This window comes from Chelonoidis abingdonii, chromosome 7, assembly GCF_003597395.2.
Source record: "Chelonoidis abingdonii isolate Lonesome George chromosome 7, CheloAbing_2.0, whole genome shotgun sequence".
NCBI lineage: Eukaryota > Metazoa > Chordata > Testudines > Testudinidae > Chelonoidis > Chelonoidis abingdonii.
In genome coordinates, this window is record NC_133775.1 from 64717958 (window position 1) to 64789534 (window position 71577).

Sequence of the window (71577 nt, forward strand, 5' to 3'; positions counted from 1 at the left end):
TCAGTCTTTGAGTAGCTGGTTTCAGTACATTACACATAGAAGATCTCTGTTGTAGCAAGGGCCTCTTTTCACAAAAGCTCTGTGTCAGGGTTCCCTCCCCACTCTGAGGTACAGATGTGGGGACCTGCATGAAAGACCCCCTAAGCTTATATTTACCAGCTACGGTTAAAAACTTTTCCAAGGCACAAATTCCACCTTGTTCTTGAACAGTACGCTGCCACCACCAAGTGATTTAGACAAAGAATCAGGGAAATGACCACTGGGAGTCCCATTCCCTCAAAATATTCCCCCAAGCCCTACACTATGTTTCCTGGGGAAGGTTTGCGAATAATAGCCTCACCAATTGATACAGGTGAACATAGACCCAAGCCCTTGGATCTTAAGAACAATGAAAAATCAATCAGGTTCTTAAAAGAAGAATTTATTTAAAGATAAACGAATCACCTCTGTAAAATCAGGATGGAAGATAACTTTACAGGTAACAAAAGATTCAAAACACAGAGGATTTCCCCTCTAGGCAATACTTTAAAGTTACAGAAAAAAAACAGGAATAAACCTTCCTCTTAGCACAGGGAAAAGCTAAAACAAAAGATACTCTAATGCATTTCCTTGCTATTACTTACTATTTCTGTAATATTAGATGTATCATTTCAGTTGGAGCTGGATTACTTGCGTGGTCTCTCCCTTTGTCTCCAGAGAGAATATCCACACAGCACAAAACAAAGCCTTCCCCCCTCCCCCAGATTTGAAAGTATCTTCTTTCCCCATTGATCCTTCTGGTCAGGTGCCAATCAGGGGATCTGAGCTTCTTAACCCTTTACAGGTAAGAAGGGATTTTATGCTACCCTTAGCTGTATGTTTATGACACTCTGTCCACCTGAGAGAAGAGGTCTCTGTAAATTGATAACTTACTGTTGAAAAACCTTTGGGCATGCAGTATGGTGGTCACCTCGTTAGAGGATAGGTTTGACATTATTTTCTAGTGACTCACCCACGTTAGGTCATGATTCCGACAGATCATTGTGAGCAATTAACATCACATTGTGTATGAGATATAACCTGAAACCTGAGATACGTCTGGCCACTGAGTTTACTATCCAAGAGATACTACAGTGTGTCAGCAAAGATCTTCTTACCTGAAACCTTTCTCCTTTGCTACATATTTCACTGATAAGCAGAGGGGGGCATTGATAGGGGAACCCCCTCCATTACCTTCCCAGCAAAGCAAAACTATCAACGCAAGGCCTATTTAAAAGTTCACATGAATAATCATAAGTTTTTGTTTTATTTTACCAGCTATACTGCTGCCAATGCCCTCAAGGCTACAAAAAACATGGACTTATCTGTGCTTCACTGTCTCTTCTTGTCCTCCGAACCGCTATTTGCCTCACTCCCACTTTGGCCATGGCTCAGTCTTTCTTAGTACTTTGCCAACTTGTATTATTTCCCTGTAGTGTGCAGTGTCATGAGACTCGCAAGTTGAGTGCATGTCATTGGACTGTATGCATTCCCCTCTGTACGGCCACTGAAGTGAATGCACTTGTCCGGGTTAAAGCCATTTTCCTCCCTTTGGTGGGTCAACCAGCAATCTAGTACCAGTGACCCGATAGCTAGAAGTGGTAACCATGGCCCAACATCCCATAACAGTCTGGGAGGAGATGACATTGCATTGCTTCCCTTTACTTAAAAAAATGTTTTCCAGTGAAGCAAGTAAATGCTTGTCTGCAAAATGCCAACAAGGGATAAAGCAGGGCTGCCTCTCCCCTTTTCCAGAGGAGAAAATGCATGAAGCATATGAGTAAACAGCCATTGGAGAATGGCAAAGCAAGACCCTTCATGCTTCTGGATAGAAATGAGATCTACTTGTCCAAGGAGGGGTTAGAATGAGAGATCCAAATATACTGCCAGTGAAACTAAAGAAAAACCATTAGACCTTTCACCCCATCAGTAAATTTTCAAGAACCACAATGGAACAGACCTTAGGAGATGGGATAAAATCAGAAATACAGCTGTAATTCATTTGCTCAGCTGAGTCAGCCTCTTTTTGGCCACAGTGAGTAAGCAGGATATATATGGGGAGTGCCTGAGAAAAGATATTCTGCATGTTTGGCCCCAATCACATATACATAAACCATGTGGTTATGAATAAATAAGAAACAACAGCCCTGAAGAAATCCAGAGTGCAAAGACACTGGTGAAGGCAGGTTATTTAAACTTGGATTGGTGCCGTAGTTTGCTTGATCATGGTGAAGAAGGAGACCTGGAAAAGTTTGCTTGTTTTTAAAATAGAGGGTTTCCTACTTGTTTGGCACCTGAGAAGTATCAAAAATGTGATATTCTTAAAACAATAAAGAATGTGCAGCGCTTTGAGATCTACTGATTAAAAGCGCAATATAAGAAATAGGTGTATTATATTCACAGGGATGGCTTAAGCACTCTAGCCCATTCTCCTACTTGAAGAGGGAAGAAAAACCCCAAGACATTAAGCCAACACAGAGGTCCCCTGGGTATGTCCTAATATGTATATAACACTCTGGGAATGTCTTGAAAGGCCTAAAATCAAGTTTACAATGGACACAACACAATGGTGTGCTGACTGCTGTACATCACAAATGTGGATTTAATAGCAGGGGCTGAAACATGGGAACTTTAGAGTACATTGTTTCTAGGGGGAGTGGATGGTAATGTTGCAGGGATACTAACTCGCTGGCTGCAGTAAGGGCTGGGTATCCCATTCCTCTATTTCTCTTGTTAAACAGATGATGATGATGATTTCAAAAAGGAAGATTTATTTCACCCTACATCTAGGAACTCGTCATGAATCAGGCCCCCCCATTGTGTGAGGGGCTGTACAGAGACACAACAAATATTCACGTGACTCTCCAACGTGAGGAAATGCTTTCGACAGGAACAGCCAACTCGAGCACTTCCCCACTGAGGATCTTCCAGCACTGCTGCTGCTTTCCAAATTCTGCCCCGTCTCCCCAGGCAGCCTAATAGGACACTCCTGCAATGTGCCTTCTCATGAGAGAGCACCCAGGAGCAACCCCGGGTTCCCAGGCAGAAGAATGTCTTCTCCCCACTCTGTATCCAGCACCACTTCCAGCAAAGTGAGGCCACTGGGAGCTGCAGATGGTCAGTGTAAACAAACTGTCTTATGGCCCACCGTGTGCGGCCCGCGGGCCGCAGGTTGCCAGCCACTGATAGACAGGCTTTCAAATAATCAGTGGTAACATCTCTTAATAAGCCAACCCTCCCCACTTAAAGATATTGGCAGGAGCCATGGCATGATCTACACCAGTGGTTTTCAAACTGTGGGTCACGATCCAGAACTGGGTCACGGAATGTAAGGCACTGGGTCGTGGCAGCTCTGGTCAGCACTGCCGATTGGGCCGTTAAAAGTCCCATTAATGGTGCTGCGTGGCTGAGGTAGGCTAGTCCCTACCTGTTCCAACACTGTGCTGAGCCCCGGAAGCGGTCAGCAGCAGGTCCAGCTCCTAGCATGGGGTGCCACAGGGCTCTGTGCGCTGCCCCTGCCCTAAGCACCAGCTTTGCACTCCCGTTGGCTGGGAACCAGCCAAAGTGAGCTGGAAAAGGCGGTGCCTGTGAGTGAGATCCATTCAGAGCCACTTGCGAACCTCCACCTAGGAGCTGGACCTGCCGCTGGCCACTTCTGGGGCACAGCGCAGTCCGTGGTGCCAGGACAGGCGGGAAGCCTGCCTCTGCACTCTGGCTGCGCCACTGACCAGGAGCCACCAGAGGTAAGCCTGTGCCCCAACCCGCATCCCAATTCCGTGCACCAGCTCTGAGCCCCCCGTAAAACCCAGATCTTCTTCCAGCACCCCAACCCCCTCATCCCTGACCCTTCCCTAGAGCCTGCAGCCCTAGCCCTGAGCCCTGACCCCCTCCTGCACCCCAACCCCCTTCCCCAGCTGTGAGGCCCCTCTAAACCTGGATCCCCATCCTGCACCCCAAGCCCCTTATCCCCAGCCCTACCCCATAGCCTGCACCTTGCAGCCCAGAGCCCCCTCCCACAACCCAAACCCCTCATCCCCAGCTCTGTTAGGTCATGAGCATCAACAATTTTCTTCAACTGGGTCACCAGAAAAAAAGTTTGAAAACACTTACCTACACAGTCTGATTCTCTCCTGCCTTCCTCTGCTGTAATCATAAACACCTGTGCAAAGCGAGTGGGAAACCCAGCAGAGCTCATTGTCTGCTGACGTCCACTGGTGACAGCATACTGCCTCTGCTTTGGTAACACGATGAAAGACAATGGAGACTCAGGCCCACTATAGGAATGTGGGAGCCACCATACCAAATCAGATTAGCGGTTTCTTTAGCCCAGTGTTCCTGTCTTTGTCAGTGGTAAGTGCCAGATGCTTTAGAGAAAGGTGCAAAAAACCCCAGGGTGGGATAATTATGAATGTACCTGTTCACAGCAAAAATGTTTTCCCAAACCCCATCAGATTGGATTGGATTTTCAAGTGCCTAGCACCCATCATTTGAACCAGATTAGTGCTCAACTCCTGTGTAGGATTCAAAATCAGAGCTGGATTTTCCACAGTGCCCAGAGCCCAATAGCTCAAACTGGGACACTAATGGCCAGATTTTCATTAATGCTCAGCACCCAACAGGCTAAATTCTTCTGAAAATCTGGCCACTTTACTCTGGTGCGTAAATGGAGTTGAGCTCCTTTGACAAATCTGTCCCTTACTGGCTGGATTATGCCTTTAAACATGAGGGTTTATAGTTTACATTTTTTTAAATAGCGTATCAATTCTAGCATAGCTGCTAATGTTCTCTTTGTTCATACACACAGCCAGTCCTCTTTTTGACTCTTGGCTTCAATGAAAGCTTTCAGCAGAGTTGCACAGATTGATCATGTGCTATGTGCAGAGCATTTACAAGCCAAGGACGCTGTGGTATGGAGAATGAAGGCCTCTCTTGCGTGTCCTGTAGATTGCTTTGCTTTTATCCAGTGCCAGCTTTATCAGGCTTGTTTATATAGCAGCTTATAGGCCTCATTGCCATGGTAGCTCTGGAAGTGCGCAAGGCCCAAACCAAACTCCAGATTCTGTTTGAACTGGCAGTTTTGCCCACTGATTTTATTTAAAGCCACTTGGGTGCACGACCAATGTTAAAATCTATTGATTCTTTCAGTTCTTCCCCCAAATGACCCTTTCTGCCAGGGCTGGCCTTAGGGAAAATGACACCCTGGGCAAACTTGTACTTTGGCACCCCTGGCCCTCACTGCCTCCCCCTGGCTCCCCATGCACCCATCCACCACATCGCCCTTAGCCCTCCACTGCCTTCCTGGGCTCCCCGTCACCCCTGGGCCCCGCTGCCTCTCCCCGATTGCCCCGAGCTCCCTTCTGCTGCCTTGCACCCCAGGTCTTCAACAGTGCCCTCCTGACCTCCTGACCACGGTGCTCTTGCAGTCACCCACATCACCCACGAAAGGCTGGCCCTGCTCGCTACCATAAGGAGCAATAATTAGCTGTATATAAAGGTCAAAAAAGGATAGTTCGCTCACACCTATTCTACACACTAGGCCCCCAAATGTTTTCACAATCAATCTGACAGGAGATAGCATTGCTAAGTCCAAAGACGAGAGATCAGTGTTATTTCAAATTCACCTCTGGGGAAAGGCTGCTGGGACTAACCTCAGTATCACCAAAACCAGATGTTCAAAAATTTTAAATTGCCCAACCCCCAAAAAATCATGAGGTTGGCTTAAAAATCTTGAGTTTTTTTTCATAATAAATGTGGGGTTCATTTCATTTGCCTTCTGTTTTTTGAGATTTTAGGATGCACTTGTGTCACTCTTTCAAGCTTTTCTCTCCAAGAATGAAAGCTAGAAACTGCCTGTAGTTAAGGTTGCCCAGCACTTTCCTTCATAAGACTCTGTTTTCAGTTGCGTCTTGCTTTGCCAACTTTTCACTATTTTGACTGATCTTTTCCATTTTGGGTGTCTGACTCAGGCTGATTTTTTCTTAGAAAATTTCAGCTAAAACAGTTCAGTGGTTTCTCATAATGAGGTTGGTGAAACATATATTGTTTGCTCAGGTTAAAAAATTCTTATGTAACCCTTCTGCCCCTTCGAGTTGGCAGCAACAAGGGCCGGGTTCAGTATCCAGGGGTTCCATTTCAATAACACAATGCATAACCGGCTCAAGCCCCCACCCACTGACCTGGGACTATTACATACCACCCCCCTCGGGCGCTTCTAGGAGGTAATACTTCCCCTCTCACAAGCACAGAGTCTGAGTCTAGCAAAATCCTTTTAATAAAGGAGGGAAACAATGTGGCATCATATTGGGGAAGCATCACAAACAGGATTCATAACATAAACCATGAGCAAAAGACCCACCAAATAAGTTTTGGCAATGTCCTTTTCCCCTTAGGGTCTTAAGTCCAATCACCCCAAAGTCCAACAACCCAAAAGTCTGTCCCTGGTCAGTGCCACCCCAGAGTTCAAAAGTTTATCTGCAGAGTTTTACCCCTCCCAGCCCGGGTGGAAATGAGGTTGGGCACACAGGTTGTTAAGGGGCACCTTACGTGGGCTGGGGCCAAGTGCCCCACCTCTCCGTGGAGTTCAGCTGCAGCCTTCACCACAACCGGCTCCACTCCACCAGCTGTGCCACTCCTTCAGCTGACCCGCAAGTTGCTCCAGCTATCCCCACAAACCTCTCCACTCCACTCACTGTTCTGTGGGCCACTCCAACCGTCCCACAAACAGCTCTGCTCTGCTCCACTCCACTCACTGTTCTGTGAGCTGCTCCAACCATGTTACAAACTGCTCTGCTCTGCCAGCTGCTTAGCAATAGAGCTTCAGGCTCCCCCACTACTTAACACAGCACTCAACTGTATAAGTTTAGCTCCTTTTAGTGATTTCAGTTTGCAGTAGGGGAGCCCCAATGCTGGTGCACCATTAACCCAAACTGAATTCAGCTTAACAGCCACTAGATGCACTCCTAATAGAATCAAAATTAGCTCTGCTCTTCAACAATAGAAAAAGGTACAACTGGTGTTCTAGACACTCAAAGAGCACCTATACCATCAAATACACATACCAAACCCAACCTCTCTCAATTCACTGGGTTTTGGAACCCATGTCCCTTGTCTAGCTAGTGCTACTTAGTTGATAGTGATATCCTCTGCCGTAAAACGGGTTCATAGTCCCTCATTCACATAATCAGGATAACAACACTTTATTCCTTCTGCCTCAATAACAGAGAAATTGAGGATCCCATAGCTGTCAAAGTGACCATTTTAGGCTGCTGTGGGCTATGCTAAGCAGAGTGGGTGTGCCTTGTATGCAAACAAGATCAGCTCCTGAAATTCTTTTTCACACTTGCCATAATTCACCACCAGATGTCAGGGTAGAGCTCATCCTGACTCTGCTTACACTTACAACTGTTTTGTTGAGCAGATCTAGCACCCTGGTGCGTTGGAATAAGGACTTAAAATATGGCAGGGGGTCTCCTGGCTGGCAGGGAGATTCCTTTTACCATACCTGTAAAAAACCACCCAAACATGGCCAAGTTGTAAGCCTTTGAAAAATCTCCGTGTCAGCATGCTCCATAAAGACTTCTTAGATTTTGGCAGCTAAACCTCTGAAGATTCCATCTGCACTGAGCATGCTCCAGCCCCTCATAGGTCCTCTGTGCCTGATGGACTGTGCATGCACCATCCCCACAGAGCAACTGAGTATGCTCCTGCCCAGGGCTGCTGGGGTTGAGCAGGAATTTCCCTGCAATTGCTCCTCCTGGCTGCTAGCAACTGCAGCAGCACTGATCATTGGAACAGAGTGTAGGGAGGGACTGTCTCCCTGTGCTTTCATGTTTCCTCTGCCAGCACCTAGGCAGTGAGGAGGAAGCAGGCCTAGGGGAATGGGGAAGAGTGGGACACAGAATGGCATGGGAGGAGGACTAGGATGTGGCTGTGGAGCCAAGTGTGAATGGGACTGATCATAGAAGATTAGGGTTGGAAGGGACCTCAGGAGGTCATCTAGTCCAACCCCCTGCTCAAAGCAGGACCAATCCCCAGACAGATTTTTACCCCAGTTCCCTAAATGGCCCCCTCAAAGATTGAACTCACAACCTTGGGTTTAGCAGGCAATGCTCAAACCACTGAGCTATCCCTCCCACCCTGGGACTGGGATGAGGAGCTGAGGAAGGGTCATTGGGACATGGAGACATGCAGGGAGACCTGGCCTGGGCTGTTGAGTCCAGAGGGAGGCAGTGGTGGAGAGACCAGCACAGGGATGAGAAGCTGGGTGGAGAAGACTGGGACTGGGGCCAGGACAGAGACAGAAATGATCAGGCTTGCGAGGGGTAGGAGCAGAAGGCCTAGAGTGTGCTCAGACCTCAGGATTCCTGAGCCTCAACATCCTTCTGCAAATATCTTTGAAATCCACTGACACAATGTGCGCGTCATCTCCTCTAGCGGCTGGCCCACACACTGCTGCCACCAGGTTCTCTGAGCTCATGCAGCTGAGGTCTGTGCAGGGACTGTCAGGATTCCAGCTGTGCCGATGAACCACGTGGGACTCACCATGGTCCCTGTCACAGGCTAACACTGGCCCTTTAGAAAGAGGCAAGAGACCTGTGACAAGCAACAGCCCCCTCACCCCCAAGGGGTCTTAAATAAGGCACCTGGGCCACAGAAATGAGAGGCTGAGACGGGAGAAGCATGTTCAGGAAAAGGGTAGGTGAGAGCTGCCAGAGACTGGTGGAGGTTTCTGAAGGAGATTCTTGTGGGAAGCCAGGAAAGCAGCAAAAGGGGATTGTTAGCTGACTACCCCGAGTGAGGAAGCCAGGGCTGGAGAGGGCTGAGGGTCAGGGAGAGTGAGGGATCCTTCCCGAGTGGGGATGATTTCCTAGCACAGCGGCTGTTGTGGTTCCTGCTGGGAAGAGCGAGGATGCACTCCAGCTGGAAGGGCTGGGGTGCCTGTCCTGGTAAAAGGACAAGAGCAGTCTGGAGAAGAACACAGGTATCGCAGAAGACATTGGCATCAGACTGTATGTCTTGGGATTTTAAGGACTGTGTGAACTGGGGGTGATAAATGCACTAAGGTCTGGGACTTTCATTATGGACTACTTGCACTATGTTTTTGTAATAGTGTCCCCAAGGAGGGGTATTATTTAGGCAAGAGAGCCTGTTCTTGGAGTTTCTGGGAACCACTGAAGGGGAAACTGAGTCAGATGCACTTATTATGCTATGGCCTGCTGCAGAAGGGTACCCAAGCGAGGGACACTTCATCCATCCTGCGTCATGGAATTGCCATTTTTTCAGATTGCTCTAACCTAGGAAGTTACACACAGAGAGAGGAACATTACGTTTGCAAAGTCAAGCACTCAGAATTCGGGAAATGGCAGTATTTGGGTTGGCTGGGCAACCTGAACTCAACTCCCTTGAGCATTTGCATTATGACAGGGTTTTCAGTAAGATGATCACACACTATTTATTCAGAGCACAGGCTGGACAGTGTTCGGAAGATGGATCAGGACTGTGTAGTTAATGAGACTGTCATCTGACTGGTCTCCTTCTCTCTCGCACATACGTATAATTCACATCTGTTTCTCTCATGCATCAGATAACCACATCACCCAGCCATTCTCTTAAAACTCACTCCACATCTCCCTCACCCCTCCATCCCTTTAGTCACTCACCTCCCAAGAGTGAAGCCCTCACTACTATGTTCGCTTTCCAACTAGGACACCTCTCTGATCTCACACCTGACTTACCTTTTTTCATACTGCTCAAGAGACCCTCAGTTCTCACTAACATTCTCATCATGTCTCCCTCTGCCTCAGACCCTCCCATCCTGAGGATGGTTATAGAGAAGAATGGAGGGAATCAACTTCAACACTGCCTCCAGTTCTTCTCATTTCTGGGATCCTTACTAGTCTGGATTTAGGCCTAGGAGCTGTCTAGGACTTATACTAATTTCTCTGGCCAATGATCTCTCTCTGGCAATGGACAGATCCTCTGCCCATGCTCATTTCCTTAGTTCTTTCACAAGTCCTTGGTCTTGATGTGCAGTGACCTGTCTAAGGACTAGTGGGAGGATGTAATCACTCTCCAGTAGGTCCACTCTTTTAGGCAATGTTTCACCTTCCCTGATGGAAGGCCCAGTGGGGGATTAATCTCCCCAATGCTCCTATTCAGTGTGTATCTGAAGCTGTTTTGGGGTGGGATGCTGGGGATAGAGAAGAGACCAGTCATGCCCAGGTAGCACCAAATTCTAGAAGGCTGGCAGAAATGGTGGCAGAAACCAGGAGAGCAGTAAAGTCAATAACAGAAGCCCTTAGTAGTGATAAGAAATGTATGGAGATTGAAAATAATAAGAGAGAAGCGAATGCAGAGATTGTTCAACACCAGTGAAATCAAGCTTATCCTGGTTCTTCATTACTCTGAACATTAACCCGGTTATATTAAAATCTGGGCTGCACTCGCTTAGCCAAATATAATATTCAGGTTACTCACTGGTGATCGTGTGCGTTACAGATCCCCCTCTGTGCTGATCAACAGAGGACATGAACTGTTACAGCTCCCAACTAGAGGGGCTGTCTCTTTAGCTCAAGCTGTGAAAGCTCAGGTTTTTAGCTTTGGAGATCCCTGGTTTGATTATGATATGTCAGCTAAGATGCTTTCTGTCACGCTGACTGAGGAGATATCTGAGCCCTTAGCGATTATCTTTGAAAAGTCATGGAAGACGGGAGAGATCCCAGAAGACTAGAAAAGGGAAAATATAGTGCCAATCTATAAAAAGGGAAATAAGGTCAACCCAGGGAATTACAGACCAGTCAGTTTAACTTCTGTACCCAGAAAGATAATGGAGCAAATAATTATGCAATCAATTTGCAAACATCTAGATGATAATAAGGTGATAAGTAACAGTCAGTATGGATTTGGCAAGAACAAATTGTGTCAAACCAACCTGATAGCTTTCTTTGACAGGGTAACAAGCTTTGTGGAAAAGGGGGAAGCGGTAGATGTGGTATATCTTGACTTTAGTAAAGCTTTTGAAATAGTCTCACATGACCTTCTTATAAACAAACTAGGGAAACGCAACCTAGATGATGCTACTATAAAGTGGGTGCAAAACTAGTTGGAAAACCATTCCCAGAGTGTAGTTATCAGTGATTCACAGTCATGCTGGAATGGCATAACTAATGGGGTCCCACAGGGATTAGTTCTGGGTCCAATTCTCTTCAATATCTTCATCAATGATTTAGATAATGACATAGAGAACACACTTGTAAAGTTTGTGGACGATACCAAGCTGGGAGGGGTTGCAAGTGCTTTTGAGGATAGGATTAAAATTCAAAATTATCTGGACAAACTGGAGAAATGGGCTGAAGTAAATAGAATGAAATTCAATAAGGACAAATGGACAAAGGACAAATTAGGAAGGAATAATCAGTTGCACACATACAAAATGAGAAATGACTGCCTAGAAAGGAGTACTGCAGAAAGGGATCTGGAGGTTATAGTGGACCACAAGCTAAATATGAGTCAACAGTGTAATGCTGTTGCAAAAAAAAGCAAACATCATTCTGAGATGTATTAGCAGGAGTGTTGTAAGCAAGACAGGAGAAGTAATTCTTCCACTTTACTCCGCGCTGATTAGGCCTCAGCTGGAGTGTTGTGTCCAGTTCTGGGTGCCACATTTCAGGACAGATGTGGACAAATTGAAGAAAGTCCAGAAAAGAGAAACAAAAATGATTAAAGATTTAGAAAAAGTGACCCATGAGGGAAGATTGAAAAAATTGGTCATGTTTAGTCTGGAAAAGAAAAGACTGAGAGGGCACATTACAGTTTTCAAGTACCTAAAAGGTACTTACAAGGAGGAGAGAGAAGAATTGTTCTTCTTAACCTCTGAGGATAGGACAAGAAGCAATGGGCTTAAATTGCAGCAAGGGCGGTTTAGGTTGGACATTAGGAAAAACTTCCTGTCAGGGTGGTTAAACTGTCAGGGGATTGGTCCTGCTTTGGGCAGGGGGTTGGACTAGATGATCTCCTGAGGTCCCTTCCAACCTTGATATTCTATGATTCTATGAACACTGGAATGAATTGCATAGGGAGGTTGTGGAATCTCCATCACTGGAGATTTTTAAGAGCAGATTAGACAAACACCTGTCAAGGATGGTCTAGATAATACTTAGACCTATCATAAGTCCAGGAAACTGGACTTCTCAAGGTCCCTTCCAGTCCTATGATACTATGCTTGCTCAGGACCAGCCTTAGGGGAAATGGTGCCCTGGGTGAATTTGTATTTTGGCACACTTGATCCCCACAGCCTCCCCTGGTCCCCAGCCCATCCTCCCCATTGCCCTGGCCCCAGCTGCCTCCCTGGGCCCTCCCCATCGCACCCAGGCCCTGGTGCCTCCTCTCGCACATTACCTCAATCTTCCTTCCACAGCCTCGCACCTCAGACCCACCTCACTCCTGCGCTTGTTTTTGTAGGAAAGAGAACAGGAACAGATTGTTAAAATCCAACATTTTCTAGGTCTGCATATCTCCTGTGGCTAAGTGTTTTTCTCCCTAACATGCCCCTCTCCTGCTTCCCTCAGAGATTCTTGCCCGAGTGGTTCGTTGGGCACTCTTGCCGCTCCTGGAGATGAAAACAGTATCTTTCTATTTGTCTACATGTTGCCAGGCACATCAGTGATGTCACAGAGGAAAGTAATAAAAAAATTGATTGCTTCGCCTCATAAAAACTGTCCACTTTAAAAACCTGTGATGTGAATGACCTCCCTTGGCAGGTGGAATCATACTGATGTCCTTGTGCTTCCTAGGAATTGGCTCAAAGTGAGGGAGTACATGTCCCTAATGATGTGTTGTAAGGTGTAAAGGGAACTTCCACCTACAGCTAGGAAACTAAAATTACTGTGCACTTATACAGAGCATTATATTAGCAGAGTGCTGTTCAGACCCTTGTGACACTGGCAGACCAGACGCCAGCTCACGCCAAGGCCCCTAGGCCTCATTGAGCACTGACAAATGCATAGCTTAGGCAGGGGTGGCCATCCTGAAGCGGAGAAGGAGCCAGAATTTACCAATGTACATTGCCAAAGAGGCACAGTAATACGTCAGCAGCCCCCCATCAGCTCCCAAACCCCACTCCCAGCACCTCCTGCCCACGGGCAGCTTCACCAATCAGCACCTCCCCCTCCCTCCCTGCACCTCCCGATCAGCTGTTTCGTGGCTGCAGGAGGCTCTGGGTGGGAGGGGGAGGAGCAAGGGCGTGGCAGGCTCAGAGAGGGGATGGGAAGGGGTGGAGTGGGGGCAGGGCCTGTGGCAGAGCCAGGGGTTGAGCAGTGAGCACCCCCTGGCACATTGGAAAGTTGGCACCTGTAACTCCAGCCGCGGAGTTGCTGCCTATACAAGGAGCCAAATATTAATTTCTAAAGAGCTGCATGTGGCTCTGGAGCCACAGGTTGGCCACCCCTGGCTTAGGGTGACCAGGTGTCCGTTTTTCGACAGGAACACCGGTCAAAAAGGGATCCTGGTGGCTCCGGTCAGCACCATGCAGCTTCCGGGAAGCAACTAGCATGTTCCCTCTCCGGCTCCTATGTGTGGGGTCAACCAGGGGCTCCACACACTGCCCTCACCCCAAGCACTGCCCCCACAGCTCCCATTGGCTGGGAACTGTGGCCAATGGGAAATGCGGGGGCAGCGCCTGCAGACAGGGCGGTGTGCAGTGTCGCCTGACTGCGCCTCCACATAGGAGCCAGATGGGGGGACGTCAGCTGCTTCCAGGAGCTGCTTGAAATAAGCACCGCCCAGAGCTTGCACTCAAATCCCCTCCCAGGACCCAACCCTCTGCCCCAGCTCCAGCCCTGATCCCCCTCCCACCCTGTGAACCCCTCGATCCCAGCCTGGAGCTCCCTCCTGCACCCCAAACCCTTCATTCCCAGCCCCACCCAGGAGCTCTCACCCCCAGTCAAAACCTTCGCTCCCCCACCAACCTGGTTCCCCTGCCCCAGTCCAGAGCCCCCTCCTGCACCCCAAATCCCTCATCCCTGGCCCCACCCCAGAGCCCACATCCCTAGCCAGACCCCTCATTCCCTCTTGCATCCCAACCCTCTGAGCCAGACGGGTGATAATGAGTAAGTGAGTGAGGGTGGGGAGTGCAAGTGACAGAGGGATGGGGGATGGAATGAGTGGGGGATGGGGTCTGATCTGTAACAGTCTGAGGTTGGTACCCACTCAGGAGCCACTCCAGAGCACCTGACAATACTGATTAATGAAGCCTCTCAACACCCCTATGAGGTAGATCAGTTTTTTCAGCACTTCGCAGAGGAGATGGTGGTCATATAACATCCAAGACATCACAGCACATCTGTAGCAGAACAAAGATTAGCACTCAGGAGCTTCCTGGATTCTAGCCTTACATACAAGCCGCAGCAGATCACTGCCTCAAAAGCTAGGAGAGTTTGTGTGTGCTGGTATGTAAGGTATGTGGGGGAGTGTGTGTTATGCAATATAAGTACAACTTAGGTGATCCAGGCTGTAATACAGTATGTTGGGTGCAGGGATGGTTATGAATACTGCTACACACTAGGGAAATTTGAAAATGGATCCAAATATTGTAACTTGAGCTCAAGTCCAGAGGTTCTTAAGTTTGGTTGTTGGGAGCAGAGGGGAGGGTTAACAATATGTTTCTTTCACTGCTTAGAGTTGCTTCACTGTCACTACAGACACCTACAATGAACCTGTCAATTGGAGTCCAACCCCCGTGTCAGCAGAGCTCACACTCTCATTTCAGTATTGCCAACCCCAAAAGTCAAAAATGAGAGACAATCCTTTTGTGCTTTGTATTCGCCTTTTGTTTTTTCAAGCTGTGAGGGCACATTTGGGTCACATTTTCCAGCTTCTCTGCAACCCTGAGAGCAAGAAACTTGCTTTTAAACAAACAGAAAAATGAGATTTCTCCCATAATCACTTGATTCCAGGAGCTGGAGTTTGAAGTCAAGCATCAGCTATTGGGAGACTCACAAGAGTTGGCAACACACGATCCTTGATGAAATCCCAGTCCAATATTCTCTTTTTTATTAATCTATTGAATTTAATTCTAAATGTATTAAAATTAATAAAAACTTATCCATGAGGGTCCCAGAGCTGAGAGGAGTCATGAGAGTACCTTGCCAATGGCCTCTAAGGGTTTGTGTATGCAAGGGAAAATTATTCCAGTCAATTTCTCAGTGTAGACAAACTATGCTCCCATTTACCCTGCCTCCAGGCATCTGGTTTGCTTTTGATTCAGGCTTTACAAGACAGATCCTCTGGAGTCCAAACTCCCAGCGACTGTTTGAGTCGTCTCTAGCAGGAGCCCACAGGGCACGTGTCTGAGCAGCGAGATAAACACTGGGAAAGGGAAAGGTTAACTCCTCCCAAATATAAAGCCCCTTGCTCTGTTAGAGTGTGTTAATCTTCTTACCCAGCAGCCTGTGAAGAGGCAGCTTGCCTGCTCCATAAGAGAAGGGAAAAACAGGTAAGACATGGAAAGACAAAATAGGAGGAGGAGGAGGAATGGGGCGGGGGGGAAGGGATTCAGACAGCATGGCTTAGCTACAAACTACAATTACCCTCTGAGCTGCTGCCTCTAGTTCTCTAACTCAAGGCGGAGAGGGAGTCTAGTTACAGTAGGTAGACCTATGAGCATTGTGTTTTGGGGGCACATAATGATGATTGCATTTGGGGGTAAAGGGGCAAGCCAATGGGGTGGGAGCAGTCAGGTGGGATCATGAATAGGGGAGCGGGGGGAATACACACATGGTAAAGCTCAAACAGTGTTTGTACGTTGGTTTTTGCAAACTTTCTCCAAATTCATTTATTTTTACTGCCCTACATCTTTCCTGGTTTCACAGCAAAGAGTGTAGTTTGGGGGAAGAAGGGCAGGAGGGATGCTGCCCCCCAGACTACAAGCCTTGGGCAGGTGTGGAATTTCCCCACACACACCTGGCCCTGTTGGCCTGGCTGGAGCTGGCCCCCAAAATATAGAAATCAAATGACACCTCTGGTTTCACTCCTCCTTCTTTTCATTTTTTCATTCCCTTCATGCCCCTTTCTTTCCTTGTATGCTGGATCTTACACTCGTTTCAGTATCTTTTCCCTGGATCACAGTTTACTGTAGAATCGTGCGGTTTGTTCCTTGCATTGATCTTTTTCCTACTCTCCTTTCTTTTCAAACAGCTATTTTGATTGGTCCTCATGCTTCACTTTCTTATTTTCACTCCCACATCATGTCTTCTTTCCTCTTTTACCCTCCGTTTGTTCCCTGTTTCCCTCCCTCTCCTGAAGTCTCCTTGACCTCCTGTGGACCTTCCCTACCGCTCCTTCAGTCTTCCTCCCAATTCCTCCATAAATCCAGCCTTCACCTTGCCTCTCACTCATCCCTGCAACCTGCTCTCAATCCCCCTCCTTTTCCCTACCCTTCTCCCCAAACTCCCTCACTGGTGAACAGGGCTAGAAAGCTCAAGACCTGGGCTCCACGCTTGGTGCTGCCACAGAGCTCTGAGCTTGGGCCACTCATTTGGCCTCCCTATGCCTCAGTTTCCCCATTTATAGCCTTACACTATCCTTGTGGAGGTTCAGTCACTCCTGTTTCTGATGCACTGTGAGGGTGGAGAGCATTCTGGGAGTGCACAGTATAGTTGTTATAGATCCCCTGTGCCTATCTTGCAGCTCCCATACGTTATCTCCTGTCCCCCAAATGTCTCCGATCTCCCAAATCATCCATTCTCTTCATCCTGTCCCCCTAACCACGGCCACCTCCCCAGCATAGTCAGAGCCTCCTTCTCTTATACCTCTATCCTGCCACTGAGCTTGTGCTCTGAAGTCCCTGATATTCAACGTACTCCCTCCACAAAGCTTAGTTCATTCTCAGTATCTTTCCTACCCCACCAGATGGCTCCCTTTATCTCATTTGGGGAATCAGAAAGGACTATAAGGGGCAACTGAGGAGCAGGGCACTGCTGGGAAGCTCACAGCAGCGCTGGCAATACTCAGAACTCACCTGAACACTCAAGACTCCATTCCATCCTCCTCCCACAGAGCAGTCGAGGACCCACTGACTTGAATTCCTAAACCATTCCACTGAAGCCACGAGGACCCCATTCCCTGGTGATTTCTTGCACTGACCAGACTGCGTGATCCTCCCAGACACCAGCACACTATGGCCAAGAGAGTTGCTGTGATCGGCTCTGGCGTGAGCGGACTGACCTCCATCAAGTGCTGCCTGGATGAGGGGCTGCAGCCTACCTGCTTCGAGAGAAGCGACGACATCGGGGGGCTCTGGAGGTTCAAAGTAAGTAGGGGGTTCGTTGCCTGTGGAGTTGGCTCACGGGCTGTTTTTGTGAACTGGACCCTCCTCTGTTCTGCCCTTCCTAAAGGGACTAAGATCCCCTATGCTATCAGGCATAGAGGGAAGCAAAGAAGGGAAACAGTGGGTGGAAAAATTCTGAAGCGAGGAGGGAGGAGTAGCACATTCCTTCTGGAGTCTGGGAGCTCACAGAAGCTGTTCCATGCCAATGGCACTGGGACATGTCAGATGATCAGTGGAACTAGAGAAAAAGGGCCACACTTGAGGAGGAACCTAGTTTGGTGTGAATTCAGGAATGCAAGCCAGGTCCAGGCTGCTTGCGCACACATCCTGGAGCCCCAATACATACCCCTGGCCTCTCAGCATGCATAACACAGATCTCTTTCCTACAGCTCTGCCTGCTTATTGCTAATGGCACAGGGCAGGGCTGCACAGCTGTGTTTGGGGGTGGTCACGGTTACAGTCACATTATAGGTAGGGTTGCCAGTTTTGGTTGGACATATTCCTGGAGGTGTCCTCACATGACATAATCTTGAATTAAAGATTAATCTTAAATTCCTGGAGACTCTCAGACAATCCTGGATGGCTGGCAGCTGTAGTTACGTGACACGTGATCTATGACATACCACTGGGAAAATCACTGAGACTTCAAGGCTCTTTAACTCTTTCTCTGTGCTGCCCCCTGCCCAGCCCCGTTCTCCTTTGTAACAGGAGTGACTGATCGCAGCCTGGCTCCTGAACTTGCTCCTGGAGCCTGGAAAGTGACTAGCAGAGGGATTTTGTGACAAACATGTCTCCTCTTTTTTTGCTGCTTTTTTATGCTTATGGCAGGCTTGAAAGTCTGGGGGCAATGGGCTGTTATTTATAAAGGTGATTTTGTTTTTGTTTTTTATTTTACTGTGTAAATATTAGGTAGGACAAGTCTGCTCTCCCCTGGTTTTACAGGCGGACTCACAGGGGGTGGAGAAAGTTTAATTATGTTCATTTGCTGGAGAGGTACATTGTGAGCTCTAATGGAAAGAGGTTTTCAGTCTTTAACAAAGACATTCTTCCTTCCAAGTGTCCAGGAAACACTGGAGATAAATAGGTGTTAGCCAAAACAAACAAAGCGAAGATTTAAACACTTTGACTAAGTGAACTTTTAGTTCATTTTCCTCTCAGTTGCCCAATTTTTCCTCTCTTGCCTATTTGTGTTGTAATGTTAGTAGCTCTCCAGTTGCCAGGAGTCTTTCAGACTAGACAAGAGTATAAAAAAACCACCGGAGAAAAACTTTTTTTTTTCGCCCCCTAATCAGACCCTTTTCGATCTCATTCATTTTTCATAAAACAACAAATGAAGGACCCAAGCTCAGTATTTCTTCTGTTTTGGTCGCCTTAGCTCTTGCATTTTCCCACATTTTGTGTGTTCACACATGTGAGATGTAACAGTGCATGAATGCAGGTTTTACATTTAATTAAACAATTCTAAAAGGAAATTTACTGGCTCAGGCTGTATTTCCTTGAGATCAAGATGACATTGTGTTAGATTCAGACCTCGGGTAAGCAGGTGTATCTCCATTGCATTTCACCTGTGTTCAACAGCTAACTGTGACCTGTCCTAAATTTTGTCTGAGTTCATTTATTTCCCTCTGTCCTTTGAACATAACTGAATGGAGAACGAATTACTGAAGGCTGTTTTTATGTTCACTTTCAGAGCTGGCCGAATAACTGTTTATCTCCCCAACATGAGTTAATTATGCTAATGTGGCTTGTTTACCCCCTAGTGAAACCTTTGTGTGGGGGAAGGGTTGAGAGAGCAGTATGTAGTCAAGGCAAAGACAGATAAAAGTATGTGCCATTTTTCTGTGTCTTTGTAATGTCTAAAGAAAACCGAAAAGTTTGGGGGAGAAGGTAAGTTTTCTTGTTTGGCTTGTGTTTTACTTTACATTGTGTTTCTGCCTAGCAACAGTGTTACATACATCTCCCAGTGGGCCTGGTGACCAGTGTAACATGGGCTTTCGGTAGAGATCTTACATGACACTCTATAGCAGTGGTCCCTAAACTGTGAGGTGCACTGCCCAAGGGGGTGAAGGAACATTCGGGAGGCACAGCGGGGCACAAGCCAGCTGCCACAGGGCGGGTGGGGAGGGAGCATCACCCGGCACCTGACTCCCAGCCCAGCCGCAGTTCAGCACCCAGCAGCCGCCCAGCTGCCAGCCCGGACCATGTCCCAGTCATGACTCCACTCCCAGTCCCTCCGTCAGCCTCAGCCCCTACCCCAGCCCAGCCCCCAGCTGGCCCTCAGCCCCCCAGACCATGGCCCGTGGCTCCCGACCATGGCTGCAGCCCCAGCCTTGGGCCCTCCCCTTCCCTCTGTCCGTGCACCCCCTCGGGAGTCGTGGCCCCACTCCTGGCCTCAGCTCCCAACCATGGCTCTGAGGTGGAGGGCAGCACACATCGTGATAAGTTTGGGGATCCCTATAATCCTTTTGCACCCTGAGGCCTCTGCCAGTTGACACAAGGAGGAACCTTGGTTCCAGCGTCCCCTCTTTTCAACCCAAGAAAGATTTATTTTCTTTGCCATGTCATATAAGCAGAGTGATCCAGCTGCAATGTATCTGGATTTGCTGGTGTGGTTGCCAAACTTCCAGGATTGTCCTGGAGTATCCAGAAATTAAACATTCATTTTTAATTAAAGACTAATATGTCATGAGATGAAACCTTCAGGAATATGTCCAACCAAAACTGGCAACCCTACGTCTTCTGGAGCTCAATAGCCTGTTAATTCTCAGCTGGGTCTCAATGACTGTGTATAAGCAAAGGGGATCTGTGTTGGGCAATCTTTAAATAACCACCCTCTAAGAAAAAATTGCCCCAGCACTGGTGATGGCTAGAAGCCACACTGCAAGCACTGTACATGCATAGCAATTCCTCTAACAACCCAGCAAGAAGAGACAAAATCATGCCAAATGTGTGTTTGTAAGTATAGAGTTTAATTTTATACTTTATAGAAAGGATCAAATGCAGCCTTGATGGACATTCTTACCTACTTCATTACCAAAATACCTGAGCACCTTCCAGTCATGCGTTAAGTGACATGACTAAGCTCTGTCATGTATGGTTCATTCTTTCTCTCACTCTCTCCCAAAGGAGAGAATTGTCCACGCCATGGAGTGTTTTGATGCATTTTTTTAAACATAAATTATATGTACACTGTGCTGTGTTTGACAGGAGGTCTCTACCATGTAATCCCAGGGATGAAATTTTGCCCTAGAAGAATAACCTCATCAGACAGCAACCATGAATGGTAAATTACAGCTCATACTGCCATTCCCCCAGTTAAAAATGTAGCTGAATTATGGTGTCAGTGTAAATAGTCTATGGACACTAGGGCAAGCATGCAATTCTGTGCTGATGAGCTGAAGTAAGTAATACTTTTCCTGTATGTCTGCCAAAGGATGAAGAAGCCCTTAGGACACAAATGAGTCTTGCAAAAGTCTTGCAACATGTGTGTGGACTGTAAGTGATCTTAGATGGCCATGAAATAGTGACCTGTTCAAACTTCAGTAATACCATGAACCAAGCATGCAAAGACCACTCACATATCATAAGAGTTGCTACAACAGCAGCTTATCATTTGTATCTCAGCAGCATCTAGATGCCCCAACAAGGTCCCATTGTGTTAATATTGTACATACACCAAGTGAGACATCCGCAAAGAACTTAAAAATCTCAAAAGACAAAGCACAGGAGAAAGGCAGTGGCATTATCCCCATTTGACAGATGGGAAACAGAGGCTCAGAGAGATCCTCAAAGATATTTAGGCTCCTAACTTCCATTGGATCTGGACCTAAGTGACTTCCACAAGTGTCATAGGGCATCTGCATTCCACATCTCCTGAGTTCCAGCACAGACTCTTAACTACAAGACCATCCTCACAAAGGAGAACATTTGCTACAAAGAAAAACTTGTGGCAAGAGAGATCACTTTAGCTCTGCACTGGGAAGCTTAGACAGAAGTGAGAGCCCACACAATGCATTGGGCTATCACAAACCTTCAGACTCATTAAGCATCACACAGCAACACGGAAAACTGCAGATTTGCACTTTCTAGTAACATTTTAAAATACACATTTGTTTGTCTGATGTTTTCTAGGAAAAGGTAGAGGAAGGCAGAGCCAGTATCTACCAATCTGTATTCACCAATTCCTCCAAGGAGATGTCGTGCTTCAGTGACTTTCCGATGCCTGAACACTTTCCAAACTTCCTGCACAACACCAGATTCCTGGAATATTTGAAACTGTACGCAAAGCGCTTTGATCTTCTGAATTACATCAAGTTCAAGGTATGTCCTGTTAAAATAGGGTCCTGCTACTTATTTATTTTCTATACACAAAAGCCAGTCCCCTACTTATAGGCAGTATAACTTGTCTTTTAGGTTAAGGAAAATAAGCGAGCACAAGTTCAGAATGGCTTGTTACATAACGTAACCTACCGATTCTGCATGTGTGTGTAGAACTACAGCTGTATGCATTGTTGTTGTAGCCATGTTGGTCCCAGGATATATGCAAAATAAGGTTAGGGAGGTAATATTTCTAGTGGACCAACTTTGGCTGGTGAGAGAGACATGCTTTCGAGCTTACACTGAAGAAGCTCAAAGCTCAGAAGCACTGCATAAGCTCAAAAGCTTGTGTGTCTCACCAACAAAAGTTAGTCCAATAAATAATATTATCTCCAGCACCTTTTGTCTCTAGAACTATAGCTGATCTGGCTACTGGGGAACAGATTGCTTTCTGATAATACTCTGCTTCAGGTTAACTCTCTGTTGGGTGGAAGACCTGGGGAAGGCTGGCAGAATCAATATTATGGAAGAGAGATGAGACCATCACAGGGTGACTGAAAAGGGACAATGCGGCAATAGGGGAAAGGGCAGCTAGGGTATGGATTAGATGCTAAGCGGATTCAGATTCAACAGGGTAGATGATGGGCCAAAATTCTGACCAGGCCCTCAATAGTGAGAGGGGCACTTGCAGGATTCTGGCCTTTTTCTCACGGATTCAGTCCCAACCCCCTTTTCCACCCCACAAAAAGCACTGAATGTCAGGACAAGGAACAGTGTGAAGAGATCAGGCTAGTGAATAGGATAAAAAGACCAAAGCATCATTTTTCTTTGGGTTTCTTAAATTGCTTTAAACCAGGTGAATACAACTCATTCTATTACAAGGGCCAAACTGCACAATTGATTAGGTCTGTGTTGCTCCCCAGGGGTACCCAGGGCAGTGAGGCACCTTGCTACTGTCTGCCTTTTGCATGAGCAAGCCCCGACTGTACCAGCTGGGCATCAGCTCCTCGACTCCATGGGCAACACAAGCAATGCCCTCTAGGTCTGTGCACTCCTCCCCGCAGGTTAGCGATAGATGTACTCCAACTTCCGAGCATCTCTCTGGAGTGCCCAACCCCTAATCCATTGCGAGTTAATTGCGTGAGTTAACTGCAATTAATCGACAGCTCTACTCATAATGACTCTGACCGGTGCGTTACTGACTGTTGGTAAAGACAGTGTATGCCACCCTTTAGTGAATAATTATGCATATATCTGACCCAGGAGATCCCTGTAAAACCCTGTGCAACTCCTATGCCCTCTGCCTCAAGAGGCACAAGATCCATAGGTGGGGTCTACAGAACTGGGACCCATGTTCTATGATCACTCCAAAATGGATCTCTCAGTGACAAGAGTGCAATCTTTTGGCAAATTTGCACATTATCCCGTGGGCCTCATAAAGTAACCTAACATTTATGCCAACGTGTACACATATTTTGCTTCACCTTTGGGGGTGTTCCAGTTATGATTTCTGTGGTCTGATATTCAAAGCACCTGATATCCAAGTCATTTGGAGACATGGTTGCTCAGCACCTGGAAAATCCAGCCCTGGATTCTGACACACCCAAAATTAAAGGGAAGTTTGAAAAATGTTGCCCTCAGTTTGGTTACTGTCACATTTGCCATCACAGAGTGGGAATAAATGATGTATGGTACTTCTAACACTAGGATTATTTCTGAACTTTGTTTTGGTGTTTGCACATGCAGTTGGCCGTTTTGCATGCATAGAGGTAGTAACTGTGTGTGCAGACAAGATGCACAGTTGCAACCTAAGCTACCTGAACACTTTCCCCTTTCAGCTCTTTTCTACACCAGGCTTTTAGCCAGAATTTTTCACTGTTGCTACGAGCAGTTCAACTCTACTAGTGGTAGCAGGGCTGCCCAGAGGTGGGGGGCAAGTGGGGCAATTTGCCCCAGGCTCCACAGAGGCCCCGGGAGCCCTGACCCAGTGGCAGTCCGAGTCTTCAGCGGCATCTCGGTGGCAGGTGGCCCTTCAATGCTGCCGAAGATGCAGAGCGACTGAAGGGCCCCCTGCCACCGAAATGCAGCTGAAGACCCAGACCACTGCTGAGTGAGTACAAGCGCCACAGCTCCTCCACTTTGCCCCAGGCCCCCTGAATCCTCTGGGCAGCCGTGAGTGGTAGCAACATTTTTACCGCTCTGTCATCCAAACCTGCTCTGAGCGATGCTAGGCAACAGGTAATAAAAGCTGGTAGCAACAGTGGAGACATAGTGTGATGAAATATTGGTGTCAGGTGACATTTTTACCACTCTGTCACCCAGATCTGCTCTGAGCACCACTAGACAACAGGTAATAAAAGACAGCAGCAACAAGAACCTGATCAGCCTAGCGTTGCCATCATTGCTACCACCAGTGGAGAGGGAGCAATGCGGGGAAACTTTTGGCATGAAAACCTAGTGTAGACACGTCCAAAATGTCACCATAAGGCGTAAGAGTTAATGCCCAGTTAAGGTGAACTGGATCAATTCACTCGTCTCTGAGCTGTTTCAGGCTATGGCAGTACTATGTTCCATTCACAGCTGGAAGTTTATGTTTGCAGCCGTAAGGGCTACAGTATCCCTTGTTAGTTAAATGAAAACTTGCATTCTGGAAAGTCTGGATCTGTCAAGCAGGCTGGATTAAGTGTACCCATTTCTGGCCTGTAAATTACATGGTTGACATTCCTGCTTTAAGTCAAACCTGAATGTGGAGCCCAGTTCACTCCTAGCTTCTGAGCTCCTCTGAGTATGTGAGTCACAATAGATCACCTCTAACATATGGTGCTGAGCCAAAGCACTGATGTATTTTCTCGGATTTACTTTCAGACCACAGTCATCAGTGTAAGAAAATGCCAGGATTTCTCTACCACCGGCCAGTGGATTGTTGTCACTGAGAGTGATGGGAAGCAAGAATCCACTGTGTTTGATGCCGTTATGGTGTGCATGGGTCACCATATAGAATCCTTTATCCCGGTGCAGTCTTTTCCTGGTAAGAGCTGTGTTTGCAAAGCCCTCCTACAGGGTGTATTTGGGGTCCAGGTTAACAAGGTGAAAAAACCGGGAACAGCTAGGGACAATTGTTTATATTCTTGTATTGGAGTGAGAGCCTATGGCTCGCTGCATGACCAGTTTAATTGGTTCCTCCGGATCTGATTATTCCTTCTTGTCTCTCTTGAGGTTTTAGTCCCTTGGAATCATTACATTTATTGGATTATCCAAATCATTATTTCAGATGGACCTGGATCCCACGTCCTCTGAAGCCAGTGGATATCTTTCCATTCACTTCAATGTGTGCTAGATAGGGCCCAGCTGTTTGCTTTCCTGATACAAGCAGACTAACTTAAAGCAAGAGCATTGCGAAATTCTGTACATTCAACAAATACCTGGCCATGAACAATGCAAAGCTCAAATCAAGAAGCTGTTATCTGTTTGATTCTATTGTCTCTCCTATATTGTTGTATATTTTATATATATAATAGCACCTCCACTGCCATATTTAACATGCTGATTCTTCTTTTCTCTGCTAGCTTTCTTCTTCCTTCTCTTCTTTTTGCCCTGAAAAATCTCAGTCACAATGTTTAAATTCTCACTCTCGCCAATATTTTCAGCCCTTCCGGTAAAAGTAAAGTTTGGGGTCAGTTGGTTTTGAACCAAGGTTGGTTCAGTTTCTACTTTAGCAGAATGGTTTTTCCTGGTACTGAAGCAAAATTGTTGGCATGATCAAAGTTTGACACAAACTTACATCAGGCACAAACACAAAGTTTGACACAAACATACACCTAGGCCTTTGAGTGGATTAGCCAATCATACCAGACACACTCAAATATTTGCTCCATTCTTAACACTTGGCACAGGCCAGCTGGCATCCCCACCCAATTAACTCTGAGAATGAGAAATGATTGCAGACAAAGGGCTCAAACCTCTACAGCAATGAGTGTATACTCAGTGCAGCTGAGGAGTGGGGGGCCACCTTCCCATTCCCCCAGTTCTGGACCAGATGAGGAACATAACAGCCCCTGGGGTAACTTAAAGCAGCTGCAGAGCTGCCATGTTGTGCCACCTGCACCCAGTGTTGCGCCCTGCCCCAGTACATCCCTCCCACGCCTCCAAAGAACGGTGTGCAGCGGGGAGGATCTCCAGTCCTTTCAATCAACATTCATCCTGTTCACTGCATGAGCAGTACGCAGCAGGTGGAAGAGGGCCTGAGGGCTACACCCAATGTGTCCATGAATGAAAGGCACTGCTCTCCACTGAAACGTCTCATTTTTGTTTCTAGTAAAACATATCTAGATGTCTTCTCAAGCCAAACACCCTACATGTCAATGTCTCTAAACACTGGGAGGAGTCAGGAGGGTTGAAATACAAACTTGGATCTGAATTTTATATTCATAAGAGGCCAAACCAATTGACATCCCCACAAAACCTGCAGCCAAATGCCCCAGAATTTTAAGATGCTCCAAATCTGGTGCTGAGGGTATGTCTACACTGTAATCGGGAGGTGTGATTGCAGCATGTGTACCCTAGATAGATCAAAGCTAGACTGAGTAACACTAGCGGTGAAACCATGGCAGCACAAGCGGGTTAACTCCGCCCACCCAGGACCCAGGTACAATCGCATACCTGAGCATTAGCAGTTTAAAACCCATCTCTGTGCTGAGATTCCAATCCTTCCTTCTCTCCTTGTAGGTATCGAAAAGTTCAAGGGCCAATATTTCCACAGCCGGGAATACAAGAGCCCCGAAGGATTTCAGGGGAAGACAGTTGTGGTGATTGGAATGGGGAACTCTGCATCGGATATTGCTGTGGAGCTCTGTCAGACAGCCAAACGGGTAGTGTGACTTAGCCTACTACCCTTGTGATTTGGGGTGAGGGCAGTAGCAGGCATCCATGTACTATGTCCATAACATATACTGATGTGGCATGTAAGTAAATTACATGCCACATCAGTTTACTGTGGCCCAGAGACTTGTTAAAAGCAGCGATCACCTAGAATATGCAGCATCCCAGGCATTAAAGCCCAAATCTTTGCTTCTCTGGAGCAGGAAAAAAGGCTTCTAAAGATTGGTTGCTATTATTTTGATGGTTTATTCTATGTATTTCAGTAGAACCTAGTGGCCCCACCTGCAATCAAAGTTCCATTGTGCTACGCCCGGTACATACACACAGCAAAAGGTCCTGCACTCAGACCAGCCTACAGTTTAAAAAGACAAGACAGACAAAGGGTGGGAGAAAAGAAGTGGCATTATCCCCATTGTACAGGTGGGAAACTGAGGCAAGGAAAAGTTAAGCAATTTCCCCAAGGTCATAAAGGGAGGCTGGAGCCAAACCCAGCTCTCCTGAGTTACATAAGATCACCCTTCCTTTGAGACTAGTACATCTAGAATCAGCCTCCACAGCAATGAAAAGCAATCTCAAGTGGGTGTTTTTTCCCAGCCCCCCTGACTCTATTCTGAGATGTTGTTTCTCTATTGTTTTGACCTCGGTAGCTTCAAGCAGAAGATGTTCAATGTCTGGAGATAAACCTAGGCTGAGGTTTGCAATGCAGATAATGCACGTGCTGCGGAAGACTGTCATTGCTTAAAGTGGAATTCTATATTGCCCTGTAGGTGTTCATCAGCACCAGAGGAGGCTCATGGGTAATGAGCCGTGTCTACGATGACGGCTACCCTTGGGACACTGTATTTCACACCCGATTTAGCAATCTGATCAGAAGTATCCTGCCTTGGCCCCTTTTGAAAAGGGTGTATGAAAAGAAGATGAACCAATGGTTTAACCATGAAAACTATGGCTTGGTGCCTCAGAACAGGTATGCACTTTTAACATGCAGCTTATCTGTGGGTAGTTGGAGAGGAAAAGGAATCTGAATCATGTAATTATTATGAGGCCATACTCTGTCCTCACTCATGCTTCACTCACTCTTTACTCAGGCTAAACTCTTACTGAGTATACGACTAACCAGACTAGCTTAGACCTGAGGTCCCTCTACCTCAGTCTGTCTCTGACACTGGCCAGGACCATATGCTTCAGGGGAAGGTGCAAGACATTTTGTAGTGGGCAATTATGGACACTCATGGGCAAGTTTCTTCTTAACCGCCATCACTTAGTGGTCAGATTATGCCCTGAAGCATGAGGGTTTACACTTTTGGATGTTCTTGTTATCCACACACATGTGTAATTATTTTTTAATCCTGCAGTAGACCAAACTAACCCTCCAATCTTAATCCCTGCAAAACACTGGGATTGAAATCTGGATTCAGATGTGAAGGGTTGGGCCTATCTCTGCTTAAAATGCCAGGAAAGGGTCCAAGATCAAAACATGTACATTCTCCAGGAAAATAAATGTCGAGGGAGTGGAGATTCCATAGAGTTTAAAATCATCAAATTTTGGTGTAGAACCCATTTATAAGCCAACCCCTGCTCTTTGATGCGTCACTTTTTTACCAAAAATATTCAGCTTACAAACGAGTATATACAGTACCTCTTAGCACAGGGGAAATTCACAAGCTAAAACAAAAGATAATCTAATGAATTTCCTTGCCATTACTTACGATTTCTATAATCTTAAATGCTTATTTCAGGCAGAGTTTTAGGATATGTTCTTTTTCCTGCCCTGGTCCCTCTCTGGCCAAGAGAGAACAACAAAGAGACCACAAACAAAACCTTCCCCCACAGATTTGAAAGTATCTTCTTCCCTTATTGGTTCTTTTAGTCAGGTGCCAGCAAGGTTATTTGAGCTTCTTAACCCCTTACAGGTAAAGGAGGGATTTTATGCTACCCTTAGCTGTATGTTTATGACATGCCCCCCAAATCACAGATGGTGTTCGACAACCTGGTCCACACTGGCTGTGATTTCTTCCTGGAGCTCTACGAGAAAACAGAATTAATAAGACTCATGCACCTCTAGCTACTATTGATTATATAAAAACTAACAATATTTCCCACATGTCAAGGATGATTTTAACCAGTTGATTCTGGGAAACTTTCACGGGAGAGTGCATCAGCCACTTTGTTAGAAGATCCTGAAATGTGCTGTATTTCAAAATCAAAATCTTGGAGAGCTAAACTCCACCAAAGAAGTTTTTTGTTATTTTCCTTGACAGTATGAAGCCACTTCAGTATAGCATGGTCGGTTTGCAGGTGGAAATACCATCTCCAAATGCATGGGCGTAGCTTTTCTAGAGCATACGCAATGGTGTAACATTCCTTTTCGGTGTCTTTCCCTCTCAGACAGTACCATCATAGACTGCAAAAGTCAACATTCCTGACCAGCCCTTGTACTAGACAGGCAACTTGGCTGTAGGCAAGTTTAAAGAGTTGGACATGAAGAGTTGGATTGTCACTTGGGCCTCTGGGTTAATGAATTTAGGGTCCGCTAAGGATTGGTGGATAGCTGACACCTGTGCTCCAGTGTACCTCCACATGATAACCTTCTTCCCGCCCACACTCACAGTTTCCCTTCGCTCTGAGGGTACATGGGAGGAATCTGGGCCTGGGGACCTCTGGTATGATTCCAGTGTTATGAACTGCAATCTTTTTGGGTTCTTGGGGCAGTTGGCTTTCACATGCCCCAGCTCATTACATTTAAAACATCTTAACCTCTTACAGGTAAAGAAGGGATTTTATGCTACCCTTAGCTGTATGTTTATGACAGCTGCATTGAAAGAACTGGCCCCAATGTGTGGAACCTGGAATGACTGTGTGATTCAGTGACTCTCTATTACTACGGACCCTGTTGACCTATGAAAATAGGAATAACAGGGTGTAAAATGGGTATTCCTAACATGCTATTTCTACCCCATGCTTCTTTTCTGTAGTCCTATCGATATGTACTTTGTCAGCTCATTCCAATCCTTCAAGTCTTACCCTTCTCCAAAGTATGCCTGATAGAGTGAAATTAATAACAGCTTCACTGCAGCTGACTAGCTGTGGGATCTTTGGCACTCAGTCCTGGCAGCTCCCAGGTTATTTAGGGGAGGTAGGATGTAAGGACTTTGCACGCTTTTTGCATGGCCTCAACAAACCAGACACCTCCACCATCTGGTTTCCTTCCAGAGCCCTGATGAAAGAGCCAGTGTTCAATGATGACCTTCCAAGCCGCATCCTCTGTGGCAGTGTGGTGGTGAAGCCCATTGTGAAGGAGTTCACCGAAACCGCTGCCATCTTTGAAGATGGGACTATGGAGGACAACGTGGATGTTGTCATCTTCGCCACTGGCTACAGCTTCTCATTCCCCTTCCTGGAGCAGTCAGTCATCAAAGTGGAAAACAACGAGGTCTCGCTGTACAAACAAGTCTTCCCCCCTACTCTGGAGAAGCCAACGCTGGCTGTCATTGGCCTCATACAGCCGCTTGGGCCCATCATGCCAAATGCAGAGCTACAGGCTCGCTGGGCTACAAGAGTCTTTAAAGGTACGTGGACGGGTATGTTGTGTTATATGCATAATAATTGCCAACATGCCAAACATGTGACCAGATTTATCCTTAAGTGGGCACAACTGCCATTGAAATCAATACTAGTGCCCTTTGCATCAGGGTTCAATTTGGCTTATCATCCCTGCTGCAAGGTGCTTACATGCTTGATTTAGATAAGAATGATACATGGGAATACAGGATAGGGAGAGAATGGCTAAGGATGCCAATTCTGGCAAAGGTTCTAAATTCAAAAGTTTCACATTTGTTGACTTCCATTCATGGGACTGACTCCTTAATATCCCTCATTAGCATGCTCAGTCTGCATAGACCACTTCTGATTTTTCTTTTAACCGTGAGGGTAATTAACTTCTCAAACCTAGTTCAACCACAAGTTATGGGCTGGATACAGGAATAACAAGGTGAAACTCCCTGGCCTGTGTAATGCAGGAGTCTAACAACATGATCACCATGGTCCCATCAGCTTTAACATGTATTAATCTCGAATGTAGCTTACTGCCGGAGATCTGAAAGCAGGGAACTGCAGTGTCAGTATTCTCATCCAAGAGTGTCACTGCAGCCAATAAGAATCAGTAAAAGAGATCTGAGAATATCAATGGGATATGATCATTATAATAAATATGTAAAATTGGGGACCGGGGGAGAAATCAAGAGCTGTGAGCTGCAACTGGTTTGATCCTGGGTTGCTCCTGCCACAGAAATACAGCTGAAAGCATATTTGCCTGGGAAGAGAACAAGGCTACACTTCTTATAGAGCAGTCTTCTGAAGCAGCTGTTTAGTGTCCACTGCTTTCATCGATATCTTACTTAGAATCATAGAAGGTTAGGGTTAGAAGAGACCTCAGGAGGTCATCTAGTCCAAACCCTTGCTCAAAGCAGGACCAACCCCAACTATCTCTTACTTCTCTGATAATCTCGCAAAGCAGTTGGGCTATCAGAATGAACAAAAGGTAAACTAAAGCTCTCGCCTCCTGAAGTACACAGGTCAGTCTCTGACTCCTGTTCATAACAGACAGACATTTCCAAATTAGGTTTAATCTTTCTAAATGTAGGTTTCACTTAAGAATAAACAGCTCTGATATTTTTCTAGGCAGCAATGTTATCTAGTGGTTTATCAAATAGTTAAAGGACAGAAGTTGAAACCAGGACTCCTGGGTTCTATTTCCAGCTCTGGAACTTAGTTACTACCGTAGGGTCTTGGCCAAGTGACCTAAACTCATTTATCCATCTGTAAAATTTGTATAATATTCAGACATTTTTTTCCCTCTTGAAATAAATTATCAAGACTTAGTCACCCTCTTGGGTCAAAACTTATCTTAAGGAACAACAATCTTGAAAATAGCCAAAAGAAAAGTCAATACGTGTAATTGTTGCTATGAATACACTAGAATTCTGTCTCATTGTGCAGCTCTCTGTTAACTTGCAAGAGCTTCTCTGTAAAGTGTCATGAGCATTGATGGTGGTAGAGAAACAAAAGCTGTTGGCAGGGTATTGTAATTTAGGTATTATTCTTTTAAACTAACATTGTAAAGGAAAGCTTTTCTTCCCCTTCTGAGAGTTTAATAGTTTAAACCAAACTCCTCACTAAGGAGAGCAACTAGAAAAATGCACTTGCCACATGACTGATTTCAGCCAGCCATAAGCTAGGATTTGCTATTTGTAACAATGTCTCCCTGCCTAACAGTTCTCTGTTGTAAGGTTTAATGAGTGTTTGTGAAAGCACTGAGGCCCAGATCTGCAAGGTATTCCACTGAAGTCAGTGGAAGTTAGGAGCTTAAGCAACTTGGATGATGGGCCTCAGACACCTACGGCTGAACTGGAGCCAGGTGCAAGGGCAGATTAAATGAATTTGTCTTGTCACGGTCCCCATGGCAAAACTGGAGCAGCACGATGGAGAATTCAGTCCCCTTTGCTGCAGAGGCCTTGACAAAGCAACACTTTTAAGCATTTGTAGTGGAACGTGCAAAATACTTGATATAACAGATCAGGGCAGGAAGCTTCCCAAATCCAGCTCTGAACTTGGGGGTCCCTCTCTAATTCTTGTTACTTGTTAGTAACAGCCACTTTAATTTTCTAGGGCTGACTGCGCTGCCCTCTGAGAGCACCATGATGACTGACATTGTCAAGAGGAAAGAGAAGAGGATAGAGTGGTATGAAACACCACCTAATTAATATTACTATTCTCCACTCATCATGGGAGCAGTTTATACATATAGAGGAAATATTTCTCCTTCCTCTCACGCTCCTCAGAAAATACAGTCCAAAGTCTTCTAGAAGCTTTGGCTGGCATTCATGTCTTCATGTGTTTAAAATATACTCCATCTGCTCAATGACTAGCTCGCTGGCAGATATTCCAAATGCCTTGAGTATTTGGGTTCCCCTCATTTCTTTTCTGGCTGCCAGACCTGTGTGTGTATTCCCTCCAGACTGAATACTTTAACCATGCTTGCACAATTCCACTGCCCTCAGGAAAAGGATTATGGAACCACATCAACCGCATATATCAGTGTAGTCTCTTGAGTATTCCTAGTAGCCCCTGATGAACATAACCGCAAACTAGCCAAGGATGCCTTCTGCTATTTTGTGGCAATGAAATGCCATTCTCATGCTTGCTCTGAAAGGAAACCAGGACATCTTTCAGAACACTTTCCAGAAGAACTCCGCCGCCACTGTCTTTAGATCTGGCCTCCCTATCGTGTGTCTTCTTTCTCCCTTTTCACTCCTGTGTAAGAGAGGCAGTGGGTTTTATCCTCCTTCAGAATGATGGGTGTTCGATATTATATTCATCAGCCTTAAACCACATGCCCTTTCGGTCAGTTACAAATCCTCATCAGAGAGTCTATACAAATTTCCCCAAGGATCTTTCACATAGTTTATTTTGTTGATCAGAGAGAGGTCTCATTGAGAAGGCAGCTACAGTAAAGGATGGCCACGCTCACTAGCTCCCTTGTCCTGCAGAAATATGAAGCTTATACCACATGCTGGTCCTCTGGAAATCTTAATCTGTGCATCTAATAGTTGAGATGCCAAGAGTTAAGGGCTCAGCAGGTTGCAAAAATTGGAGTTGAAAGTTTCTCTGTAGTGTCCATTGCTGTCATGTCCAAGCACTGAATGCATAGCAATAATTCTTCACATAAAGTTCTGCTCATTCCAGCCTGAAATATTTCACAGGGTGTCTTTTGAATTGAAAAGGTTTCCATTTTTCTAATGTTAATCTGAAATCACCGGTAGTCACCTGTGGGCTGTAATACTGTGGTCTAATTTTGATTGTTGGGTGGTGGGTGCTGGGTGGTGTTAGTGCCCTGAGATATACAGGAGGTCAGACTAGCAAATCGATGGTCCCGTCTGGCCTTAGATTACATATTATAGAGTTTTGGGGAGTGTAAGAAGATGGTCTGAGTAGAACAGCTCTTTTCCATCTCTGACTACTATGAGGCTGTGATCCTTGCAAAAATGTGTACACCACTCCAGCCAGAACAGCACCATTTCACATACCAAGGACCTGTTACATGTAGGTGGCTTGTATGAACACAGTTCTGAAAATCTGTCCCTGTGGGCCCACAGTGGGGAGTCAACTGCAGTTGAAAGGGATTAAGATTGTCTAAGGTATGAGAAATGCACTAGGTAGGATGATATTATTTGTCATGCAAACATGCCAGGTTCTTCACAAATAGTATGTAACCTGCAGATGCCAACGTTTGGTAAATGTGCCTTGATCTCCGCAAATTCAGGTCTACAGTTTTTTGGCATGGAGACAACTACAGTTCAGCCAGTTTTAGGGTATGTCTGCATTGCAATGTGGAGATGGGACTGCAGCATATGTAGACATACCAGAGGTAGTTCTGATCTTGGTTAATAATAGGAACGTAATCATGGCAGCTTACATATGTATCCAGGGTAATGGGCAGGGGGGGTTGCCCCGAGCAACTGTCCATGCTGCCACAGCTTCACTCGAGCTAGCTTTGCTTTAACTGGATGCTACATCAGAGAGCCGCAGCTATCCACAAGTCTATCTGGGGTGCTTCTTGTGGCTCTGAATCCCATTATTTCTCAATCTTCCCATATCTTGTCCGCTTCCCTGTCTTTCTCCATTCTCTCTTTTTAGCAATAGGTTAGCGTGGTATTTGCCAGTTCTCTACATGACATCCCTTTAGCACTGTATGAATTGGGAGTATCAGATTCAATATATATGGGTCACTGAACAGTTATGACAGATGTGGGGCATCTCTTTCTTTGCTCTCTCCTAAGGTTTGGTACCAGCCGCAGCCAGACGTTGCAAACCGATCACATTGAATATCTGGATGAGCTCGCCGAGGGCTCAGATGCAAGACCCAGAATCCTTCCACTGCTTCTGAAGGATCCCATACTGGCCCTGACAATTTACTTTGGCCCCTGCAGCCCCTTCCAGTTCCGCTTGACCGGCCCTGGGAAGTGGGATGGAGCCAGAAATGCCATCCTGACCCAAAAGGCACGGATCATCAAACCCACAAGAACGCGAGTGGTGCGCAACTCTTCAAATAATTCCCTGATTTCATATTTGCTTAAAATCTTTGGTCTCCTTGCTCTCTTCGCTGCAATTTTTGTTAGTCTCCAGTAGTCCTGAGCGCTGTCCTATGTCAGGTCTCAGCAATGTGAAGTGACGCTCTGCCCTCTATAGAAGCCTTTCCCTTAAAAATAACAACCTCCTTGCCATATTCCAGTCCAAGGGTCTGATCCAGAGAGGTGCTGAGCATCTGCAGCTGCTGACTGGTGCTAACGAACATTGTGGGTGCTCATCACCACTTTTTAAAATCGACCCATTTGATTGGAGCTTTCTAGCAAAGCTATGGGTTTAGGTCAGACTAGATGGTTGGGTGGTCCCTTCTGGGCCTAAACTCTGCTCACGCAGCTCCCATTTCAATTAACATGCGGTTGTGTTACTAAATCCCTTAGGCAGCTTCACTTTGATCTCTTGATTTGAGCTGCTTAAACGCTGAGGGCTTGTCTATACACAAAGTTGTACTCCTTTGACTATACCGATATCATTATATCAATACAACCCTCAGCGTTGACATGACTTTAATGGAATAAGATACCTTTTATGCCACTATTGCTGCTTCCTATATATGGGAAGGGGAATAATCTACACTGTTATAACTGCCTCCACACTCGGGCTTGTACTGGTATAACTATTTTAGTAAACAGTTGCTCCCTTACCCAACATAGTTATACTGGTACAAAAGTTGGGAGTAGACCAGGCCTTAGTGTGAGAGACTGTTTCTGTTACTCTAAACCTCCTCATTTCATATTTGAAAGCAAGATCTGGAATGACAGTAGGGGCAGAAACACAGACCAGTTTTTGCAAGCCAGTAATTACAGACAGGCCCTATCAATATCTGTACAGACCAGGCCCTATCAATGTCTGTAAAGTGTGCGGTGTCCTTCTCCCTGCAATGCAAGGAAGTGAGGCCTACCCTTTAAAGTTTCTAACTGGACTGTGACAGACCCAGAGCAGTGGGGTACAGGAGTCTGGAAGAGGGCAAATATATTGGTCACTGGATGAGTAGTTTTCTGTTCCCTGAGTGACCAGAGCAGGAGCTGCACTAGAGTAATCAGGAACCTGCTAGAACCAATTAAGGCAGACAGGCTGATTAGAACACTGCAACCAGTCAAGGCAGGCTAATCAGGGCACCTGGGTTTAGAAAGGAGTTCACTTCAGTTTGTGGTGTGTGTGTGTGAGGAGCTGAGAGTGAGAAGGTGTGCTGCTGGAGGACTAAGGAGTACAAGCATTATCAGACCCCAGGAGGAAGGTCCTGTGGTGAGGATAAAGAAAGTATTTGGAGGAGGCCGTGGGGAAGTATCCCAGGAAGCTGTAGCTGTCATGCAGCTGTTACAGGAGGCACTATAGACAGCTGCGATCCACAGGGCCCTGGCCTGGAACCCGGAGTAGAGGGTGGGCCTGGGTTCCCCCCAAACCTTCTAACTCCTGATCGGACACAGGAGGAGTTGACCCAGACTGTGGGTTCCACCAGAGGGGAAGATCACTAAGGTGAGCAAATCTGCCAATAAGCACAGGACCCACCAAGGTAGAGGAGGAACTTTGTCACAGTACATTTAATTTGGACTTAGAGTTGGAGCTGAAGTGGAGCCTCAGTCAACTTCAGTCAACCCAGTCAAGAAATCTCAGTCCACCCCAGTACTGAAAGAGGCTGGGTGGAGTTTTCAGAAGCACTCAGCATTGGCTTAACTCTCTTCCCACCAAAGTCAAGGATAAAACTCCCTTCCTGCACAAGCTAACTTCTCAAAGGCCTCACAATCCAGGGCTGATATCTTGGGAGTTCAGAGATCCAGCTGAAGCTCACCTTCCACTTCAACCCCCATTAGCTTTGTCTGTCATAAAACACCTCACTGACCAACATGCCGGGCCACCCTCATCACTGCAGCTCTCCAACACTTAGACAAACCATTCATGGGAATTACAGGGTAGTAAACCTGCCAAATGCATGGTGGGTGGGGATAACTCTTGTAATCTATTCTGGCCTTTCCATGATTCATGCACAATGTTGCCAGTTACTTGGGCCTGCTGGGTAACTTGCTTCTTGTTTCCTGAGGAAAGATACAACAGCTTGAGTCACTCATCAACTAGCCTGTTAATAAGGGGCCAGATTCTCAGTTGAGATAAACAGTATCTGGCCCAAAGCCATGGCAAAAGCTGTATTTTTGTTAGTATTGCATTACTGATGCTACAGTCAAGACTGAGATGGGAGGGGTTTTTCAGTACAAATTTCTATCTTTGGTTGCTCATAATAAATTGTTTCAGGCTCAAACTTGGCAAACTCCCAACTCAGTCTGAAAACACGTTTTGGCAAGCTCGAGAAATCTGTTTGGTCTTTTTTTTATTTTTATTTTTCTGGTTAATTACAGGAACATAAAACACAAGCTCATGTGAGTTCAAGATGCATTTGGAGAGACTAGTAATTGAAAACACTTCATTTTAAGTGTAAAGGGATGTGTGATTAGTGCTTATCAAGGGGCCCAATTGTTTTCCTTCTCTTAAAGAAATACACAAATTTTAAAATTGACTGATACCTACACCTGATGGTTGATGTATGTGCATTTTTGTAACATTCATGGTACTGCCAATAACACTTTCACAGTGCTAACAAAATATTGATTGCCAAACAGCTGCTATTCATGATTATATGCTTAGAGCCGCCTTCTAGAACAGTGGTCTCCAAAGTGGGGTGCACAAGAGGATCCTTGGGGGTGCACGGCAGGAGAAGTCCTTTTTTTTTTGCTTCATCAGTCCAGGCGGGAGTCCGAGCAGTTTGTTTGTTTGTTTGTTTTTTTAATTCAGCAAAAATGGTAGAGGTGGTTGGCTCAAAAAATTTTTACTGATGGGAGTGCGCAATCAATAAAGTTTGGAGACCACTGTTCTAGAATAAAATGCTCATTGGCTTTGACGGTAGCTTTTTATGCTATTTTTATGATATATGAAAGGAGGGAGACAGGTGTTGGAAAAGTTGTTAGATTAGGAGAGGGAGAGGGAGGGAAAAGTTTTTGAGACTATCATAAGTGCAACACATTATAGGTATATAATTTCTATGAGGCTTGCATAACTTTTACATATCGTCTTCTGGGCCCTGGTGGAAAGGGACTGATGCCTATGAAATGGGAAAATATTAGATGGTGTGTTTTTTTTCCTTAGTGTTTGAGGGAATTCAGTGTAAAAACTCTTAGTGCTACATTGGAGATTTTAAAACTGCCAAATTCAGGAAGTTATGAACTATAGTTTCTACAGTAACTTTGCCCTTATCCACGCAGCAACTTACCATAGATGCTGGAACCAGGGGAGCTGCTGCATGCTCCAGCTTGAATAGTTTCCATTATATCCAGGGTTTACAGTTTGGTTCAATGGGTCTCAGCACCCCTACTATTTAAATTGTTCCAGCCCCCCTGCAAGTTACACCAAATTTAACTAAAGGTGTGAATTTAAACTTACTTAATAAAATTGGAACTAGCTTCTGTATGGAACCTCTTATTTTGGTTTAAGAGCGACTTAGTTCTGTTCAACTTAAATGGATTAGGAAAAAACTAACAGGCTGAAGCTAACCCAAACTAGGCACCCTTAAAGTTCACTAAGGGGGTTGCAATGGTTTCACTAAACTGGTTTGGTTAAGCCATTTCCAGTTTGTGGGTAGACCAGGCCTTTCACTCTGCCACTTGACGCTATGCAGTAAAGTAGAAGGTTTTATTATAGGATCACATGATACTAACTAATTGCATTAATAATAAGCACAGGCTTGGGAAGGGTGTGGAAGGGAAACACATACTGCCTTCTTATCAAGGTAGCTTTACTCTAAACTTGCTTCTCTAACACACTGTTCCTGCTAATACCAATGCCCATCAGGTGGTATACCTGACCCATTGTGAGCGGCCAAGTCTGTACTGATGTACTACGTAACAGGCAATAAAATGAATTCCTGTGACCACCTAGCATGTTGTTCTTTATTATAAGGGTTGCGTGAAATATTTACTATTAAATTTGGGGGAAAATATTATAACCTTCCTTTCAGCATCTCTCTGCCTCTCTACCTATCACCATAGTGCCTAAGTGCCTTCCATGTAAAGTTGATAAGAGTAAGGAAGTCCCTGGTGGATTTCATGGAGTCCCTTGGGTAAAAAATCTGCTTAGGACAGGGGTTTATGGTGTGGGTTAGGTTTTCTTAATTTAATTTACTTGGTTTTTTTGGTTGGTTGGTTGATGTTTTGAAATAGAAGGATATGTCAAGTCTCCCTGACTAAATACTGTGCTGAGTGGCATTAACATAGGCTCTTTCCCTATGGTTTTCCTGACATAGTTTCCTTTTCCAGCTTTTACGCAATCCGTTCTGAACAGGCCACCTCTCCACCTCCAGTGATCTCTCTGCCTCTTCCTCCTTCTTTGGAACATTCCCTTCTTACTCTCCCTGTTTGTTAGCCTCAGGTTTGGATTCTTCCTCTCTGCAGGATTGCCAGCCCTGCATACTCAAAAACCATGAATCCGATGCTCAAAATCATGAGAAGGGCTTAAAAATCATGAGATTTTCTAAAACAATAAACTTGCACGAGGTTTTGATTTGCCTTTTGCTTTTTGAAACTTTAGGGGGAAGCTGTCCACCCCCATGTGGGGTGTGAGCTCTGGGGTGGAGCCAGAAATGAGGAGTTCAGAGTGAAGGAAGGGGCTCCAGGCTGGGAGCTGGGGTGTGAGAGTGTGTGAGGGCTCCAGATGAGGGTGCAGGCTATGGGGTGGGGCCAGGGATGAGGGGTTTCAGGTGCAGGAGGAAGCTTTGGGCTGGAGGCTTGAGCTGAGGTGTTTGGATTATGGGAGGAGGCTCTGGGCTGATGCAGGGGGTTAGGGTGTGGGAGGCAGTATGGGATGTGGGCTGGGCGTGTGGGTTCCAGGGTGCGGCCAGAAATAAGGGGTTCAGGATGTGGAAGGGGGCTCCAGGATGGGGGTGCGAAGATGAGGGATTTGGGGTGCAGGAGGTGCTCTAGGCTGGGATCGAGGGGTTCTGAGGGCAGGAGGGGGATCAAAGCTGGGGCAGGGGCTAGGGCATGGGAGGCGGTCAGGGGTGCAGACTCCGGTAGTGGTTACCTCAAGCAGCTCCCAGAAGCATTGACATGTTCCTCCCCACCCCCCAGCTCCTCCTATGCATAGGCATGGCCAGGCAGCTCCGCGCTCTGCTCCGTTCACAGGCCTCGCCCTTGCAGCTCCCATTGGCCACAGTTCCCAGCCAATGGGAGCTGCGGACGCAGCACTTGGGGCGGAGCAGCGTGCAAAGCCCCCTGGTTGCCCCGACATGTAGGATCCAGAGGGGGAACATGCAACTGCTTCCAAGGCTGGCCCACAACATTTTGGTACATGAAGTGGGGAGCTCAAATGATGCCTCCATACCCCCTCGCTTGGGCCAAAACTTTGAAAGGTCTCAATTCTGCTTTCTTCCTGTTCTACTCCTCTCATGGTACTGCTCTGCTACCTACCCCAATAAAGGAGAACTAACAACTTAAAATGCCTTGTTTGAAAATTTTAAGTAACACAACTTTCAAATGCCCGAACAGCAAATGTAACTTTTCTTGTCTGCATAGTAAACACTGGCATTTTTATCTGTTTAAATAATCAAAATGGTACTTTCTGTGCCTTCTTGGTTGCTAAGATTTGAACTGCTTCCTGAAGGTCCACAGTCTGGGCCAGCTCATGCTCTGTTGAGATGGTTGCAAGGCCAACCAGCCTCTCCTGTGTCATTGTGGAACACAGATGTGTTTTTATTAACTTTCAGCTTGGAGAATTACAGAATTATCAAGGTTAGAGGGGACCTCAGGAGGTCATCTAGTCAAACCTACTGCTCAAAGCAGGACCCATCCCCAGACAGATTTTTACCCCAGTTCCCTAAATGGCCCCCTCAAGGATTGAACTCACAACTCTGGGTTTAGCAAGCCAATGCTCAATCCACTGAGCTATCCCTCAAGCTGCATACACCCTTGGCAACTGTTACAGGAAGTGTTAGAAGTATGCACTGAGCAACAACAGCATTTGGAAAGAGAGTGGTCACCTTAGTTGTGCACATATATTCCAGAACAGCCTTTGGAGTTGATCCTGCTGAAATGTTTCTCGAAAGGATTTTCAGTTCATCACCTAAATCACTCACACATGTCACATGTGTCAACACTGTCTCTAGTGCCCTGCATTGCTGGTGTAGGTCTTCTTCAGGTATAGTGAGAAATTTTGGAATATCATACAATGTCCCAAATATACTGCTGTGTTCCTTGAGCTGCATGAAACGTTCTTCAACTGACTGTATTGCTCAGTCTAGCACCTGGTTAAAGAATTCAACTTTGAATTGTTGTTTGGGGTCTCTTATGGGATTATCCCATGCCGTAATCAAAATGTCTTCTTCTTTCAGTGACTCTTGTATTCTTGAATGGGTGGGAAAATAGCTTCAGTGTGAAGTTCCTCTGCCAACTTCTGTGCACTCTTCAGAACGTTTTGAAATCCCTCATCTGACCGGTAAGACTGTAGGTATGACTTTGCTTTGTCCAGTTGTTCCATTGCTCCAGATATATCAAGGTCAACACCTTGGAGTCTCTTGCTTACAACATTTATTTCAAACAGTATGTCATGCCACAACACTAAGCCACACAGAAATTTGAAGTTATGTATGTTTCTGGTGATTCCATTTCCCTCTGCCACTGTTCTCCCACAAACAGTTCCTGTCATAGCATTATCCTCCATAATGGCAACTATGGCATCATCTATCTTCCCAATTTGGTGTTTGATAGGCTTTATCGCCTCCACTCGACTTTCCCATCATGTGGCACTCAGTGGTTTCAGTGTCAGAGATGTTTCCAGATGTTGCTTCAAAATTTGCCATCGATGAGTTGATGCAGAGAAAAATACATAGATGCTTTGAATTACATTAAAAAATTCAGCAGCCTCACTAGAAGCTGATGCTGCATCACTGACCACCAAGTTCAATGAATGAGAACTGCATGGGACAAAAAAAGCTCAAGGGTTTAACTCTCAGATCCGTGTCTGCACTCCTCTGTTCTTTCCTCTCATGTTGGCACCATTATCGTAGCCCTGACCTCTCATGTCAGCTATCGCAATTCCCATATCTTCCAGCTTTTTAAGAAGCACATTTGTATTCTCACAATGGCATTGAGCCTTTTCAGAACATTTTGCCAGTAAAGAGACTCTGATGCAATCTTCTCTTGATGCTGATCATTTATGGTGGTGTAAGAGGTGGCCACCCGCTCCTCCCATGAAGGGCTTAAAACAGCCCTGGGAGAGGGCTGTGGTAGTGGAAAACCTCAGCTAATTGGGGAAGTAGCCACAGCTGGCCCACACTCCAGTCAGGCCGCAGCTGGCCCTACAAAGAGGCTGTGGGCTGGGAGCCCAGGCAATCTCTTTCTAGGTACAGAGAGAGAAGGGCCTGGCTCTTGAGTAAGGGAGTAGAGTAGAGTAGAGTAGAGTAGGGGAATGGAGCTGGGGAGCTTCCACTTGGAAAACCCCCAAAGGCCTGAAACGGTACTGGGGTTGCAGAGGTGCAGCCCAGGGGTAGGTGGAGGCAGCAGGTTCAAAACCCCCTTGCTGATGATGAGTGATATGGACTGCAGTCTGCTCCAGAGTGCGGGGGCTAGATGAAGACTAGCAGTGAATACTAAGACAAGGTGGGGATAGAGGGTGGGAATTGCCCTGGGAGGAGAGCCCAGAGAGTGGGGGTACTGCCAGGGGGCAGCACCCAAGGGAGAGGGGCACTGGGGTCCAAGAGGGACATGGGGCCAGTGACAGCAGGACATTGATCTGCAGAGGGTCGCTCCAACAGCTGGAATGCTAATTCCCAGGGAGATCCGCAGGGGTGAGTGCCACATTGCTACAGGTGGCTCTTTCCACCTATGGAATGCTCTCTGGTGATTTGCTGGCTTCTCATGACATGCCAGATTTCTAGCCAGATTTTTCCAGCCCTCTGTTCCTGTAGAACCCAATGTGGCTAGAACATTAGACTGGAAGAGTTTGCAACAAAAACAGTATGCAGCATTCTGGATTTTTGCATACATAAGACATGGCCTTTCCACTTTGTCACCGTTGGGGATTTCACGCCAGTAATGTGTTGGATGGAAACTTCTATTTTCACTGTCTTTGGGGAACATGAAGTTTTTCACTTGCTGTGGCCCATACAGTACAAGGAAGTCTCTCAGGTTACTGCTCAAGTAGGTCCACGGTCCTGGATCGCCTAGACCAGGGGTCGGCAACCTCTGGCACAAGGCTTGCCAGGGTAAGCACCCTGGCGGACCAGGCCAGTTTACCTACCACATCTGCAGATTTGGCCAATCGCGGCTGCCACTGGCTGCGGTTCGCCACTTCAGGCCAATGGGGGCTGCAGGAAGCGGCACAGGCTGAGGAATGTGCTGGCCGCAGCTTCCCGCCACCCCCTTTGGCCTGAAGCTGCAAACCGTGGCCAGTGGGAGCCGTGATCGGATGAACCTGCAGACACAGCAAGTAAACAAACTGGCCCGGCCCGCCAGGGTTCTTACCCTGGTGAGCCGCGTGCCAGAGGTTGTCGACCGCTGACCTAGACTTAAGGAACTAAACTCAACAGCAGCTGTTTTTTTGCTCCTCCACCACACTCTTCTCTGATCTACACTTTTTTCTTCAGGAATGTGCATGGTTACATCCATTTGAGATGGAAATGTGGATGCTGCAGTAGCTGCCAGGTCACCTGTACTCTGACTAACTGGAAGATCAGGCATCTCCTCACCACTCACATCCTCACTGGGGGCAGAAGTCTCACTGAACATTTGTGTCTATGTATCTCAGGAGAGCTCCTTCCTGCATAGAAAGAAGGCAAAGGAAGCTTTTTTATCTTTTTCTGAATGTTGCCCAAGAAGGGCCTTTTCTTCTTTCACTCATGACTGCTGTTCTGTGCCAGCTATAGCGGCTCTCAACACTCAATTGAAGGGGACAGGCTGGTAAGCAGGGTGATAGCAGGGCCTGAGTGAGGGGAGATACAGCATCTTAAGTGCCTAACTGGCTCCTATTACTTCAGTTGACTGCCTGTTCTCCTCAAGTGGGTTCAGGGAAGCAGCAGAAAACAGGAAGCTCCCTGAGAAGCTGGTGTTAATCAGTCCAGGCTCCTGAGGGTGCTAGAGAGGTACCTAAGGGGCTCCTCCTCCTCTCTGTCCCTGCAGCTCCTGCTGCTTTCTTTTATTCCCTCTCACCTTTTCTCCTGCCAGCCTGTTATGCCTCTTGTGCCCTTCTTCCTCCAGCACAGCACTGCACCATCTCTGTGCATCTAGAGCAGAGAGAATACATATGCACCAACAACAGACACAATTTTCTACACTCTGGGTCCTAGTGATGTCCCTCCACAGTCTGGCACCTGAGGTCAGTTCACCTCGAAGTAAGGCCAGCCCTGGCTGCTTCCGGGAGCCACGCAGAGTCAAGGCAGGTAGGGAGCCTGCCTTAGCCCTGCTGTGCTGCCAACTGCACTTTTAACAGCCTGGTCAGGATCCCTTTTTGACATTCCAGTCAAAAACCAGACACCTGGCAACCCTAATCCCATCTAGCTTCCCGCACCTTACAGTTGCAGCCATTTTGCCTGGAGGCATGATTTCAATCTCACTGAAAACAAATGGCAGAAGGTGGCAGCCATCTTCCTGAGAGGCAGCCTCATTTCCACATCTGCATTCATAGGGAAATGGCAGCCATCTTGCTGGCAGCAGCCCCATTGATGGATATAGGAGATGGTGGCCATTTTAAATAAAGGAAAATTCACAAGTTGGTGAGAGAAAAAAACACCCCCTACATTACTGAGAACATAAAAATGGCCATATTGGTCAAGCCAATGGTCCATCTAGCCCAGTGTCCTGTCTTCCTACTGTGACCGGTGCCAGATGCTTCAGAAGGAATCAACAGAACAGGGAAACTTATCAGGTGATCCATCCCCTGTTGCCCATTCCCAGCTTCTGGCAGTCAGAGATTTAGGGACCTAGAACATGGAGTTGCATCTCTGGCCATCTTGGTTAACAGCTATTGTTGGATCTACATGAACTTACCTAATTCTCTTTTGAACCCACTTTTACCTTTGGCCTTCACAATGTCCCCTGGCAATGAGTTCCACAGGTTGATTGTGTGTTGTGTGAAGTTCTTCCTTGTTTGTTTTAAACCTGCTGCCTATTAATTTCATTGGGTGACCCCTTGATTCTTGTGTTGTGTTAACTGCAACAATATTGCCAATTCTTGCAGTTTTATGTCCCAGTTTTTCCGTAATAGTCTGTTCAAAGTGCAGTGTCCCTTGAATGCAGTGAAAATACCTCCATTGATTTCAGTGGGGTTTTGGATCTATTTCTCTTCTACATGTACTTCAATTTCTGGACGTTTCTACTGTTTTCCCTCTTTCTGACCTTTTCTCCATCTTGGCCACTGTGTAATGGCTCATCCTTCTTTAGCTCCAGTCTTTCGCCAAGGCTTCTCCTACACTGGAAGATCACCCTGACCCATTGCCCAGCGTAGTCTCTCTCTCCTCAGTCAACCCAAGCTGAAAGATCCCATATCATAGTCCCTGTGGTCTCAGGTCTTTTTCTAATGACAGCCTGCATAAAAAAAATAATCTAGAAATTCAGCTGCTGGCAGGAACACACAGGATGAGTTTTTGTGTTCTGCTTCCTGGAGAGAGCACAGACTGGGCAGCATGAGGGTGGAGGAGTCTCAAGCTAGCATGGTCAGAACAGCATGCCCAACAGCCCCTCCCCAAACCTGCCCTCTGTGCTGGGACTTTCACGGAGCCCAGCATAGGGCTGTGTGGTGGGGAGTTAGCTCACACAGGACTCGAAGGGGTGGCCATCTAGGCCTATTAACTCCACAGGCTGCACCTGGAGGGAGAGCCAGGGAGCAGAGAATTGATTGCAAGCAGGCTTAGCTGGGCAGGGCCAGGCAGGGCCAATCAAGCCAGGTAGCTGGCAACAGCTGAAGACTGCTGCTGGGATGGGGCAGCTGGGCTCTGCGATGTCAGCGTGCCCCTTCCCCTCCACCATCTCCCATTGTCCCATCACCACAACTACATAGCACACCACACAGACCCCCCTATGCTCAGTGCCCCAAAATGCACAAACTTCCCCCACCCCCCAGCATCCCTCACTGCCCAGCACCCACCCCCAGACCGCCAGAGAAACGTCCTCTGCATCCTGCCCCTCAACCACACTCACCGGCCCCACTAGGAGGTGGGACTGGGATCACTTCGGCTCCTCGGGAGAAGTGCAGCCAGCCAGGCCAGAGCAAGAGCGGGGCCTGCCTGGGCCAGGCTCCATCAGGACCCACTTGCCTAGTGGGACCTGGCTAAGCTTCCCATGCTGCCCCACCCCTCGCTGTCTGAGACCAACCTGGCCTCTGCACTGGTCCCTGGAGGCTTGCCTCGGGGAGGTGGGTAGAGATCCATAGGCAGTGGGCAGCAGAGACCGCTTGGAGACAGCCATGCTGGGAATCAGGGCAGACCCCTGGGATGTGACCCCCAAAAAGCCCGACCAGCCATGCCCATGGCCAGTAGCCCTGCCCAGCCCACATGGAGCCTGGCTTCTGGGTGGCAAGCCCGCTACAGACAAGAGGGACCTGCTGGCTGGGAGCTGCTCACACAGCAAGGCCTGGACTTGCCCAGGTGAGGGGCAGCCCTGGCCATGTAGACAAGCTAGAGGGGTCCATAATGGGCCCTTTCCCAGTGTGGGCCCAGCACCTTGGTGTCATTGTAACCCCAGTACTGCAGAGAAGGAGCAGGAGGGCTGTGAGAGTAAATCCCAGAACTGCTGGGTTAAGGGTCACTGGACTGGACCCTGGAGTAGTGGGTGGAGCCTGGTTCCCCTGCCAGCCACCGAGGGCGTGGCACAGACCAGCAGGGCAGTGAATGGGAAGGCTGCCTGGGTCACTGTGGAAATGACAGAGAATTGAAGGACTATACCCCAGAAGGGGAAACCACAATAGTGAGCTGGCTGGAGGGCTGAGTCACAAAGAGGACAGCTGCAGTTCCTGAGAACGAGAGAGGTGCTGCAGAGGAGAAACTGACTGGGTGTAACTGCTGGAAGGGGCATCCACCTCAAGAGCTAATCTCCAGAGTGACCAGGAGGAGGCGCCACACAAGCGGTGAGTGGTGCACCTTGTGACAGGCCATCACAGGCAACCCAGTTCAGGGTCTGTGCAACGCCCATCAGTCAGGACTGCACCAGGGACCTCTGGAGCTACAAGCATTGATTCCTACAGCTTGAGCTCAGAAACCTGGCTCTGTGGCTGGGGCTCACTGCCTTGGTGGATTGACACAGGGAGGGGTGCACAACACCCTGACCAGTGCTTTCCAGCTGCACTAGGACAATTAGTCAGGCTGTTAATGGTGCCTGTAAAATGCTGTAGTTGCCCCCAAGAGCTGGGGGTGGGGGGACAATCCCTCCCAAGGTATCCATCGCAGCTTTACACAGGAGAGGCTAGCAGCTGGATATCACCTTGCCGGTTCGGTTGGACTCTCTCACTAGTTCATTGCTCTGCCCTTTTCTCATTTTGCCCCTTCAGCACTGAGTCCTCTCCCTTTTCCCTCCCACAGAGGAAACCTGAAGAACTCCACCTACGCTTGGAATGGAAACTTCCCCCTCCTCTGATAAGAGCGAAGGGGTGCAATCAATCTCCACTCCCTACCTCAAGTGATGAGAGATAAGAGGTCAATATTTTTTTCCATTCCCTGACATGGAGAATGAGCTCTGAGGAACAAGGAATGTGAGGCATTTCCAAGAGAATCAAGCCTATATATTGCTGGCTGAGTAGCAGCATTCTGTATCATGTGGGCATCAAAAGCCTGAGTGGTGCGATAAGACTGCCAGTGATGGACATAAACTGAATATACAGCTAGACCACCTTAAGCCACAGCTCAATCCCCGATCGCGCTTAATTTGCAAGGATGCCAAGGCCCTTTGGTCTTTGCAATGATTCTGTTGACTCTTAACTGATGAATGGAGTCCCTTCATTTCTCATAATGTGGGTGTATCCTTTCCTCTGTATCCATTCAAAAATAAACAATATATTCAAAAATATCCCCTACGGCTGAACCTCCTCTCTCTCTCTCACCACCACCCCAACCAGTTATAGCTATTTGCAGCTCTGTGCCACAAGAATACATATCAAACCCTGATCAAAGGCCACGCGGCACATATGGAGAAGAGTTCCATGCAGCGCCTGACAGGAAGATGTCAATCAAAGTGCTAGCCAGCTTTTCAGGGTTTTCAACCCTCCCTGGAAAGGCAACCTTGCCTGAGACACATTCTGTGCTCAGTTCTGCTCGTGGGCTTCAGTGGCTGCTAGATGCTTGCTCTCCCCCAGGATAGCAAATGTTCCTCTCTCTGCTGCCGAAAAGGAGCCTTGCTCCAGGTGGAAAAAGTTATTCTGATGACCTCTGCTTAGTCCTTTAATAATAAACAGGCTGGCCGGTATGAGGAATGCTCCTTGTAACCAGTTCTGCCTAGGAAGTGCCAGAGAGAAATAAAACATTTCATTTTTTTTCCTGATCCTGTAATGAAAAGCAAGTGGTGAGCTTAAAATTTACCCAATTTCTTTTTTAAACGAGTTAAAAGTAGATTCAGATAGTGACCGTGCCCTTGATCTCCCTACTCATTTTCCCCCACCCTCCCAACTTTTCTATAAATGGTTTTCTCTCTGTGTAACTGAGAGAGGCTCTCATACAAAGTGGGGGAAAGCACTGTAATGGACTGTAAAGATTGTAAGCACTTCAGGGCAGGGCCCACATGACTTTCTGTGTTTGTACAGCATCTAGCACAATAGGTGGCCATAAGCACTACGTAATATACATGATTAATAATAAAAATTATTCCAGGAAGAAGTGAAATTGACTAGACTTCACTGCTAAAATCAGCCCGTGGATTGTGGAGAACTCTGTTTATTACCAGTTCTGCCTTCTTTAAGGCGGCACCATCCAGTGGGTGGCGCACTAACCTGGTACTTGTTGCGATTAGGGTGACCAGATGTTAAGGGGAAAATATCGGGACCGCTGCGGGAGGGGCATGAGTTTTTTTGTTTTTTTTTACACTCGCCCGTCTGGGAGTCTGGCAGCAATTCGGCAGAGACCCCTTCAGTCGCGGACGGTGTTTGGTGGTATTTCAGTGGCGGGTAATAAACCTTGCCGCCAAAGACAGAAGCACCAGCTGCCAAAGACTGTCTGCGACTGAAGGACCCTCCGCCGAATTGCCACCAAAGACCAGGAAACAAAATATCGGGACAAATGGCGTCGACCATACTCTGGTCAGGACGCAGGATAAACTCCTCAAAATCAGGACAGTCCCAATTTTATCGGGACATCTGGTCACCCTAGTTGGGATTCCCTCTAAGACCTTTCCACTCGGCTTATCCAGAATGTCTCCTCCAGTTTTGGGAGAACACTTCATCCAGTTCTCTAGACTCCAAACAAAACAAAAAAAGTCATTGGACTCCACCTCCATATTCCTTACTTTAATAGGCATGTAATAGCTCTTTGCTCATACTGGCTAGGCCCAAATGCAGGGTGTTAGGTACCGGCTGATACCACAGTTCCAGTCCACGTCACACATTGCACTGTTTATAGACATCGTTCCTAGTTACTAACATCTGTACTTCGAGGTAGGGGTATATTCTTCAAGCAGGCGGCCTACCATCCTGGCAGCACTTAAAGGAGGTCAGTCTACACATGCCAGCTCCGATAATTGCAACCCTCTTGGCCATAGCCACCTGCCCCACGGGGGAGCACTCAGGGTGCTCAGTGCATGGAAACACCAGGGAGCAGAGCCTGCATCATGTGGAGTGGAATGGTTCTGTGGATCATAGGTGTGATTCTCTTCTCCGCACTAGGGTAAATCCATAGTATCTCTACTGCGTCTGACAAAGTGGGTATTCACCCACGAAAGCTCACGCTCCAAAATATCTGTTAGTCTATAAGGTGCCACAGGATTCTCTGCTGCTTCTACTAGAGTCGTTAGTCCAGATCATGCACTTATTACTTAGTTTAGTGCCATTGAAAGCAACAGTTATGCTGATTTATACCAACTGAGGATTCCAGCCCAGTGGGGTTACCCTGCTGTATAACTACTGCAAATGACTGACGAATAGGGTGACCAGATGTCCCAATTTTATAGAGACAGTCCCAATTTTGGGGGCTTTTTCTTATATAGCTCCTATTACTCCCCACCCCATCCTGATTTTTCACACTTGCCCTTTGGTCACCCTACTGGCAAATCATGCCCTCTAGTGCTTGGAAAGCACCCCAGCTGCAAAGATTAGCCTCCGGGGTAGGGTCCGATTTTAATCACTGCAGCTGGTTTAACCCAGCAGCATCTATAAACATGAGCATCAAGTGACCTGCTTCCCTTTGCTTGGGCCATTATTGCTGCGTTCTTCTAGCTTTTTCATTTTGCCACACATTTCTCTTTGGGTGTGCATTTCACACTGGCTGCCTTCACGTGGGATGGGGATCTTGTGACCTAGGGGGAAGAGCCATGCAGGTTAGTCTGCCAGACAGCGGTTTTGACACAGAATGAAGAGAATAGATTTCCTTTAACCCTTCAGACACCTGTGCATGTTGCGCAGATTGCACTGGTTACTGTGATATGGTGCAGCATATTGAACACTACTGTTTATAGATGCTCCCCTGGGCTGCAAGAGGTGGCTACAGGATTAAGCAGAGTAACTGGTTTGGGTAGAAGTAGATCACTCCTTCCCAGGAGAACTAGCAACAGTGGAACTACCTACAGGTTGCTAGTGCAGCCCTGATGCTGCAATATCCTCTGCTGCTCTTCCACAGGGGTCCACATGAGTCTCACCCCTAATCCTTTTGTGCCCTCATTCCAGATGCTGGGGCTGTGCAGCAAGTTCCTAGAGAGCAGTGCTCCTTGGCACACAGGGTCCCTGTGCTGGCTCCCCAGATCCTATAATAGAGTCTCACCAAATAGCACATTTCAGACATCATTTCGGCACTGGGGTTTTTGCTGTTGTTGTTGTTGTTTTTGGTTCAGCAGAGTGGCGCTCCAGGAGGGATGTTGATTTTCTTTTTGGTTCGGTGGGGCAGCACCTGGGGGAGAGGTGTTGTTTTTGGCTCTGTGGGGCGGCGCTCCAGGGGGAATATTGATTTTCTTTTTGGTTCGGCGGGGCGGCTCTCAGCAGGGGGTTGTTTTTGGTTTGGCAGGGCGGTGCTTTTTTTTGTTGTTGTTGCTTGGGGCGGCAAAAAAGTTAGAGCCACTCCTGACTCCCCGAGACTCCTGCTTACTGTGCAGGGGGGAGGGGAGGAAGAGGGGGGCTGTCAGGGTGTCCCCCTCCCCTCTGCTCCTGCATCCCACTTACCCATCTTCCATAGAGCAGGGGGGACACACCACAGGGCTCAGCATGGAGGGAGCTTGTTTAACAGTGCGATTAATTGCGATTTTTTAAATCTTGATTAATTTTTTTTGCATTAATCACGAGTTAACTGTGATTAATTTACAGCCCTAGTAAATACCAAGACAACAGAATAAACAAGCAGAAAATAAACAGGACTTGGAGCAGAGATTAGAGCTATGTAAAGGTGCAGCATGCACATTTCTGCTTTCAGTTAACCCATGTAAATCAAGAATAATTCATTGATTTCAATGATGAGCAGAATTTGGCTCAGGCAAAATGTTAGATAATATAGATGCCATGCTGATAGTCAGACACTGAAATCATCATAGGCTTGAATTATAACTGAATCTTAATGAAATATGGAGCTTTTTTGTTAATTGTGTCTTTAAAGGGACATCTTCAGGTCATTTTAGGTCACAAACATAGTTTTGTTTTGTTTTTTTGCAAAAACCAGGTCATTCCTAATGTATTGGATTCTACGTATGTCAATTCTATGTATTTTTGTTAAAATGTCTGTGAAAACAGTTCTGTGTTTGGATATAAATATTTCTCTGCAGTGTCCGAAATCTCTATGTTGCAACACTGTTCTGTGTCCACAGCTTTGTCCCATTTCCCTCAATAGGAGTTATATTTTGCGTAACACTGTTGAAAATCAGCCCATCTGTTGAAGTGGCTAACTATAGATTCAAGAACTTAACCTTAAGCACCCATTTTCAAAGTCTTGCCCTACTACTTTTTACTTCTGGAGTAATGGGTGCCCTTGAAAAATCTTCCTTTTAACATTTTTTTTAATAAAACTTGTAGAAAAATGGGGGGAGGGGAATATTGATATTGTTTCTGTTTAGCAAAGTTCTAAACAAATCTGCTTTTTAAACATATTTCTTTTCAAAATTTCCTTCTTTTCTCTTTCCCTTCCTTTTCCCTTAGTTATTCCCCCCCTCTGTTTTTTCCCTTTTGCTTCCCTCTCCCCTCGCCTTCCCCCGATGACTAGGAAAGAAAAGAAAGAGAAAAGAAGGAAAAAATTTGTGAGAAACAAAACATGTACATAGTTGTTTAAGTAAATTATTAGTTTCTCACTTATTTATAGGCTATATAGTATAAAAGAGTTTATATAAAGAGTTTTGTGAAACATTTAGAAAACAGACAAATTTTTGGTGAAATTCTTCTATTTTGAAAATAGACATTTTTGATGGGAAAACATTTTGTCTGAAAAATTTCAACCAGCCCTACTCGTTACCAGTGAGATGTTAATGGTACCAACTAATGCACATTAGGTATGGATGGGTCTCTGTCCCCATCTAGTGGTTGGTTTAATGAGTCTGATACTGCTTCCAGCTACAGAACTTGGGGGCTAGATTCACAGAGGGGACTCAGGGTGGGTCTGCAGGGTGCATTAGCCTGCACCAGCTGGGGTGTAAATTCTAGGGTGCACCAGTGTGTTACGCACTAACTGACCCGTATGGACCCTGCTAGTGCTCACTAAAAGTTCCCTGGTGCATGTTAACATAGGACTCTTTGACACAGGATGGCACCAATGCGCACTAGGGAACTTTCAGTGCACGCCAGCAGGGTCTGCAGGGCAGTTACTGCTCAGCACACTGGTGCGCACTAGAATTGCCACCCCAGATCGTGCAGACAAGCCCTTGGGCTCCTTGCCAGCCAGTGGAATTCCTGGAGTCAGGCACCCAGGCTTCCCTTGCAGTGCACATGGAGAGTTAGACAGCTAAGAAAGGGATCCGCTGAAGCCGGGCAGACACCTTAGCTAGCCAGGAGTGAAATGCAGAGGAAAGGGGTTGAGCTTAGGGCCCAGATTCACAAAGATATTTAGGTGGCTAGCTACCACTGCTCTGGGCCTTCGGCCCCTGACTGATGGGCCAGAGAGAGTTGCCTATCTGCAGCTGGGGTTCTCAGGTGGGCACACCTTCCTGGAGTTAGCCCCTATTATAGCTCCTAACCCAGTGGTCAGGGCACTCACCTGCATGCAGGAGACCAAGATTCAAATCCCTGCTCTGCCTGATTTTGAAGCAGGGATTGAACCCAGCGCTCCCACGTGAATGCCCTGGCCATCAGTCTAAAGGGTGTTCGGGGCTGGGAGTGCTCTCACAATCTCAGTTGTTGGATCTGATCCACTTTATAGAAATAATTAACTGTTCGATGAATCAACAAGAGATTGACCATCTAGCCTGGAGGCCAGGGCACCCACCTGGGTTGTAGAAGGGTCAAGTTCATGTCCCTGCTCTAATAAATATTTGTCTCCCATGTTCCCAGGTGAATGCCTTAACCATGGGCTATTGGGGGAGGGGGCATGGGCTTGCATGCACCAAGGCTAGTCATACTCTGATAACACCTACCAGGCTGCTCCTGTTGGGGAGATAAGTGGCGGAAAAGCCCAGTATGAGAATCCCATTGGGGTTGAGGCAGAAACGAAGGCTCTGAGCAGCTCATTAGCTTGAAGAGAATTTAGATGGCTTTGCATATGCCCAGTGGCATTGTAGGCTGCATCTGAGCAGGGTTTTGAGAATGTCAGTGGCACCTGAAGCTTGCACAGAGGTGCTTGAAGAGGCAGTTAGGTTAATTAGGTTTTCGACCAGAACACCTGGTCAAAAAGGGACCCTGGCAGCTCCAGTCAGAACCGCTGACCAAGCTGCTAAAAGTCTGGTAGGTGGCACAGCAGAGCTAAGGCAGGCTCCCTGCCTGCTGTGGCTCCGTGCGGCTCCTGGAAGCAGCAGCATGTCCTCCCTCCGGCTCCTAGGCACAGGGGCAGGAAGGGAGCTCTGCACACTACCCCTGCCCCGAGTGCTGGCTCCCAGCTCTCATTGGCCGGGAAGGAAACTGCGAACAATGGGAACTGCAGGGGCAATACCTGTGAATGGAGTAGCATGCATAACTGCCTGGCTGCGCCTCCGCCTAGAAGCTGGAGAGGGAACATGTTGCCACTTCTGGGAGCCGCCTGAGGTAAGCACCTCCTGAAGCCCTCATCCCCTCCCATGCCTCAACACCCTGCCCCAGGTTGGAGCCCCTTCCCACACCCAAACTCCCTCCCAGAGACTGCACCCCCTCCCACACCCCAACCTCCTGCCTCAGCCCTGAAGCCCCTCCCACACTCCAAACTCCTTATCTCTGGCCCCAACCAAGATCCCGCACCCCCAGGCAGAGCCTTCACCCCCTCCAGCACCCTAGCCCCCTTCCCCAGCCCAGAGGCCCCCCCAATCTGAATCCCTTGGCCCCAGCCCATAGTCCCATCCTGCACCCCAAACACCTCATCTCTGGCCACACCCCTGAGCCTGCACCCCCAACTGGAGCTCTCACCCCCTCACACATGAGGGTGGGGAAGAGCAAGCAATGGAGGGAGAGGAGATGGAATGAGAGAGGGCAAGGCCTTCGAGAAGGGGCAGAACAGGGGATGGGGCAATGGTATTTCGTTTTCTGCAATCAAAAAGTTGGCAACCCTAAATTAGCTAGCTAAGTGTCTTTGTGTATCGAGTCTTTGGCTTATGCTGTTAGCAGGGAAGGTCGCCAGTGCAAATCTTATTATTATCCTAAGGAGTCTGTTCCACTCATACTATTCCCCATCAGCCCTGTTGCCTGATTTATAAGGTTAAAAATATTAATTTGGATAATATGAGTTTTAGGCTCGGCAATTTGTCTGATTAGAAGATAATAAGGCTCTTGTCTCAAACCAGGTTCCACAGAATTTACAAAGGACCCACGGGTAGGGCCCGGGCAAGGAAGTTTTGTGAAACTTCCACCTTGTGCTACCCCACCACCCAGCTAACCCCTCCCGCCGCCCTGCCCCCACCCACTGCCAGCTCACCACTTACCCCACCCTCCCACTGAGGAGAAAGCCCCCCCCCCCCGGCGCAGTCTACCCAGCCCACCGCAGCAGCTAACACAGCCCTCTCCACCCCACCGCAGCAGCTCTTCCCCCGCCCCCGCAGCTAACACCAGCCGGGAAGCCCGCCCCAGCTCACCTCCGCTCCGCCTCCTCCACCAAGCATGCCAGCACCGCTCTAATTCTCCTCCCATCCCAGGCTTGCGGCGCCGATTGGAAGAGAATTAGAGCGGGGGCTGTGTGTTCAGCGGAGGAGGCAGAGTGGAGGTGATCTGGGGTGGGGAGCAGTTCCCCTGTGCACCTCCCCCTGCCCCGTTACTGCTGGCGGCCCTCCCCGCACCCCCTCCACCCCAGCTCACCTCCACTCCACCTCCTCCCCTAAGCGGGCTTTTAGGCACCCTCAACCTCTAGGCGCCCAAGGCGGCCACCTAGTTCGCCTAATGGTTGCACTGGCCCTGTCCTTGGGGGTGTGACAGGAAGCTTACACTGAGACAGATATAGCCTTAAAGACTTTTTATTAAGATAAATGAAGTAGTAATTAAGTGGTAAAATAATCTAAGTTACAAAGTTACAATTGTATTACTGCTATTCAACAGATACATGTGGTAGTATGTTTTTATATGCTACAAAGCTTTGGTTTGTGGTGCTGTAGCTAGAAACAGGTGAAATGTTTGGGGTAAAATGCCAACTAACCCAAACATAATCCAGAACTCAACCCCAACTGCACCTTAATTCAAGGCTTCATTGTCACAAGATGCCGCATTTCTTAGTTGCAACCAGATCTGAAATGTCTCAATATAACGAGGAAAAGATTGTGCCTGTAGGATTTGTAACCCAGACTGGACCACAAACGTGTCTTGTGCATGTAGGGGGGCAGAATAAAAACAACTGGGGCAAAACCCGAAGCCACAGTTTCTCAGTTAGCAGTGGCTGAACTGTAGGCATGGTGCAGAGGATGCCTTTAGAAGATTTCCTTTTATTTTATCTTTGGATAAGGTATTATTAATATGAGCTGGTATTTCCTGGGCTGTAGCCTATAGGATTAATCTGCTTGCTTGCATATATATATCTCTTCTTATAGTTTAAGTATTTGATTTATTGTAATAGGTTTATATTAAAGTAAGTTTGACTGTAATGCAAGGGACCTACAGGCCATATCCTGTATGTTGAGCTAAGGCAAAGTTAGCATATCTATGGCTTGGTCTACACTACGAGTTTGGTTTGAATTTAGCAGAGTTAAATCGAATTAACCCTGCACCCATCCACACAACGAAGCCATTTACTTCGATATAAAGAGCCCTTAAAATTGATTTCTGTACTCCTCCCCGAGGGGAGTAGCGCTGAAATCGACACTGCCATTTCGAATTGGGGTTAGTGTGGCCTCAATTCGACAGTATTGGCCTCCGGGAGCTATTCCATAGTGCACCATTATGACCGCTCTGGACAGCAAACTGAACTCAGATGCACTGGCCAGATAGACAGGAAAAGCCCCGCGAACTTTTGAATTTTATTTACTGTTTTCCCAGCATGGAGAGCACAGGTGACCTTGCAGAGCTCATCAGCACAGGTAACCATGCAGTCTGAGAATCGAAAAAGAGCACCAGTATGGACTGCACGGAAGATACTGGATCTGATCGCTATATGGGAAGAGGATTCCATGCTAGCTGAACTCCGTTCCAAAAGACGAAATGCCAAAACATTTGACTCTAAGGGCATGATGGAGATAGGCCACAATAAGGACTCAGTACAGTGCTGTGTGAAAGTTAAGGAGCTCAGACAAGCCTACCAGAAAACCAAAGAAGCAAACAGAAGGTCTGCGGCAGAGCCGCAGACATGCCGCTTCTACGCTGAGCTTCATGCAGTTCTAGGGGGGCCACCACCATTACCCCTCCCCTGACCGTGGATTCCGAGGAGGGAGTAATCTCAGCCATGCCTGAGGATACTGAGGGAAGATGAGGAGGAGGAGAAGGACAACAAGTTTGCGGAGAGCACACAGCACTCCGTTCTTTCCAACAGCCAGGAGCTTTTTCTCACCCTGACTGAAGTACCCTCCCAAGGCATTATCCCAGACCATGAAGCCATGGAAGGGACCTCTGGTGAATGTACCTTTGTAAATATAAAACATGGTTTAAAAGCAAGCTTTTTTTAATGATTAATTTGCCCTGAGGACTTGATGCATTCGCGGCCAGTACAGTTACTGGAAAGTCTGTTAACATGTCTGGGGATGGAGCGAAATCCTCCAGGGACATCTCCATGAAGCTCTCCTGGAGGTACTCCAAAAGCCTTTGCAGAAGGTTTCTGGGCAGGGCAGCCTTATTCCGTCCTCCATGGTAGGACACTTGACCACGCCATGCATGTAGCAAGTAATCTGGTATCATTGCATGACAAAGCCTAGCTGCGTATGGTCCCGGTGTTTGCTGGCATTCAAGCAACATCCGTTCTTTATCTCGCTGTGTTATCCTCAGGAGAGTGATATCGTTCATGGTAACCTGGTTGAAATACAGGGAATTTAATTAAGGGGACAGAGATGGCCATTCCTACTGGGCTGTTTGCCTGTGGCTTAAAAGAAATCCTTCCCTGCAGTTTAGCCAGCAGGGGGAGGGGGGGGGGATGCGCTGAGCTTTTTCGCGTTTGGCTAGCAGGGATCTTCCCTGCTACCAGCCACGCGTGGGGGGGGAGGGGGCTAGCAGCGATCTTCCATGATACCAGCCAATTGGATGGGGGGGTAAAGCGTCATCCCAGAGAATTGGATGGGGGGTTCTGCTGCTGCACGTGTTAACAGGAAAAGAAGCAGCACTCAACGGGCTTTGCTTGCTATTTGGGAAAGGAGGGCACTGGATATATGAAGGCTGCAGAAGCCGAAAGACAATGGCTTACCATGGCCGCATGCAAGCCGAATTCTGCTGCCCAGACCTGCGTCTGTGATCTCTAACACCAAAGCCGCAGGCACTCAATATTAAGATGCAAAATGCGACCTTGTAGTGAGATCACACATGTGCTATGTAAGGTGAATAGTGTTGTTCACCGTGAAAGAGTATAACCATTGTTCTGTAAAATGTATCTTTTTAAATACTTCTCTCCCTTTTTTCCCTCCCTCTGCAGCTGCAAATTTTTCAAGTCTCCCTCCTCCATCCCGAAGGCTATCTCAGATAAGGCGGCGAAAAAAAAAAGACGCGAGACGAAATGTTCTCGGAAATCATGGAAGTGACCCAATGAAAGAGCTCATCTGAATGAGTGGAAGGACGTGGTATCAAAGTACAGGAAAGAGAAGTGACAGGGACAGGAGGGACCAACGTGAGGAGACACAACGTGAGGACAGGAGAGAGAGCGCTCGAGATGAGAGGTGGCGGCAGGAAGATCAGAGGTGGCAGGATGCAACTCTGGGGCTGCTGCGTGATCAAACTGACATGCTCCGGCATCTGGTGGAGCTTCAGGAACAGCAGCAGGATCACAGAGTGCCGCTGCAGCCCCTGTATAACCACCCTCCCCCTCACCATGTTCCTTAGCCTCCTCACCCACCAGACGTGTAAGAACGTGTGGGGGAGGCTCCGTGCACCCGCCCATTCCACCCCAGTGGACAGCCCAACCAAAAGGCTGTCATTATTTTGAAATTTTAGTGGCCTTTTCCTTCCCTCCTATCCTCCTCCCAAACCCCACCCGGCTACCTTGTCAGTTCTCTCCCTCTTTTTATAATTAATTAATAAAGAATACATGATTTTTAAACGAGAGTGACTTTATTTCCTTAGAAAGCAAGCTGTAATCGAAGGGGGAGGGTGGTGGCTTACAGGGAATGAGTCAATCAAGGGGGGGGGGAGGTTCATCAAGGAGAAACAAACACAAACAGTCACACCGTACCCTGGCCCGTGATGAAACTGGTTTTCAAAGCTTCTCTGATGCGCACCGCTTCCTGTGTGCTCTTCTAATCGCCCTGGTGTCTGGCTGCGCGTAATCAGCGCCAGGTGATTTGCCTCAGCCTCCCACCCCCCATAAAGGTCTCCCCCTTACTCTCACAGAGATTGTGGAGCACACAGCAAGCAGCAATAACAATGGGGACATTGGTTTGGCTGAGGTCTGAGCGAGTCAGTAATGTGCGCGCCAGCGCGCCTTTAAACGGCCAAATGCACATTCTACCACCATTCTGCACTTGCTCAGCCTGTAGTTGAACAGCTCCTGACTACTGTCCAGGCTGCCTGTGTATGGCTTTCATGAGCCATGGCATCAAGGGGTAGGCTGGGTCCCCAGGATAACTACAGGCATTTCAACATCCCCAACTGTTATTTTCTGGTCTGGGAAGTAATTCCCTTGCTGCAGCCGTTTAAACAGAGTAGTGTTCCTGAAGACCACGAGCGTCATGAACCCTTCCCGGCCATCCCACGTGATGTTGGTGAAACGTCCCTTGTGATCCACCAGTGCTTGCAGCACCATGGAAAAGTACCCCTTGCGGTTTATGTACTGGGTGCCCCGGTGCTCCCGGGTGCCAAGATAGGGATATGGGTTCCATCTATCTCCCCACCACAGTTAAGGAATCCCATTGCAGCAAAGCCATCCACTATGACCTGCACATTTTCCAGAATCACTACCTTTGGTAGCAGAATGTCAGTGATTGCTTTGGCTACTTGCATCACAGCAGCCCCCACAGTAGATTTGCCCACTCCAAATTGATTCCCGACTGATCAGTAGCTGTCTGGTGTTGCAAGCTTCTACAGGGCTATTGCCACTCACTTCTCAACTGAGAGGGCTGTTCTCATCTTGGTATTCTGGCTCTTCAGGGCAGGGGAAAGTAAGTCATAAAGTTCCATGAAAGTGCCCTTACGCATGCGAAAGTTTCGCAGCCACTGGGAATCGTCCCACTCCTGCAACACTATGCGGTCCCACCAGTCTGTGCTTGTTTCCTGGGCCCAAAATCGGTGTTCCATAGCTAGAACCTGCCCCATTAACAGCATGATCTTCAAAGCGCTTGGGCCCGCAGTTTGAGAGAATTCTGTGTCTGTGTCCTCATCAGTCTCGTCGCTGTGCAGCCATAGCTGCCTCCTCCTCACCTGGTTTTTCAGGTCTTGGTTCAGCATAGACTAAATGATAATGCGCGAGGTGTTTACAATGTTCATGACTGCTGTCTTGAGCTGAGCAGGCTCCATGCTTGCTGTGGTATGGCATCTGCACAGTTCACCCAGGAAAAAAGGTGCGAAATGGTTGTCTGCCGTTGCTTTCACGGAAGGAGGGGTGAGGCTATCCCCAGAACCACCTGTGACAATGTTTTTTGCCCCATCAGGCATTGGGATCTCAACCCAGAATTCCAATGGTCAGGGGAGAAGCAGGAACTATGGGATAGCTATGGGATAGCTACCTACAGCGCAACGCTCTGGAAGTCGACGCTAACCTCGGTACATAGATGCACATTGCCGAATTAACGTACTTAGTATGGCCACATGCACTCGACTTTATACAATCAATTGCCCAAAATCAAATTCTGTAAATTCAGAGTAATCCCGTAGTGTAGACATACCCTGTGTCTGCGACCTTTCACCCAGATGGCTAGTGAACACCCACACATATGTCTAAGACCTTTCACCTAGATAGATAGATTATGGAAGAATGGCACAGGAGTTTCCAGGTCTGTATCCACAAACTTAACAGGCACACCACAGGGAAAGAACCAAAATAACCAAGGAACAAAAATAACATTTGTGTGTATGATCTAATGTCATTAATATGTATGTACCTGTCATTAATACGTACAAACATACTAGCCTATGGAGTAAGTGTACCTTAACATTTTTTTTGTGGGCGAGGAATGAAGTTTGGGCATAGGAGGAAGGATTTCAGGCACTTGTGCCCTATAAAAGAGGTGACTCACCTTGCTAGAAAAGCTAGCAATCTATGACGACTACTTCTATTAGTAGGCTGTACTTGTTTTTAGCAAACTTTCTAAGTTCCAAGGGGACTAGGCTAAGCTTGGTTTTCCTAAGCGTTTGTTCTTAGTTTTGTTTATTAGGTTTTAATTTTAAGTTATATAAGTAAACTCTAAGTTAGCTTTGATAGCTCTTAGCACTAGAGTCTTCTAAGCATTGCACCTCTCACTCAAGAATTGAGGAACCTGAATCGCGAGAGGCGAGGCTGGTCCTGTGTCTCTTACCATCAGGTTATCAAGGAAGAGTGTGAATATATTAAGACGTAGCTGTGAAGAAGTAGCACATTAAAACATTATGTCAACAAGTCAGACTACAAAATAAAGGCCACTGCAGAGTCAGAACCCCTTGGTCTGCCAATGGCTAGTATTGATCAAGTTACTTGGGCCAAGATTTTTATTTAAAGTTTGTGTATACAAAACACCTGGTTCATGCATGCAAGTCGGGATGACATGCAAAAATTTACATAAATGCAGATTTCCATCTTGCACATGCATCAGATATTTTGCACTTGCAATTCATGTGCAGAAGAATATTCATGGGTTTCTAAATGGTTGGGCCTCAATTGTTCTGTGCCTCAATTTCCCCAATTGTGGTCATACTATTTTACAGGCTTAACTTTTTCAGGCTTATCTAATTTTTGTAAAGTACTTTGGCCTCCTTGGATAAAAGGGGTTTTAGAAGAGCAAAGCAATGTGCATTCTGATTAATTTAACTTGAAATTCCTAAAGAATGTACAGCACTTCAAGGTTAAGAGATGAGAGATCTAGGCCTCTGGTTTTAAAGATATGATTAATCCATAATTTTCTTTTGAGTTTTTTTTTCGGGTGTGTGTGTTTGTTTTGTGGTCCCTAGTGTAAGAAAATGCCAGGATTTCTCTGCCACTGGCCCATGGGAAGTTGTCACTGAGACTGATGGGAAGCAGGTGCTGGCCACTTTTGATGCTGTTGTGGTTTGCACTGGACATCATGTAGAGTCTCCTATTTCACTGGAGACTTTCCAAGGTAAATCACAGTCATATTAGGTGAAATCCTGGCCCTGCTGATGTAAAGGGGAGTTTTGCAGGATTTGACCCATTGTCTATGTAGGGCCTGAATAGCAGTACTCACTCCGTCTCCGTGAACACAGCTGGACTGCTTCCAGGAGTCAGTACTATTCAGGATAAGTATGCCTTGCAGATTTGCCCTCTTAATGTCACAGGCAAAGAGTTTGTGGGTAGGAGATGTGTAGGGAGGCGCCCTGGCTCCCCGCAGCACCTGAGGGGGATGAGTCAGAACAGGTGCCTCAGTGGGCGGAGCCACCGCCACTTGTCCCCGCCTCCCAGAAGTTAAGGGCCGGCACAGGAAGTATAAAAGCCCGGCCCCAGCGCTCAGTTAGCAGCAGGCTGCCGAAGAGGACAGACGCTGAGGCCCGAGCTCCTGCTGGGTCCTGCCTGCCCTGTGCCCGGTATCCGGAGGAAAGCTGGCCGGACCTGCCCCATGCCCGGTATCCGGAGGAAAGCTGGTCAGACCTGCCCCGTACCCGGTATCCGGAGGAAAGCTGGCCGGACCTGCCTCGTGCCCAGTATCTGGAGGAGCGCTGGCCGGACCTGCCCCGTGCCCGGTATCCGGAGGACCACCAGCCTGACCTGCCCTGAGCTCGCTACCTGGAGGAGCTGCCAGAGCATTCCGCCATCCAGTATCCAGAGGAACCCATGGTCTGGGACCCGCCGGACAATGCCAGCAGAGGACAGGTACCTGGAGAGGGGGAATTTGGAAGTGGCCCGGAGGTGGCCGACCCCAGTCTGGCTCCAGGGGACTTTGAACCAATGTCAGTGTGTTGCGGCCAGGATTCCCCACAGACTGCAGCGAACCCTTGCCGCTGCTAGGGCCCCGGGCTGGGACGCAATGGAGTGGGAGGGCCTGCGTCCCCCCTGCCACCTGTCCAAGGGTGGCAGATTTCCCCTCCCCCTGGCCTGAGGAGGCCTTCTGTATAGACTCACTGTTTGAACTGTGTTTGCCCAGCCCTTTGCTGAAGGAGCTGAGCCTGAACTATTGACTGCCCCGCCCTGCCCAAGGGCCTGGGCTTAGACACTGTGTTTGCTCAGTCCTTTGCTGAAGGAGCTGAGCGTGAACTACTTACTGCCCCGCCCTGCTCAAGGGCCTGGGCTTATAGACTGTGTGCTTATCCGCCCCGCTGGAGGGCCGGGACTCTACCTTGTTTACAGACCCTTTATTACCTCAACCCTTGCTGAGGGGTTCGGACTCCACGAACTGCTGTGTGTAGGGAGGCGCCCTGGCTCCCTGCCGCGCCTGAGGGGGACGAGCCCCAGCATGACCAGCTTACATGAGGTTTCAGAGTAGCAGCTGTGTTAGTCTGTATCCGCAAAAAGAACGGGAGTACTTGTGGCACCTTAAAGAGACTAACAAATTTAATTGAAAATAAGCTTTCGTGGGCTACAGCTCACTTCATCAGATGCATAAGATGAAACATATAGTAAGAAGATATATATAGATGCAGAGAACATGAAAAGGTGGAAGTTGCCATACGAACTCTAAGAGACTAAGGTCTTGGCTACACTGGCGCTTTACAGCGCTGCAACTTTCTCGCTCAGGGGTGTGAAAAAACACACCCCTGAGTGCAGCAAGTTACAGCACTGCAAAGCGCCAGTGTAAACAGTGCCCCAGCGCTGGGAGCGTGGCTTCCAGTGCTGTAAGCTAATCCCCACGGGGAGGTGGAGTACCTGCAGCACTGGGAGAGCTCTCTCCCGGCGCTGGTGCTGCGACCACACTTGCACTTCAAAGTGCTGCCACAGGACCGCTCCCGCGGCAGCGCTGTACGGCTGCAAGTGTAGCCATACCCTAAATAATTAAGATAAGCTATTATCAGCAGGAGAAAAAAAACTTTTGTAGTGATAATCAAGATGGCCCATTCCAGACAGTTGACAAGAAGGTGTGAGGATTTCCCCATGTTAAGTATCCTCACACCTTCTTGTCAACTGTCTGGAACGGGCCATCTTGATTATCACTACAAAATTTGTTTTTCTCCTGCTGCTAATACCTTATCTTAATTAATTAGCCTCTTAGAGTTGGTATGGTAACTTCCACCCTTTTATGTTCTCTGTATGTATATATATCTTCTTACTATATATTCCATCCTATGCATCCAAAGAAGTGGGCTGTAGCCCACAAAAGCTTATGCTCAAATGAATTGTTAGTCTCTAAGGTGCCACAAGTACTCCTGTTCTTTTTGCACAGGACAGCAATCCTAGTTTATGTCCCTGTCAGCTCACCTAGCAGGCTGCTAGGGGCCCTGCCATGAGGACTGTCCTGGGGCAGGTGACCCCTGGCTGTGGAGCCCTGGGAAACCTGACTCAAGCCTGGGCTCTCAGAACTTCTGGGCTCTCAGCTTCATAGCAAGGAGCCTAGAAGCCCTGACTCTAACCAGGGCTCTGAGCCTGGAAATCTGGGGTTCAGTGTCAGGTCTTCCAGATTCACTGCCATGGAGCTGCACTTGAGGTGAGCAGCTCTGGCGCAGCCCTACCATATGGACCCCCCTGGTGCCAGACTCCCACACTTCCCTATTCCCAGCCCTCACTGGCTCCCCAGCATGTTGGGCAGCCTTTTGAAATGCCAAAACTTCTTGCAAACCAGCACCAGCTCTTGTCAGCACTGCAGCAGTTCACTGCCAGTCCACTGGCTAACAACGTGTATCATGCGCATACTTTGCACCTGCTAATATCGTACAGCTCGGGTTGTGTAGCTACAGAATGCCTAGATTCACCAGGGCTTGACACCAATGTCTGGCCAAATTGTCTCTTGGCCATTGACCTCTGAATGACAATGCCTCAATATTCCATCTGTTAGCCTAGAATGTCTACTTGTTGCCATTCCTCCTGAGCTTACTTTGTTCCCTTCCAGAGTGCCCATTTCTCATGCAGTGACAATGACTTGCTGTCTTGTGCTGCCCAGGCATCACTGCTAATTCATTAACTGAGCCAACTGAGATTACTATTTTCCTTGCAGGTATGAACGAGTTGAAAGGCACCTACCTTCACAGCCAGGGATACAAGAACCCAGAAAGATTTCTGGGGAAGAAAGTCCTTGTGGTTGGACAGGGGAACTCTGGAGCAGATATCACTGTACAGCTAAGTCAGAGAGCTGAACAGGTACAATTCCTGAAATTGCTTATGAATTACTGGAGAGAGGTAACTTTTACATTCTTATGCATTCATCTGTTGCCAAATCAAGCACCAAAACGTCATTATACTGGGAGAGCTTTTATTGAGACTTGGACTAATGACCCAACAGGTCTTTTCCATAGTTTTTCTGACTGCAGCCCAGATTCGGAATCAAGAGTTGCCATTGTCAAACAGCCAGCAGACCTATATGACATAGTAGGTGGTCTCAGTCCATATTTTAATGCTCCTGATGTCCTAATCTTATAAACCACCACCAGATATGTCCCCCTCTAGTAGCAATCTGTGAAAGTGTGGCTGTAAGCCGGTGCGTTCGGGCCCCGTCCCCTCAGGCGCGACGGGGAGCCAGGGCGCCTCCTTCCAGGCCGCTGGACGGCTCACGCTCCGCTCCCGAACTCGAGGGCTGAGCAAACAAACGTCTATAGGCCCTGGCCCTTAGACAGGGCGGGCAGCAAACAGTCCAGGCTCAGCTTAGCGGCTGAGCAACCAAAGTCTATAGCCCAAGCCCTCAGGCAGGGCGGGGCAGCAAACAGTCCAGGCTCAGCTTAGCGGCTGAGCAACCAAAGTCTATAGCCCAAGCCCTCAGGCAGGGCGGGGCAGCAAACAGTCCAGGCTCAGCTTAGCGGCTGAGCAACCAAAGTCTATAGCCCAAGCCCTCAGGCAGGGCGGGGCAGCAAACAGTCCAGGCTCAGCTTAGCGGCTGAGCAACCAAAGTCTATAGCCCAAGCCCTCAGGCAGGGCGGGGCAGCAAACAGTCCAGGCTCAGCTTAGGGGCTGAGCAACCAAAGTCTATAGCCCAAGCCCTCAGGCAGGGCGGGGCAGCAAACAGTCCAGGCTCAGCTTAGCGGCTGAGCAACCAAAGTCTATAGCCCAAGCCCTCAGGCAGGGCGGGGCAGCAAACAGTCCAGGCTCAGCTTAGCCTTGGTACAACATACACCGCGTTCTAAATATGATCGACACGACACAACACATGACCATATTAAGACAACAACTATCCATCCACAAAAACAGAATTTTGATAAAAAAGAACATACTAGATGATGAGTAACCATATCGCTTCGCAGGTAGTTTCCGAGGATTAGAAATTGGCCATATTCATGTCCAAAGACCAGGAGTCCTAGTAAAAAAAATAGAATATGAGGTATGGAAGAGCTAAACAAGTATACAGGGATTCACCTTGTCCTTCTGTAGACTGATGTGAAAAAATCCTGAATACCGCAAGAAAGGCTTGCCTGACAGACGGTGTAGATGCTTACTGAGAGAAAGCCTACACCAAGCCGAATCACTAGTAGTAACTTCAGATGTTGTATTGAGAAAACGCTTATTACAAACAATTTTGTATGATGCACAGAACTTGGAATAATGACCCAAACAGAGGTTAGTCTTCAATAATAATAGGTCAATCCATCTTTACTTGGGTTGACAGTCCCATTGCAATAATACTTGGAGATAACAATGAAAAAGATAAAAAATACATAGATTGGAGCCCCCCCAAAATCGATCAGAAAAAGACCAGTGAAATGCATACCTCCCGATTTCAATTATAAGCAAGACCGACAATAAGCCCTTTAGCAGTTTCTTAATGGCATAATTTGATGTCGTTTCAAGCAACCCGGTGAGAACTCAGTAGAGATGAGAAGAGAAAAACTGTGCCCAAGGTATCAAATGAAATAATTAATATTGAAGGGGATCATCAAACTGAGTAACTTCGCCACATGACGCGAGAACAGCTGATTAACCCTAATCAAGAACTCCGTAAAAGCCACGAGTATCATATCACTGTGCGGAAGTTCCAATGGCATCATTGTAATGGGAAATTAGTAGTCGCACGCAACCACCCGCAGATATAACATCATCTACCTGTTGATAAACGTGCTTGACATACATCGTCCCGCGACAAAATTCTTGCAAAATGTATGATATGGGAAACCCACGACGTATCACAAGAGAGGACATGTGCCCGAGTATACTGGACTCAGGTTTGGAATGACTCTTCCAAGCTACATTCGTCACCAGCCGCTCTCGCAGGAATGGGATGGGACCCAAGACACCCTCAATTAGAAGAGGAACTATAGGTTCACACAAGAGCGATTACGAGGTGCCTACAACATGACAAAGAATCCTGCCAAAGGCCCAGATCTCGCAGGCAAGAATATAAACATAAAGGAAGCTAAATGACGATAAGGCGCCTAAATTGAAGTATGCGTAAGAAACCGAAAAAGTTTCAAATTACGTGGCTTCCCCGCCCGAGTATAATTGACCAACGTAATAGAGCACTTTCAGTAAAGCGTTGCCAAAACAATAACAGGAAAATTGAACACAGTGACAGCCGGCATGCAGGATACAGAACGAGATGAAGATGACAAAGCCGAAGGCTTGCTGTGGAATCAAAAAGCTGCAATGAAGCACCGAAAAATACATAAAAAAAATGGTCCGCACATCTTGCCAGCCGGAATAGGCTAAAGAACACTTTGAATGTGGAGGATGCTTGATCAATTTGCACCCCAATACTCCTTCAGCTGGCTCGAACCACATCAAACCCATGAGTTAACTGCAATCTGAACAAAGATGAAGCATCTCATTATACCGTAGAACCACCACACAATATTGTGAGCCGCATGATATAGGAGGCAGAAAGGCTGACGAGAACAAACTCAAACAGAAAAACAAAAATGAGACTATCACATTCCCCGAGAGAAGATCGGTGAACAAACCAGTCCTAAACATGTGATGCCTGGCTGTCCCGCATGCACAAGGAAAGGAGATGGGCTCGTTTCGAGCCTGCTTTAAGGCGATCGTAGGTTCGTTGAAAGATCTGGCAAAGAATGCGCACCAAACAAAGGAAAGGACGATGCTCAGAACAACTATCAAGAGAGGAACAGGAGGAGAGTTGAGGGAAAAAAAAGGAAAAACCTATGTCTAGGTGGCCAGAGTCTGGTAATCCTGCTAACTGCAAGAAGACTAGATAAGTTCTTGTCCGTCATATCCTTTGAAAACCAATATACTAACTAGCACAAATCAAGCAAGTGCCTGAAAACACGACCCATATATTTGGTGGACAAGTGAGCAGAAACCGGAAGACTCCACTAGTTAGTTGCCAACGCGCCATTAAATAGAATCAGTAATTTTTAAATTCCTAGAACTCTACAAAGCAAATCCGCGGATATAACAAATAACCTGAAATCATGAAATTGTCCCGATTACATGAATCAGTTGTAAAGCAGAGACACAACACATTAGGTAAGATAGCCAGTGAGTAGCGACAGAGAAGGTCCAAGTAAACGTGCCCAAGCGAAAAGAATGGGGTTGCTCTTGTCGAACGTTCCACGATGAAGTACCCCTGAAGAAACACGTGGAGACTAGATTCTGAACCATGAGCATCAACACGTACTTATGACCTTTGGAGGCGAATAAATAGGAATGACAGAAAATAGCAAAAAGTTAATGGAGCATAAGCCCTGAAGAAGAGAAAAGAACCTGCCATGATCTTGCACGCAACTTTCAAAAAAGCATGTATAAAAGGAACAATTAGCATCGTCGAGAAGTAGAGAGGCTAAGAACCATAAAGTTGATGGATAGTATCTTCAAAATGGTGCTGAGCATGTAACTCCTATGTTAACACCATAGACTAAAAGCCTTGAAATCAGGCAAATATCCAATAAGTTATATCAACAGAAGAGTGCTAGCAGGAGAGAAATACAGCTCTAGTATATTGATTTAATCTCGAATAACATAAATATGGAAAGAAATTGACAACCTCAATGCAAGAATAAATTTCGAAAAAAATTATTAAGGCAAGAATTAAAACCTTTACAGTAAAAGCAAGCAATGGCAGAACAAGAACATAAAAGCCAACACATTAATCCTACCTGCCTCAATTCAACACGTATACCGTCGGAGTCTCACGCGTGGGTTCAATGTACAAGGACCTGTGCCATGAACATAAACAACATGGGAGGGTATGTGCGCACGATAATGAAGGACAAGAGAAAAATGAAAAAGATATTGATAACAGAGTTGCTGGCACAAGCTAGATCCGCCGAAACGTTCAATGGCCGCCAATACCGCGGTCCCACTTCAACTTAAATAATACATTGGTATTTCCATAAAAACATAATCAGTTAATTAATAATTATGTTTTCTCGACAAAATAGAAAGAAAAATAATATATCCAACAGGATAAGAAAGAAAGTGACTACTGCAGACCATGACTCCACATAGCCCGAGCTGATCTCCAACTTTCCTTACAAAAAATAATGACGCAAAGAGCCATCGACAACCATAGGCAAAAACCAAAGTTAAAACCCGACTGCTCACCAGTGGCACTCACTATTAACTCAGTGAAAGTTTAATATCAACCCCATATCACGGACCAGCGCGCTAAGATTCGGACATTGATTTGACTTAAACCAAATAATTAATAACTCTGTTCTCCAATCAAACCAATACGCACAAATCCAGCCACTAGTAGGCTGGCTAGCGTGGCCAAACATGTAATGATTGAACGCATCCAAAGTCCTGTTTGGATAAAAATAAAGCGGGAAAAAAAGAGGATGGGGTAATTAAATGAAAAAACTGCTCTAGTATAAAAAAAGAAAATCAGAAAGAGAATGAGTGATGACCTGCCATGATAAGAAGAAGACAGAATAACCAAGGAACAGATGAAGCAAGGAAAAAAAATAATACTTCTACTAGGAGTCTTTCACGAGAAAAAGCTATTAAAAAATTACTAGTTAAGTAAGAAATAAAAATTAAAGAAAAAAAGATAAATTGAGAACTATATCTGCCGGACCGACTTGCCTTACGACAGGTACAGTGAGAAAATTCACAGCAAACCAATCAGACACGTCTCGAAGTGATCCAAACATGAAAGGAAGTTGGTGAATTGTGCAAAAAGCAGTAACCACTGGACGGATACATTCGAAACAAAGGAAGATCCAAACGGAATGACCCGTCAAATAAACTAATATACATCCTGTCACCCCATTAATCCCGCGTCCCGCAACAATGGAGACACCAAAAAACCCGACAAAAGAGTGAGTAGGACACGTGAGATGTAGGTAGTTTATATCGTCGCAGACACTCCAGCTGGTTACCAATCCGACGTTACCGAACCACCCAACCACACGCCAGAAACTGGAGGCGCACACAACCGCACCAACACAATAAGAAGACAGGCAACCACTCGAAGCCAGTGACGTAACTAAGATGTTTGCGAGCAAATAAAACACACAGGTCCAAGGAGAGGATGAAAAGAAGAGAAAGAGTTTAGAGGGGTGAACGAAAACAAGTAGTAGACCAAAGCTCAATAACCGTCTGTCCATGAAGGCAGAAGCATGAATTTCGGAAAATAACTGGGAATGAATTAATGCCTAAGCACAAGGAGTATACATTATTAATACGATCCACGTCATCATATCCACTGCTTTCCTACATCTTAACTCCAGACAATCTATGAAGTACAAGACCAAACCTGAGTGAGAATTAAGGTTTGTCCATTGCTATCTGTTTTCCTACTGTCTGGTTTTCCCTCGTCTCATTCACTCCAAATTTGGCAATGACCTACATTTCCTTCTTTCTTTGTGTTGTTTTTCCTGTAAGAATAAAGGCTCCAAGTTGAAAAGTCATTTCAAAACTTTTCCCCTCCTCTTTGCCTAAGTTCAAGAAAAGGCTTGTTTGCTCCAAACACAATATCATGGTATCCGAGAGCAACTAACTCTAGTGGGTGGTTATCACTAAAAGACTACGCAATTAAAGCAAACAAGTGTCTCGAATCATAAGCATGGAGTCCACCTTCCACTGGTAGGCCACTGTATGGGGTTGCGGGCATAGAAAATAGGTTTTTTGTCTCAGAAAACTGGTAGAAATGGACTCCAAATCAATATGAGTGATAGAGGAGATCACTGGCTGAGAGTCACATCCAAAGTGGCTACACAAAATGCAATTCAGCGTGAATCCTTATGTTGATTTCATTCTAGACCACGAAGCTACAAATTCTAACTCAAGTTTCTTATTGGAAATAATAATATATTAAATAGCTCGACGAAGAGGTTGGGCATTAAGGGTAATAGGCACAGAACATTATAGACATGCCCAAAAATACCATGAGTACATGCCAGAACAAGATTTTATGGCTTCGCGCGCGTGTTCGCAAGCCAAAAACCGTCCAGCGTGTCCACTGAATATCTGAGAGTGGAAAGTTGCGTGTAATGCTACTGTGAACAGGAAAGCGCAAAGTAAACTTCGTAAATGGACCCCAGTGAAGCATAATGATGCTGTGCAGGCCTGCGTTTTATGTGGGTGACCCTTGCCATTGTTGGAATAAAAGAAGCTATAAATGCCTGCCAACTTATCATACACAAGAATCTGCCAGGGCAACTAATCTCCATAAACAGTTTGGACAATCAAAGATTAATTCACACTTAATAAGAAAAGTACTTCTTTCACTATCCCAAAGCCCGATTAATAGATCTGAAGATGGTAGTGCAGGGTACCCCTATCTAGCGAATGTAATATCAGCTAGAAGAGTGTCGAAGAGAATAAACTTCCTAAAGCATCGGTACTGTTTTCCCTCAGCATTCAATGCGCAAGGTCCCTCAACAACGTTGAGAAAAAATAGCGCAGACCT

General features: G+C 46.9%; 2 protein-coding genes and 1 long non-coding RNA gene across 3 annotated transcripts in view; all 3 read left to right on the forward strand.

The window, feature by feature from the left end:
• Window positions 1–16995: 16995 nt before the first annotated feature.
• LOC116839877 (dimethylaniline monooxygenase [N-oxide-forming] 2-like) lies at window positions 16996–35503 on the forward strand. Its single transcript, XM_032806125.2, has 8 exons — window positions 16996–17323; window positions 21473–21661; window positions 24524–24686; window positions 26384–26526; window positions 27304–27503; window positions 29750–30105; window positions 32204–32276; window positions 34375–35503. The coding sequence occupies exons 1-8, from the start codon at window positions 17192–17194 to the stop codon at window positions 34721–34723; spliced, it is 1605 nt and encodes a 534-aa protein (XP_032662016.1). The 5' UTR covers window positions 16996–17191; the 3' UTR covers window positions 34724–35503.
• Window positions 35504–45687: 10184 nt separating this feature from the next.
• LOC116839897 (uncharacterized) lies at window positions 45688–47709 on the forward strand. The gene is made up of 2 exons (XR_004377262.2): window positions 45688–46774; window positions 47226–47709. It is a non-coding gene; the product is annotated as an uncharacterized LOC116839897 (long non-coding RNA).
• Window positions 47710–60616: 12907 nt separating this feature from the next.
• The window catches only part of LOC116839867 (flavin-containing monooxygenase 2-like), a 23174-nt gene continuing 12213 nt past the window's right edge, over window positions 60617–71577 (forward strand). Inside the window, exons 1-3 of the mRNA XM_032806112.2 lie at window positions 60617–60621; window positions 61628–61776; window positions 64777–64919. Of these exons, the coding sequence (XP_032662003.2) occupies window positions 60617–60621; window positions 61628–61776; window positions 64777–64919 (297 nt within the window). The remainder of the gene's footprint in view (window positions 60622–61627; window positions 61777–64776; window positions 64920–71577) is intronic.

Bases quoted from the DNA above. Each gene is read 5' to 3' on its own strand.
- LOC116839877 (XM_032806125.2), top strand. From the start codon at position 17,192: ATGGCCAAGAGAGTTGCTGTGATCGGCTCTGGCGTGAGCGGACTGACC. The intron at 26,527-27,303 runs GTAGTGTGACTT...ATTGCCCTGTAG, and splicing joins TCTGTCAGACAGCCAAACGG to GTGTTCATCAGCACCAGAGG. The intron at 32,277-34,374 runs GTATGAAACACC...CTCTCTCCTAAG, and splicing joins AAAGAGAAGAGGATAGAGTG to GTTTGGTACCAGCCGCAGCC.